We start from the raw sequence: 60,948 nt of genomic DNA, 5'->3' as shown, positions 1-60,948 counted from the left end.
CGGAGGATTCTGTGAGGCGGTGAGAGCCCGGCTCGTGCTGGTGACAGCGCTGTCACCCCAGGGTGACCCCCGGCAGAGAGGCAGGGGGAGCTCGGTGGGAGCTCGGTTCCCTTAGATACGGCTGGGACCCGCCGTGCCCCGCAGCCCGGCCCCCTCACACCGCGGCAGCGCCGGGTCCCGCTGCCCGGGGGGAGCCGCCGCGCTCGGATGCCCCGAGCGGGGTCAAACGTTCAGGCTCATTAACATGTCATTAACACATTCCTCCCGGTTACCGGGGAGGCGCTGCGGCCCGCGGGGGGTTCGGGGCGGGTGTCCCGGGGTGCCCCCCCGGTACCGGCCGCACGCGTGCCGGGGCGGGGCGCACGGGGGGCGGGGCCGCTACCGGGGAGGGGCGTGGCCGGCGCGCCAATGGCGGGGTCGCTCTCGGGCGTGACGTCAGCGGCGGCGGCGGCTGCACGTGGGCGCGGGGCGGGCGGGCGCAGAGCGGCGCAGAGCGGGCGGCGGGAGCGGCGGCGGCGGCGGAGCAGCTGCGCGGCGGAGGGGCCTGACCCGCGCCCGGTCCGCGCCCTGTCCCGCGGCCCCAGCGCCCCTCGCCACCGGCGCTCGGCCCGGCCCCACGCCCGGCTCACCCGCGCCGCGACAGCGGCTACAGCAAGAGGGAAGGAACCGCTCGCCGCGCAGCTGCCCCCTCCCCGCCGCCGCGGGCAGCCCCCACCGACCATGTCGCGGCCGCTCCCGCTGAACCCCCCGTTCCTGCCGCCCACCTACGGCGTGCTGAAGTCCCTGCTGGAAAACCCGCTCAAGCTGCCGCTCGCTCACGAAGACGGTGAGGCTTCCCTGGGACCCCTCGCAGTGCGCCCCGGTCCCGCTGTCACTCGGGGCCGCCCCACGGCTTTCCCTTTCTCCCGTCCCTCGGCGGCCCCCCCGCCCCGGGTGCTCCCCCGGCGATGGAGCCCCGGGACGCCTCGCTCGGGGCGCTCTGCGGGAGCGGCGGCCGCCCCGGCTCCATCTAACGGGACGCGCTCCGTGCTCCCATCGCCGGCCCCGGTGGATGGACGCCAAGGGCGCTCGGTGCCTCGGGGAAAGGGGGCCGGCATCCCTATCCCAGGCCCCACAACAAACCGCTCCCGGCCCCGCGTCCCCCGGTTCACCGGGAGAAAGTTGTGGTTTCCCCGGGAAGGGAGGCCGCTCGCGAATACCCGTACCGCGTATGGCGAGCGGATCGAGCGCGCACGAAAAGCAGAAACCCAGGGAAGGTCTCGCAGTTCTGCCTCCTCGTCTTTCCGAGTTCCACTGCCAAGCGACTCGCAGGATTTCACCGGGGCTGTTGTATGAGGTTAAAAATAAAATGCTGCGAAGGCTTGGTAGCTGACAGGAAGCTTTAGGAGTTCAGATCCTTGCAGATCTTGCAGAGAAATCAGGCGTTTCCCTTCCAAAACATGCATTGAAATCACTGGGGGCTGTAGAAATGAGGAAGCCTCAGTTAAGCTTTTTTTTTTTTTTACTTCTACCTTTGAATATTTTGTTGTGTCTTCTGCACATCAAAACTGTGTTCTGTCAGCCTTTGCCACTGCATGTTAGTAACATTTAGAAGTGCAGAATTTGAGGACTATTTTGCTTGTGCCAGGGCTAACAAGATTGGGATCTTAGTTTAGAAGAATCATAGGATCCCAGGGATTTCAGGCTAAGACTGTTCCTTTTCAACAGAATATATCAATAGCTTCCAGTTTGCTGGAATACTTAAATGTTCACTTTTAAGTCTGTTGAGTACTTTTTGATGCTAACATTCAAAGCTGTGCATGGAGTGGAACTGTTAACTAAAAACAAAGGGCAATTTCAAAAATGTGGTTGGTTCCCACAAAAGTGCTCAGTGACATGACCCCTCAATTCTCTTCCAAGCAGAGTGAGTCAAAGGAGTTACTTTTTGAAGAGAATATTCCTTTCTTACATCTGAGAGTAGAGTAGAAATAATGGAAGTAGTAGTAGTTCATGTTTTAATTACTGAACTCTTACATGTTTATGTGTTTTTGTTTAAGCATTCGGTAAAGAAAAAGACAAAGAGAAGAAGTTAGATGATGACAGCACTGGTACCACAGTCCCTCAGTCGGCTTTCTTGGGTCCAACATTATGGGACAAGACACTGCCATATGATGGAGACACTTTCCAGTTGGAATACATGGACCTGGAAGAATTCCTCTCAGAAAATGGCATTCCACCCAGCCCAAACCAGCACGAGCCTAGCCCACACCAGTCAGGTCTCCAGCAAGCTACCTCAGCATCACCTTCTGTCATGGACCTCAGCAGCAGGGCTTCTACTTCAGTCCACCCAGGCATGGTGTCGCAGAACTGCATGCAGAGCCCGGTCAGACCAGGTAAATCAGCCCTCAGAACTCCCCTGTGGAATCTGGCATGAACCCCTCCTCCCCACTGTAAATCACTGCTTCTCCCTGTGCAGCTGACAGGCAGCTTAGAGCCCAGAGGATTCCTGTCACTCACACCCCAGCAAATAAAAACAAGAGCTCCAGTTATCACTAAGCTGCTCCACCAGGATTTTTGTTTAAATTATTGAAGGAAAGCTCTGGGAATTCCATGGAAACTTGGCTATCTTAGTTGGTATTTTAGCTGTTAGCAAGTAAAAAGACCACAGACAGAATGGCATAGATGGCACAGTGTTAAAAGAGCAGGGAAAAGGACTGTGAAAGAGAATATTCCTTCAGCCAATATTTGATGTGAGACGCAGGAGTGGGCAGTTACTCTGGAGTTAAAGGTTAATGCTTCTTACGTGAAATTTTGGCCGTAATCTTACTCTCTACTGAGCAAAGTAAAATTTGCCACAGGAACTGAGTTTTGGAACAACATTATAATCTTGCTTAAATTGGCATAAACTGAGTGTAACTCTGACCTGAGTTCATAACTTGCATCTGTAGTCACCTTACGCTTAAGAAAACACCATGGAGTCCAAGGCCTGGTTGCAATGCACAATTCCAGCCTGTCTGATGTCAGTGGAAGTCTTTTATTATTTTATTAGCACTTGAGATCATCCCTTTAGAGACACCAGTTCGAATCCAGAGTAACTCCTCTGGCTTGACACCAGCATGGCTGAGATCATGGGCAGTGGAAGAGTGTCAACATTGAAGTTTGGGAAACATGGAGCTTTGCCTTTTTCCTTAAAAAAAAATACAGAGTGACTTATTTATTGTGCTCTTCTGCTCACATGAGGTGTGCTGGAGCAAAGTGTGCTCTTGGCAGCAGGAAACCACTCCTCTCCCTTCTGCTTGATCGTTTGCCATGCTCAGTGTGTGAAGTCATTGTCAGAATCATCTGATAAGGAGGCTAAATAAATAAATAGAGAGGCAAAAGTTGTGGAGCAGGATGAAATAGAAATGTCTTATAAGTCTGCAACATTCCTATCTTGTTAAAAAGAAAATATTCCCAAAAGCTCCCCAAACCTGTCAGCATACTCCTTGGCCCCCCCATCAGAACTGTGTGTTTAGTCATGGATTTCATTTACTTACTTTTACTTTGTGTGGATTTGACTTTGCTTTGTGTTTCAGTTTCAAGGCTTTTCATGGTTAACTAATAACTTATAAGGGTGTCCAAAGTTAAAATATATTTGGAGTAGGCAAGAGCAGAACATGAAACCCATTGCTTTTTCTGAGCCAGCTTTAAAAATAGTGCATATGTGCTACATCGTTTTTTGTCACTTGTGCACGCACAAAATTAAAAGCAGATAATCTGTCCCCATTCTCTCTGTTTTTCAGAGGAGCCTAGTAGTGAGCCAGGCTTTTAATGATCACCTGTCAGAATTTATTTGTAATCAGCTATCTGTGTGACTTTTCAACTCATTGATTTTTTTCAGTTTATCCTGAGCCCTTTGCAGCTTGGGATTACTAACTTATCTCACAGTGCACTTTTTTACTGTTGTAAAGGACATTATGTCTCTTGGGGTAGGATAAAACATCTAAATTTGCAGGTATTTTTCCCAACACCATCTTGCCTTAACAAGAATAGATATTTTCATTAAATGTTTTGGTGTTTTTTTTTTTTTTTTTTTAAGGGAGCTCATTTCAGTTCTTAAATAATATTTTCTTGTCCCCCATTGCAGATAGGAAGTGCGGCTTCATTAACTGAAGTCTGGTTTATCATCAGGTTGTTGAAATTTTTATGTGCTGTCATGTGAAAACCTTTCTTTGACAATCAGTACTGAAGAGAAGACCATCTCACAGTTTAGCATTCGAGCAAGTTTGAGAATATAAGAGCATAAATTTTTTTTTACAATTTAGTAAAAGTAAAAACATTTAAGAGTTATCATAAAAGGGCCAAGGCAAATGTGCTGCTTTGAAATAGGGAGGTAAATGTTCAAATCATTGTAATGGAGCCTGTTGCTTAATATATCTTAGAGCATTTAAAATAGATTTTTAGAATTTTCACATAAAGAAAGGTTTTTAGTTGGTGTGAGCTAGCATTCCAGTATAGTGTTGTGATTTGTGTTACGGTAATAAAGCAAAGAACAAGTCGTAGTATACTTCCAATATCAATAATATACTTCCAATTTCAATACAGATTAATTCCATGTGATCCTACTACCTCCAGGAAAAGTGACTGTTTTAGGTGATAGTAATTCTAGAATATTCAGTGGTGTGTTTTCTGAGTTCTGCCTTGCAGTGGGCGCCTGTTTGAGCGTGTGGGGCCAGAGGGAGGGTCCGGCCCTGTGCTGCTCCTGTCCCTCTGGGTTGGCACCGGGCTCACGTGCAGGTGGTGACAGCTGCCAGCCTGGCTGTGCCCTGCCGGGGGGGACATCCCTGGGGGGACACATCCCCCTGCACGTGGAGCCTCTGGGACTCAGGGGATGGTCCATGGGAGAGCAGCATGAGGAGATTTAATTGTGTGCGTGTGTTCCAGCACAAGCCTCATCTGTCTGTAGGAGTGAGTGGTGCTGCCCAAACGTGTTTTGTGCCGTGTCTGGAAGAGATCAGGAGATCTGCACTGGCATTCCCTGAGTGTCATCAGGCTCAGCAAAGCTCTGCTGACCCTGACTGTGGACGTGACGTTACCAAAATCCTCACGGATTTACTTTCTCCCTGCTAAAAAATGTAATGGCAACAAAAAGGATTCTGTATTTTCAGCTCAGATTGTCTGGTCGATGGAAAGATGTTTAGGCTCATCAGTTTATCATCTGCAAAGAACAGAGCCACCACCTACTTCCCATACATTTCTGCTCAGGGAATATAGTTACAGAAATTTCTGGCTTTGTTTTGATGAGGGACACAGGATAATGACTTGCAAGAGTGAAACCATGTATTTATCTTTCACAGTGCTGATTTTGTTAATAAAAAATAGTATTTTAATTTATTTTTAGCATTGCAGACCAACATTCATTGTCATGGGTAGATGCATTTAAAACTCCTGTTTTGTGTTGGTATTGGATGCTGGCAGGTTGGTTGAAATCTGTGGTCTCCTCAGAAAAAGGTTTTCAGATTTTTATGAAGCTTTCAGAGTAACCCATTACTGCAAACACACTTTTGTGGTTCTTCGTGTTGTACACCTTATGTAGTCTTGCAGTGGAACGTCAATCTCCATTTTTAAATGCAGAGTCCTTAAGGAAATTTGGAGTAATTTTTAGCTGTTTGTATGCAAAGGGAGGATGTATATTTTGCAAGTAACTAGTTGGTTGTTTTCACCTGGCTCTTTCCCCCGTGTAGCCCTGATGGAGCTGGTTTGGGCAGGTACTGTAAAGGGTTTGAAAGGTGTGAATTAGAGAAGCATCAGCTAGATCTGGCAGAGAATACTAACTAGAAGGTTTTTGGGATTTTGTGGTTTAGATCTGAATTTTCTGTTTGCCACCAAAAAGCCTTGGATGTGGGGCTGTGTCACAGTGATAACCAGGTGTTGTTTCTGCCTTGCTCCAAAGGAGAACAGGGCTGTTGGGGGCTCTGAGAGAGCTCCCTCTTTGTGTTCTCTGATGATGGTCTTCTGTCTGTGTTGCCTGCATGGCTGGGTGCCTTAGATTACTTGCCAAAGATTGTTTAATTAAAGAAAAAAAAACAAAACAAGCTTTGTAATCCACTGCAGAAATATACCTATGTGCAATATCTGCAAAAAAGTAAAATTAGGGGCACATTAACCAAAAAGCTGAGAATTGTTTCCATGTGAAGTGCACTTACACCTCCCACCCCCCCAAAGATTTTTATGAAGTGCTGTGGTGTATTTGCTCAGTCCAGATACTCTGTCTAGAGCACAGTATCCATTACCTCTGGCTTCTTGGGCAGGCACGGAGCTGCAGTGACTGACAGCAGGCACCGCTGGGTGGGTTTCAGTGCTTTTGGAGCTGGTGTTTGTGGTGGGCACCGCAGCCAGCTGGGTGGGTTTCAGTGCTTTTGGAGCTGATGTTTGTGCCGGGCACTGCACCCACCTGGGTGGGTTTCAGTGCTTTTGGAGCTGGTGTTTGTGCTGGGCACCGCAGCCAGCTGGGAGAGGCCGTTCTTGCTCCGTGCACTCACTGCAGGGCACCCCAAAGGGTGTGTGTGCAGCACTCCCTGGATTGCAGCCTTCCTTCCCCTGCCTTCCATAACGGGCTCTCCTCCTCCAGCACAGCTTGGCAGAGCCAAGGGCAGCATTCCCAGCTGCCAGCCTGTGCGTGGAATCCTCTCCTGAGCTTTAATCATTGTTTACAAGCCGTCCCCGCGCGTTGCAGGAACCCCTTCTCTCCTGAGGCCGAGGGCTCTCGGCGGGAACTTCCCGACCTTTGGCCTCCCACGTGAGGGTGGCACTGAGCAGCTCCAGCATGGCCGGGCTGGTACCGGAGCTGCGCTTCACATTGAGCCTCACGTGAGGCCGGGCTGCCTGCAGGACCATGTGCTCCAGGCACGTGTGCCTGCCCTGTGCCGCCCGGCTCAGCCCAGCCCAGCCCAGCCCAGCCCGGCTCCGCTGCTGCCGCCGCCGCGATGGGAGCGCTGCGCCGCCGCTCCGCTGCCGCGGCAGTGCGATCCGCGGGCAAACCTCGCTGAACTGCTCTCCGGATCAAAGGAGGATGCGAAATATATTCAGGCAAATATTAAAAATAGCCTGTCACATGATAACGGGGGGGGGAAAAAAGTGCTGAACGCACAGGCTTGTTAATGCTGGAAGCAAGAACACTGTGTCTCCTTCAAGAGAGCTAATTTTAATATTCGCAGTTAAATGTTGATTATTGGTTAAATAATTGCTTGACTGCGTGAAAGAACTTGAAGTTAGTTCGGAGTTCAAACAGTAAACAGCGTGAAATAATCTTGGGTGTACAGGGAGAGGTCCTTGTGCAAGGAAGGGCTATCCAGACTTGAGAAGAAAGCACAGGGAAGACCTAGGATTGGGGGTTTTTTTGCTCCTCTAAAGATATTTCAAGGATGTCTGGAGTGTCAGGCTTGTTACAATTAATTAGAAAAATACAATATATTTTTCAGAGCTTTGCTTCCCGTCTCAAAGTGCATTGCAGAGCGATTGGTTCTCAGTGCAGTGATCTGATTTTTTTAAGGAGCGAGTACACCCTGAAGTCTTTCATAAAACAATATATTATAGTCAGGAGAGAAGACCTCATCAGGAGACGTATACAAAGACACCACTATTGTCTGATTAGATGAAGCTACTAGGAAACACATTAAATTGTTCAAGCTCTACATATTTTTATGACAGCAAATTGGCAATTGTGGAAGCTGCAGTGGCCAGATTCTGCCAATTAATCTCAGCAATAAGTACTTTGCTCCTCATGTGGTCTCCCTGATTTCTCTGTTGCTCAGCAGGTAGGCAGCTTGTTGACTGCTCTCCGTCACCTCCCAGGTGGAGCAGCAAAATGTCACCATTCACTCTCTTGTCATTCATCTTTCTGGAATTTTTTTAAGGGGGGTAACAGCTCTCAGTGGCCAGTGGAATTTTCACAGGATGAAAGGACTTAGTCACCATCAGTGAAAAGGACTTTATGCATTATGAAATCATTTGGTTGCCTGGCAGTACACTATGGAGGTGTTTAGTATTTATATCATGCAAAACTTGAGCATCGGTTTCTTTTTTTTTCCCTTTTGTTTAGTCTTTCTTTCATAACAAATAAAATATATTTTCAATATTTTGTCTGAATTTCACAGAAGACTGGTGATCAAAAAAGAATATTTCAGCTAAGTTATTTTCAACAAAAACTGTGGGTTGATCTTAAGTAGATAATAAAAGCTCTGTAAAAAACCATTTACTTAAACCTCAAATCTATTCCACTTAATGGACTAAGTTATACATAATCACTTGGTATAGAAAATGAGTGTAAAATGCACAACTGTGTCAAAATGAATTTATGGCAAATGGGTTTTTGCAGCTTGTATAATTTTTTTTAAAAGCGAACAAATGGTGACAAAGAAGCTCTATGTTTATCACAAAGCTGAATTTGGTCCTGAGAGCTTGAGAGTTGCAGTATGGAGAGCTAACACAGGTGTGTAAGGCAGCATGTGTTGCAACATTTCTTTTCTTTTTTTTTTCTTTTATTCTGGTGCTCTTCATAGCACTTCAGCTTTGCATGACTGAGTTGCTATCCATCAAGTTTTAAACAAATGCAAAATACTGTTCAGCCTCTCACATTTCTAACACGCCTCAAGCTGTGGCACAGTTCTGTTTCCCTGTCCCATTCTCTCAACTAAGTTTTGGCAGGGCTAAATTTGGGCCAGATTTTTGTTGTGCACCCTCCAACACCATTGCTTAGCTCCTCTGGTGTGGCAAGCTCTTGCTTCAGGGTTCTCTGCTCAACATGGAGAGAAGCAGCTCTAGCTCTTCGTCCCACTGGCATTATTCTCTTGTTCATATTACTTGCAATTTAATGAAAACAGGCACTGAGCATCTTGGAGCTCTTTGTTTTGGTGTATGGCTGTTGTAGGAGGAAATAAAAAAATCAAATTGCATTAGGGTTCTAGAAAACTCAGCTCCTTGTTAACTGGAACACAAATGTAGATTGCTGCTCAAAACAGGAACCCACAGATGAGTTCATTAATATGTGTTTCCTACAAGCAAAAGCAACGGTGAACTGGTGCAATAACTCACCTGTAACCAATTGTTATCCTTAAATATGTAGTTATAAAGCAGAGAGGCAAAAATACAGAGTTTGGTGAAGATTTGTTGAAGATGGAGAAAGAATGGTTTAAAAAAAGCATTCTTTTCCAATTAGCCTTAGGGAGCTCAGCTTGCTGTAAATTCTTTGTTCTGGAACATGGCTATGGACAATAGGTCAAAGATTAAGTAATTTGTTACAGAACTGGTTGGTTCTCCTGAATTTAATAAACGAATGAACAGGGTTCTCTGTCCACAGCAAGATCAATTAATTTGTGTGGCAATGACTGGATCTTAAGTTCTATTTAAAGCACTTGCAAGGCCTTCCTGCTAACATAATGTCTATGTGACTACTGCTGCCTTTGAGGTGAGCTGGTCATGCAGCACTCATGGCACAGGTGAAAGCACTCCAACAGAAATTAAATGTGGAGAGGAAGTAAACTGTAAATTGCATGTGGAAAAAATGGAGGAACAGTAATGTGAAACTTCAAAACACACAGTACTGCAGAAATGTGTTTAATGGAGCAATCAATATTTTTAGGACAGCAAGCTTATTGAAATACCAGCACCAAACCTTCTTGTAGAAGACCAAGGCCGCAGAACGTAAAGCACAGGCTCAAGGCTTGCGCTGAAGCAAAAATGGCTTAAAACAATTCAGTCATTTTTACCAACTCGCCATTGCAGCTTTTGGAAATTTGTCTTATTCCACCAATAAATCTGTTTAAAAAAAACCAGCTGTGTTACTAAGTTATTAAGTAGGAACTGAGCACTGAAACCCAAATCCTCCTCCTCATCACAACAGAGAGGGTTAAACTGAATTTGAAGGGCCCTGCAGCAATCAGCCCTCAACTGCTGCCTCTCTTTGTGCTGCATAGTGGAAATCTGGATGTTGGTGACATCTGCAGTCCCTGCAGCTGTGGCCCTTGATTGGGGCACTGGCCCTTCTAGGCACGGAACTCCTGCAGCATTTGCTTGCTGTGAGAGATGAGCATTGGGATATTGTTTTGTTACCATTTTTCTATGAAAACAAACCAAACATGCCAGGCGCGTATGGCCTCTTGCCTGTTCCTGCTTGGTGGTTTTTGATTATATTGTCGGATTTTAACCAAATGTATTAAGAAAGTTGGGATTTTGAAGAAATGATTACAGTCCTAAAATTTCATGAAAATAAATGAGTGGATGTATGATGGCCATATAGGATGGGAATGTGTTGCTGAGCATGAAGAATAATGCAAATGTGCATTTTAAAGGTAAATAAGACCTTTAAAATGCCTGATCTGTGTGAAATGCTTTTAGAAAAGCTGACACCTTTTTAGACACCATGAAATGTCAATTCACTTCGAGAAAAGAATCTGCAAGAAACCAAATTTAATTGGTTTAGTGTGTGTTGGAGGGAGAGGAGTCAAACTTTTTCAGCTATTCTTCTTGGAACTCCTCAGCTTCTCAGGTTTTGTGATTAGGTGGGACTCTGGTGTTTCATTTATAAAGAGAGTTTAGAAAAGGAGCTGTCAGCTTTGTAAGCAAGATCTTGAAAGTTCTGATCCCATGCAATGGAATGGTCTTGATCCTCTCCAAAGCCAAGCACAGTTATTTTACTGAAAAAATGTCTCAGCTTTATGCATCCTTGCTGTATCCTTTCCCAGAGTCACCCCAGCTCTGCTGCCTCGTTTGAAACTCCCTTGCAGTGATCCAAGTTCAGATTTGATGTCTCTTATCACAATTATTGCAGTGTCACACGCGGGTGGGTGTCCGAGCGACCTTGTGCGCGCATCGCGCCGCTCGTCCCGCCCTGCACACCGAGCTGTGGCACAGGGAGCCGCCTCTGATCTGGGACATTTTCCACCCTGCCACCGGGGTCTGGGCTGCAGCGAGGCCAGGAGTCAGAGAGGAGCAGAGGAGAGTGAGAGTGGGCTAAAAATGTTGAGGGATCAAAGAGGAAAAGTAGGTCGTGGCAGGGTATGTGCGCTGGGAGGAGGGCTGGGGGAGCACAAGCGAGGAGGAAGATTTGTTTTGCTATTGGCTTTTCAAAGTTGTGCAATTTAAGAATTGGATTAACCTGATATGACTTTGTTTTTCTGCCACATTAGATATGTTGAGTTTCTTGGCATTGTGAATTGTACAGTACATTTTGTGCTGTAAAATATGGGTGTGTCAGGATAGAGCTGTAGTGACACAAGCTGCTCTCGGTGTAATGCAGCGCTGCTCGCTGGACTTCCCTGCTCTTTCTGCCCCAGTACATCCTTGGTAGGGCATTTACAAACCTGAGAGAACCTCTCTGTGTCCCTGCAATCTGTTTCCAGCACAGCATGAAGATATTTTAGTACCATTTCTGGTATGGTAGCATTTACCTGAGTTCTAAGAATCTGTTTGGTCTGGCTGTGGCATATGCAATATTAAATGTCTCTAAAAAAGAAAAACACTGTTTAAAAATACACTAAAGAGTTTCTTCCTGCTTCCTCAAGATTAAGTTGGAGAAAGTTTATTGGGAAAGGCTGCAAATTTTTTTGTCTGCCTCTGCCTTTTTTTTCGAAGAGTGAAAAAGCAGATACAGATCTGAAATAACTGCAGGTGCTGAGCTCACTGTTGTTTGAAGTATAGTACAGCAGCATATCAATGTCAAAGTAAAATTTTCACACTAGTATGTTTGCTCAATGGTTTTGTCTTTTTGTTTTTGTTTAATTTTTGGTGCTGCATTCATCCTGAGGTAATTTGATCTGGTGTGTCCTTTTTATACACTGGGCTTGCCCTGTGAGACAGCCCAATTCTCTCAGCTTAGTGCTGGGTGAGGGTGGAGTACTAAAAAAGGGTGGACAGAATCACAACCCTGTCCAACTGGGTGATCACTGCTCTGATTAATAAAGAATGTGAAGACTTTGGCAAGTGAAACTACACATACCTTGGGGCACTGTTGTTTAATTCCTGCTCTGGTTTTCCAGACTTTTCCAGGAACTTGAGGCACCCAAGCAGGTCAGTCATGAGGGACTGACCATAGCATGGCCTTTATGCCCTCTGTATCAAGAGCTGTACACTGAAAACTGAGGAGTTATATCTCAGCCCATGGTGAAGATTGATTCTCTTGGAAGAGAAGAGCATAAATAACAGATCAGGTTAATAAATCACATATCTAGATTGTGTCATGATCCTCAGCCATGTGTTGTTAATGTGTGTTACTCTGCTAACTCATAAAGGCAAAAAGCCACAGGGCTTGCTCACCAGGTGAAGGTGTTTCTGGAGTGATAGAACATTCTTTGAATTGTTTCTGAAGTGATAGAGCATTTTTTGACACCAATTGATTAAAAGGGAGCAGGAAGCTGACCTTGTGAGCACCTGCATCACTCAACTCTATACTTACATGAGAGAATTAGGGAAGAGTGCAGCATATTTAAAGTTAACCTGCATATCTGCCTTCTGAGGAGGTTAAACCACTAGCCTTCAGTAAGACATGTGGGACAGCTGTGGTTTGGGTATCTGCTTGAAACACCTTGCCTGTGGGTGCCTTGGCACTTAAAAAATCAGGGCACGGATTGTCCAGGCTGCAAGGCCTGATGTTGATCCATCCATAATCACGTGGCTGCTCACAGAAAGGCTGATTTTTCAGTTGGGCCGTGCTCATCACCAGGTTTAAGAAGCACTTTTCCAGAGTCTCTTATCTGCTCAATTTTCTCAGTGCGATACGGTTGATGTCATTGTTGAAAATTGTGGTAGTCTCTGTCTGGAAGCAGCTCTGGACACGTGAAAAGGAGTCATTAGGCAAGGAAAGAGCTGCAAGTGTAATTGTCAACTCGTGTGCATCTCTGATTTCAGCAGGTGCTGCACGTGTCTGGTTTATCAATTTATTTTTGTTAGAAAGTAAACAAATCTCACTTTTCTTACGTACTCTGGTGGCTGCTTCAGCCAAGTTGCTCTTATCTGCAGCAGGGATGTACTTCTGAGGTCTTGGATCTGGGGGCTTTTCTTTCTGCATCTACACGTAATCTGCTCTCAAGGATCACGTGCAGCTCTGACACTGGCCAGGGATGCTGTTTTTCTGTCCCTAACTCATTTATTTAAAAACATTATTATCACTAGTATCAAAATACAGTACCTGATCATGGGGGCAGCTGTTATCCTGTATGTTTTTCAGGTTGAATCCTTTGGCCAGTTTGTGTCTCACTTGATGGCTGTTTCTCTGTGTTCAGGAGTGGCTGATCAAGGGGTGTCTGCACAGTCTGAGCTCTGGGGGCTGTGCACCATCCATCCTGGACCACAGCCTGTCAGGCCTGGGCACCTCTGAGTCTCCTCAGTGTGAACTTCAGAGCCACCCAGCATTTTGCATTTTTGAAACACTGATGGGTAGCTCTCAATCCTGTCCCAACAATGAATTTTCAGTGCCTTTTCCAAACCGGGTTCTGTCATCCTTGCAGGAGCTGGTGGTGTGTAACTCCAGTGGAGATCCAGCTGAACTGGATGCTCAGCCCTGGGAGCCCAGTTAGCACCTCATTAAAATCCACCACTGGCAGCCCAAACCTTTAAGCAAACTCAAGTAATTTTTCCTGCTGCCCTTCAGTTTGCAGCCCGTGGCTGGTTGTTTTCCACTTTCTCACGTTTCCCCAAGCTGCTGGTGTGTACAGTCTGAAGATCACATTTAACCAACACAAGGAAATCAGCTTGGCCCGACGGGCTCCTCCATCACGTGGCTGCAAATGTGTTCACTCTGTTCTGCCAGATTATGGCTGGCTGAGCAAAATACAGTGAAGCTCTGGGCTGCTGGCCAAGCTTTTATTTCAGTTTGGAGCTTACAGCCACATATTTGCTCTTTGGCAGGACATCCACTGGGGTATATTTGGATAGTAATCTAGCATTGTTTTGCTGCTTTTTTCTTCTTTCTTTTCTTTTCTTTTTTTTTTTTAATGCACACAGATAGTATAATCCCAACACTTTGCCCAGTCTGTATGAGATTTGTCAGTATGCACTGTTATGTGTGTGCACTCAGAACTTGTAGCTGTGACCTTTGATAAATATAAGTCAAAGCAATTAACTTTCTTTTATTGAAAAATGCTGGATGTCCTACTCTTTTCCCCCTCTGTGCTGATAACAGAGCTGTGTTGTTACTCTTTCCAAGATCAAAAGCTTCACTAGGGTTTGATTGAAGTCCAATTATGGAAGGAAGTAACTGTGCTGGAGCCCTGAAAATAGCAGTAATTGTTAAAATAATAAAGTGTGTCCTTGTGTGTCTTTATAATATTTAAAACTTCTTTTGGGGTGGAAGGGGGTGGCTTTCCTCTAGCTTTAAAATGAAAATATTCACAAATGTCCTGGGAAAATAGGAGTGTGCTGTTAGAAGAATTCCTTTTCTCTGGATTTCTTCCTTCAGTTCTCCCCCCCAAGCTGCCTTCCTCAGAAGCTGTTTGCATGCAGCCTGACTCATGTAGGAAAATAAAGCTGGATTTGATTTTTAACTGTATGGGGAGCTTTGAGTTTGGTGGGGGGATAAAGGCTTTATGATGCAAGCTCCTTTATTTCTCTGTGAAACAAAAATGGGCTCTTCAAAATGCAGTGTGTTTTGGAAAGTTGGCTCTGGGTTTGAAACCCCAACATCTGCAAGGGCACCCTTGTATGAAAAGGCAGTACAAAAAGGCAAAATGCTTGGGGAAGGGGTAAAAACATGAGGGCAAGGGGCAGTGTTTGAGGGGCAGTTCCTGTCATCTTCCACAGGGACACCTCTCCTCCAGTGTTTGTGGAGGGCTTTGGTTGGTTTGGTTTAGATGGGTGGTATTGAGCCTTGAATTGTGGCTTTTGCTTGCTTTATCAAAAACTTTGAGCTGTGTCTGAACAGATCAACGCTGGCAAAGCTGAAATACTTTTCCCCAAATCTGTATGTTGTTGTTTAGAATATAAATGCATTTTTGCTTCCTCTTAGTCTCTTCTGCATCCTCAGAGGGGAGGGAACCTGGGAGAAAGCCAGTGGTGAGGCTCTCATCTGGATTCAGCTGGCAGAGCTTCAGCGAGGGAGAGCTTCGAGTCTTGATCTTAAAACCCAGCATGTCTAAATGCCTGTTTGCCAGTTGTAGTGTTGAGTTAATTGAAACTCTGATGTGAATAAATAGAAATGAAGATGATAATATGGACAGTGATTGCCACAGGGGCTGCTTTGGTGATTGTACAGCTGGGACTGGTTTGAAATTACAGCAAGATTTTGCCAAGGGTTTGGTTCTGTTTGTTTTTAGTTTTTTTAACTCATGTGCTTGCACACACATCTGATACAGGTAGAACAAGATAATCCTTATGTGAAAATCAATCCTTGCGTGCTTTTATTTCAGCCAGGTGGACTCAAAATCACTAAGTACTTAAATAAAATCTTTGCATCATAGATAAATGGTATCAAGGAATAAGCCCAGAGGATTGTACAGAGCAGGACTAGAATTTTCTTGGCCCCTTAAATTCTTAGGACAGAACCCGTTAATTCAATAATTTGAATTTTACTGCTCCACTCTCCACTGCAGTAAAAATTATTTAATCCCCTCTTTTTGCTTTTAAACTCATCTATTTATTCTGACTGTTAGACAGCTTGATGTATATAACATCTGTAAAATACTCTGCCTTTTCAGCTTTCTGCTCTTACTGGGTTTGGATGGATCTTTGGAATACAAACTGCTTCATTGCCTTCTGGAAATTTTTATTTATCAGAAGCCTTAGCAAGGGGTGCCCTGTTGGTGTTTATCCAGTTGGCAGCTTGAGCCCCTCTCAGAAGCAGCCCTGGCTGATCTGGAGGAGCTGCTGAAACTCATCAAGCAGGTTCCTGCTCACCAATTACCCAGTTAAGCAGAAAGAGGAAAGGTGTTTCTCTTGCTTGGGTTTTTCCTTCTTCACTGAGTTTAACCCGTTCTTCCCCAGGCCTGAGAGGTTGTGGGTGTGTAACGTGGCAGTAGCAGCAGGGAGAGCCCAGGGGAGAGGGGCAGAGGGGATCTCTTACACACTAAAAACACACCAGGATTGCATCCCTCAGCTGGGACAGACAGGCAGCTTCCAGCATAAATCTGCAGCATTCTGATTGTCAGCTGAGTCCTACCCAGCCAGCCTCAACCAGCGTTTTGTCCACATTTTAACATACTCTTAGGAAAATAAAAGAAATTCCCCTCTCCAACCAAACCCCTCCTTACTTCAAAGCCAGTAATGAATGTTACATTGCTGCCAGAGCAAATTTGTTGATTCCCAAACACTCCTACTGTGTCTTGGTTGGAAGGCTTAAATTGCTTGCATAATAAGTGCTAGGGATAATATAAAAAAGCTCTTTCTAGCAGAGTTCTGGTTTTCAGTGCATATTATAAGAATAAATAAATGCTCAGATGATAGCAGACAGCTGGGCTGTCCACATCTGACTGTCTTCTGCATTGATTTTTAAGACAGACCATGTGCATGGCTGCTTGCTGGCTATCAATACCAGATGTGTCTACTTGGAATTCAGAGGGATTGTCAAGTGACAGTGCAGTTGTGAAACAAATAATTTTGCTCTTGATTACTGAAAATAGTAAATGAGTGGCTAGGATAAAGTGAAGAGATATTCTCAATTCCAGTAGAGAACAAGAGGATGAAATGGCTTTCATGACTGCCATTAACAAACAGTGACTTGGTGAATATTTTTTGTTTTTTCCTTCCTACCTCCTGCCCAAGGAATTGGCTCCATGAGCAGCACAACCTCCGAGGACCCACGGTGTGTAAGGAGGCTCCTGCAGCCAGGGAGGGAAGAGCTGCTTTCATTGACATTGTTTTCACAAAGCTTGTTGGTAGCACTTGGGGGTGCCTTGCTGCCAAATTTGCTGGGAATTGGCCAACAATTTCCCAAGCTTTTGGGAGTGGGCTGGGCAGCAGGACTGCAGCAAACTCATTTCTCTGAAATCAGCTCAAGAACAGTTGTCAAGTACCAGGGGCACTGAAATGAAGTTTGCAAAGCAATTGAAGGAGCTGAAGGCTGTTAGATATCTTAATTCTGTACGTGGCCATTGACCAGGTGCACTAGATACAGTCCTTGCCCACAGGTAGGATCCACACTGGCAGATTTCTATCTGCCCAGGACCTGTCTGGAGCAATGAAGTGTAATTTGGTGACTGCACTGATTGTTTTGGAGGTGGCTGGAAATGCTCAGGAAGAAGCACATCTAAATACTCTTTAGCAAGAAGCACATCTAAATACTCCTTTGCAAGAAGCAGATCTAAATACTCCTTATCAAGAAGCACATCTAAATACTCCTTAGCAAGAAGCACATCTAAATACTCCTTAGCTTAGGCTGTGGCAGAGATTGATGTGGATGTCTGAGCTGTGCTGGCTGAGAGGTCTGTGAAATAACCTTTGACTACAGGTAGGGCTTTTCTTTTGTTTCCTGAGTAGCCCAAGGGTGTAACTGAATATTTACTACTATTCCACATTGCTTTTTGTATTTTTAAAAGGAAGATCTGTGACTGCACGCATTGGAATGCATGTTAATAACAAAAATGGAAAAGACCCTTTCCATAATCAGAATTTTATTGAATTTTGCTTGTGCATTGAACCTCAAAGACATTTTCCAGGCAGCAAAATGGAGGCCAAAGAGGTAGAGCCAAATTCTGGGGTTACTGAGCAAGGCAAAGCTGGGTGACCACCTCGTCCCAGCAGCTTGGACAAACCCTCTGGACCAGGTAAGGGTGGGTTGGGATTTCTGCTTCAGGAGGTGCCTTTCCAGGTCAAGCAGGTGAGGGCTGGGGTTGTGTTGTGGGTGGGCAGCAGCATCTGAGCTGGGTGTGAGTTCTGTGGAATGCAGATGCATAAATAGCCTGGGCATGAGGAAGCAAAATGTTTTCACCTGTGAATAGATGAGTTACTTCTGCTGAGGTGCACAGGAGCACGGGGTTAGCTTCTGTAGAGAGAACATTAAAGGTGGCATGAAACATCTTCGTTGTGAGACCTTATCTTAATTTATTTCTGAAAATCTGGAGCACCATAAATCTGCCAGGGCCATTTTCTTTATTCCTTATACATTTGTAAAAGGAGAACAAATAAAAATGTTCCATAACCTTTGCTACATTAAAAAAACCAAAAGAACCACATTTATATGACACAGCTCTATTTTGTATAATTTTTTCATATCCAGAATACAGAGGACTTTAGAATAGCTGAAGAAAAGCTGCATATCTGAGTTTAAGATAAAATAAGATGATCCTTGTGACAGAGAAAGCAGAAATGATGTGATATGACAGTTGCTGTAGCAACACCACCTACTTCATGAAAATCAGAGTTAACAGGAGTGTAAAAGGTAAAGCCCACATAATTTTCCAAGCCTATGAACTGCTGCTGCCCTCAGCCTGCAGTGCTTTCCAGCTGTCCAGTGCTTCTCCTTCCATGTGGACACAGAATAATCACCTTTTTCCACATGGCCAACTCCTGCAGACCCCATCCTGTGCTGGGCAGGGGCACACCATGGGAACTCTGCAGACGACCTGGAAATAGGGGGGAAAGACCATGAAGGATTTTGTCCTGTCCTGTTGTCCCCCCAAATCCTCCCAAAAGCCCCAGATCACAGAATGCTGTGAGGCCTGTGCTGTCTCTGCAGAGAATGGGACAGCCACCAGTATAAAAAGGAAGCCAAGCAGTCAATTTGCTTCTGTGCACCTCAGCTTGTAAAGCACTGCTGTGTTTAATGTGCACTGTTAAGTGTTTTAGACATAGAAAGTCTCAGGGATAAGGGCACTTCCCCCCTCCCAAATAAGCTTAAAATAGTGGTTCTCCATTCGTCTGTGTTTATAAAATGCTAACTCCCATGTTTAAATGGTCCTGTATGCAGAGAACTGATCAATGATTTGTCACTGCATGCTGGCCTTAAGGTTACATTAAAATATTTTTAATATATTGAAATTTTAAAAATATATTGACTTAACATATTAATGGGTTTTTTTTGTCATTAATTGGCAGTGGAGAGCTATGCTGTGTGTGATAGCAGGAGTAAAATCTGTATTACTTGTGGGTTGGGGGAAGAGTGTTTAGAAGAAAGGGCAATCTCATATGGATCCCTTTTGCTGACATGGCTCCTGAAGGCATCACAGTAAATGCGCTGCACAATAAATGAAGGGAGCTTTGATTTTTGTGTCTTGGGGCATTTTGATTTAAGTTTTGACATGGATCACAATCTTCATAGGTTCAGCATGCCTGTTGCATTGAGGACATGCATAGTGGTGTGTTCAGAGGCTTAGTTCAGGGCTGTGGGCGGTTTGCAGAGGAGGTCACAAGAAGGAATGTAAGTACCAGAATTCCAGGATTTCTTCAAGGGATATTCCATCACCAGCCTTTTTCACTGCCTCTGGGAAGGTTTTGGTGCATGTTGAGCTGACTGGTCCATGTCAGAGCTGTTATGAGGCACAGAAGTCTCTGCAGGCATTACTTTGGGATTGGAGGCTCCTCAGCAAAGCATTTCTTGCCATTTTCTGGTGCTCAGTGACTCCCTCACATTTAGAAGTGAATTTATCAGTGCCCGGTGTTCAGTGCTGTAATATCTTTTAATTAGGCCTGCTTTTTGAAGTTACCTGATTTTCCTGTGTCTGAAGTGCACCAAAACCTGTTTTATGCAGCTGCAGTAAAGTAGTTGCAGACACAGGGGTAGTGTCAATATTCAACAGCCTGTTTTCCTGGAATTTTCCCTCAGTGGCTTCTTGTTGCCTTCCTTCCTCTGCCCCCTTTTTCAGGCTACCCAGGCTGATGCATCTGTATGGTTTATAAATGGAGATAAATGCATCAATAGAGAAAAATCTACAACCGCACAGACATTATGTGTGCTCCTTGGCAATAAAGCTAGTATATAAAAGCAAGTTAGACCTCTGCAGTTATTGGGCTGTAACAACCCAAATATAATTTTTTGGGTTTTGCTGTTTGTTTGGAATTTTTTACTCCCAAAACATATTAGGGGATCCTAATTTAAGGCAGAGAGAAAATAAAATGTACTCAGCCTTCCTTAGATTATGGGAACAGTGTGTTCCCATTCTGGCAGCTCTAATCCTTAAAACGTGATTATTTTATACAAATCACCCTCAATAAATTGTCACATAAAAAGTATGCTTTGTTTTAGTGAAATGTAAAATGTAAAAAAAGTAAGAAGTGACTGCAACAGATAGTTCAGATTTGTGTGCACGGAGCAGATCAAAAGAGAAGAGGAGATTTTCAAGTTCTGTAACTCTGCCCAGTGACCTCTTTTCCTTCAGGGATGTATTCCAGTGCTGCTGATAGCATCTGTTGTCTGTCTCTCAGGCTCCCCATTAGCTGCTGATTGGGAGGCAGAGGAAATGTACCTGTTTCACGTGGCCTTTCCATGCCAGCTGAAATCTCCCTTGACTGTGTTTTGATAACACACCCAGGCAAGCAGGGCTTGGGTACCAGAACTGGGTAATAGATCCGTGAGTCATGGGTGGCATGTGCTGTCAGAGCTACAGGAGGGCTCTTTGCAAGACGTGTTTACTGAGAGCGTGCTGTCCTAGATAGACAAATAAACAGAACAAAGGGAGAGGGACTGACTTGGTCTGCAGCGTTGAAAAGCGCATTGGCAGAGGCACAGACACATCCTGGGGACAAGTGTTGTCTTTGTTTTGAGCAGAATTCCTCATGAGGGCACATTTGTGGATGGTGAGGGTCTCCCAGGGAACAAGGGGCAAGGCAAGAGCAAACAGCCTCAAGCTGCACCAGGGGAGGTTCTTGCTGGATTCCAGGAGAGTTTCTCCTTTGAGAGGGTGGTTTAGCATTGGAGGGGGCTGCCCAGGGAGGTTTGGAGTCCCAGGCCCTGGAGGGGTGTCCAGGGAAGGCCTGGATGTGGCACTCAGTGCTCTGCACTGCTGGCAAGGTGGGGATTGGGCACAGGTTTGACTCAATGATCTTGGAGATCTTTTCCAACCTCTGTGACTCTGTGCTATATGAGGCTGTTACCTAAACCAGGGTCTTTCTCTAAAACCTGCTGGTTTATTAAAGTTGGGTACATAATTGTCCAAGGAAAGGAAAATAGGTGGTTTTGTCTCCTTCAGGGGAGGTTGACAATTCTGATGCTTCTCTGGAATCTTCCCTTTAAGAAAAGAATTACTGTACTTCTTGAGGAATCTTGCTATATGTGAATTACCAGGTAACAAAAATATGCCAAAGGATGTCAAGAAGCTCCAAGATACCAGAGAACATAAGCATCTTGAACTGAGACATGCTTCTAAGCCCAGTGTAAATTAAAATTAAATACCAGTGTGAACGTTCTTCCCTGCAGCTCTTCTTCAGGCCCTGTCCCCACTGAATTCTGTCTTGGCTGATCTTTGTAAGGAAGGCTGCATCCTACAGAAAAATCAGAAAGGTATTTAGGAACACTGTGGATTTCATGCTTTCAAGATTTTATCAATTCATGATTTCAAGAATTTTAAAATCCCTGTTCGGTGTCTTGGGAGCAGAATCAAACCCTCTGTTCCTCCACGTAGCCATTCTGCGAGGGAATTGTTCAGAGCAGGAGCAGCTCCTGTCAGGCATCTTGCAGGGGTAGTTTGGAAAGGAATAAAAATTGGATTTCCTGGTTATTTTCAGAGATGAGGCCTCATTGAGCTCATAAGTGCTGCTGCCTTCACGCTGGCTAAATCCGAGGAGGCTTTCAGAGTTTGGGTCTTACAGAAGAGATGAGTCTGAACTCCAGGAGAAGTTAGTGGCTGATTTTACCTGCTGGTGCCTCCTATTTGTTTGTTTATTGTTTTGAAGGGCAGAACATTGCTGGGCCAGCAGGCAGAGTGTATTCCAGGCACTCCATGGTAAGCACAGGCTTGCCAGGGAGTCCCTGGAAGATCTGCAGGCTCACGGCTGAAGGCCACGTGTGCAGCCTTGGATAGCAGAGCCTGTCCCTTGGAAATGCAGGCTTTAATTACATTATATCCTCTTCTTCCCCCCCTTTTCCCATTTTGCCTGCAGCTCTCAGAGCAGCTCTGGGCTGAATCTGGGCCATTTCAGGAAGGAAGTGGTTGTCTGTAGGATCTTGGATCTTGACCTCATTTACTGCAGATGTGAGAGGATGCAGGGAACAGCAGGAGAAGAAGGGAAAATCTGGCAGGAACGACCAAAGTATTTTGTCTTTCCTTAAAGTTTCATCAGAATTATGAGCAATTAATTTGATTTTGTGAATGTGTCCCACCATGTGTTTGTTTCCCTTTCTGTGAGGAGCCCAGTGTGACACCTTGGGTGGCTCTCACCTGTGCCCCACAGCTGCAGAAGCCCGTGAGAGTCCTATTTGAAATGCAGCCAATGCCTACCAATTTTTGCTAACCTGAGAGAGTGATGATTTGATTTAAAATGTCTGTACTGCTTCATCTGCAAGGGTAAGTGTTGCCCCTTCTTTCATGGGAGTCTTGTGGGGAAGAAGCTGTTTCTGAAGCACACAGATGCAGCGGTTGTCAGTGCTGGAGGGAACTCCTGAAATTGTTTCTCTACAAGAGGTTGGAATAATTTATGGCACATGTTATATGGATTTATTTGGGTAAATCAAAGTGGGTGAAACAATTGTCTCCTTAAGGAGGAGAGAATCCAGGTGAAGGTAGTATGTGAAACTTGGAAGATTGTTGCAGCCATGACTGTACTTCTGACACAGCTCTTGCACTTAATTTTAAAAACAGATTGAAAAGACAACCTAGACTTTCTCATATCCCACTCTTACAACAGGCACATTGGAAATGAGTAGAAATGGATCTGACAGCACCCCACAGTGTCCTGCTGGTGGGACTGAGTAGAGGATGACAGCTGACCCTTGCTGTAAGGAGCTGAAGGAGGACAGGGAGGTTTGCCAGTGTTTTGTTTGTTGAAGAGAATCTGGCACTGAAGGGAATCTGGGGCTGTGTTTGTACCATCAGCACAGGCTCATCCTGCCCTGCTCCCTTCAACAGTGCTCTTCTAGTGAATGCATTCATCACAGCCTTTGCTGGAACAGCCTTCCCCTTCCAGGCTCTCTCCCTCTGATCTTCCAGTCTGCCATCCTCGCCTTACTCACCTCCTTACCCCCTTCTCAGCTTTGACTCCCAATCACTCAATGAAATCCTCCCCTTCTCCTCCAGCCTCAGCATGCCCGCAGCTGGAACACGTTGCCCAGAGAAGTGGTTGCATCACAGCTCTGGAGGTTTTTAAAAAACATGGAGATGTGGCACTGAAGTCATAGTTTCGTGGTGGAGTTGGCAGTGCTGGGTTTGTACTTGGACTCGATGATCTTGGAGGGCTTTTCCAATCTAAACTGTTGTGTGGTTCTCTGAAGTAACGCTGACCCAGGGGCTGCCTTCTCTTCCAGTGCACAGGCCACTAACACACTGCAGTGAGAAGTCTGCCAGAAATTTTTAACAGGTTCAAAACAAAGTATTTTTTGTGGAACCCCTTTCAGGAAACTGTAGAACCATTTTGGCAGAAGCAGTTGGCGCACAAGAAATCCAAACAGAATGGTTGAAATCTGGCAAAGGCTGAAGGAACCAAAGACAGCGTCCTCTAATGGGAAGTGTTAGACAGTCTTAATAAGACTCCCATTCCTGCCTGGAATAATGCTGTAGAGGCCTGGAGCAGGAGGCACACAATGCTGAGAAGGGAGATGGCAATTCTTTCATAATTATATGCACAAGGTTTGTAAACAATACTGATATCTTCAAAAAGTACACATTTTATAAACCCTTTTGTGTACCAGTCCTATATATAGTGTGTGTTAAAACCAGTGAATTATGTTGTGGTTGCTCTGGGTTGAGATCCTTCTTTCTGCAGGAAGTGTTTGCAGTCACCCCATGCTCAGCAGAATTGAGTTTGTGTAAGATAAGGAATAGGGGAATGTCCATGCCAGCTTGGAGCCCTGGTCAAAATACACAGATCTCCTGTTGCTTGGGAAGAAAATAAAGCTCCTATAATTGCTTGCATAAACACACCCAGAGGTGAAGTGTCTTCTTCACCCCAAGACAGAGAGTGGTTTGCTTTGTCCTTCCATTTGAGGGCAGGAGGATTCCAGAGTGTGGCTTTAGTCCTGTCCACCTAAATGGTTTGGTTTCTGGAAAACAACTACAATCCTAATAGCAGGGAAATTACATAGAATAAGATAGTATAGATAAAAGGTTGCTCGTAATATTGTAGGTGAGGAATGATTGCATGACATGGTGCTGCCCTTAGATAAATCCTGACCTCCAGAATGCCCCTTTTACTTTGCCTCCTGTGGGGATTTTTGCCTGTCTTGATCCCTGTGCTCTTGCTGTGGGTTACGCAGTGAGAAAACTTGAGGAGGCTGAAGGAGTTAATGCAGAGTTGGATGACAGATCAGTCCAGGACAGGCTGTGATTTGGAGTAAGGGAACTATCCCAAATAGCTGGCCAGCTGCCAAGGGGATAGATGGCTTGGAAAACATACAGGGAGGGCTCTGGAGTAGCTCTGGGTGAGGATTATCTGTCAGTTTAACCACTGTGCTGCAGAGCCTGACTGACACACACAAAGTGCCTTCCGTTTATATAAAGAAAAATGATTAGCAAACACATGTTTTATCTCTGGGCTGCTAATAAATTGAGTAGGAAACTCCTCTTTTATTTCCCTCCAATGTGTGTAAAAAATAGGGAAAAATATTTTGATTAGAACATTTTCCCTCCCTTTTCTTCCTCTTGGTGCTGTTCTCCAGCCAGCTGTTGAGCTGATGAGGAGTGTAGAAGGGCTGTGAGAAGGGAGATTTTCTGAAAATCAGACACATTTCTATGGGAGTTGAATGATTCAGAATTGTGCTCCACATAATTTACCAGGGATCTCTCGCAGTACGGATAAGAAGTCTGCCAGGCAGTAGTGCAGCTGAAGAGGTTATTTCCGTCCTCACTCTCCTGGGCACAGCTGGTAGGTGGGATGTTTCAAAAAGGGGAAATTAAGAGTCAGGATGTGGTGATTGAACTCCCTATGATACCAGATCAGCATTTGAGGTTTTGTAGGCATACAAAAATGCTGCTATACTTTTGAACGGGGAATTTTAATTATTGCAAGGAATTTAAAGCTTCTATTTTTTTTTTTACCAGCAGTCTGGTCACCTAGATGACACAAGGGAATGGCCTCAGTCCACTTCACTCTGAAAAAGGAATCACACTGAAAATATTGCCATTACATTGGACTTCTCACTGGCAGTCTCTGCTGGGAGGAGGAGGACGACGACTGAAAGGATTAGAAGAGCAAACTTTCTTTCAAGTCCCTTTTTATGGAAAATTTTCCACTATGCTAATATCTGCCAGAGAAACACCAAAAGCGTTAGCAAGGGCAAGATGTTAGGGCAGCAGAATTGCTGGGGTTGTCAAAACCTGCTGGTCCCTTTGCCAGGAGACACCTGGAGCTGTGTCTGTCCTGGCATACTCCTCCTTGCTTGAGTGGAGTTCTGTAAGTGGGAAAGGCTCCAGACAAAAGGCCAGTGTTGACACAGTTGTGGTCTCTCCAGGCCATGGTTGAGACACATCACTAGGGTGGTATGAGGGGAAGTTTCCATTAACAATTGTTCCCGGCTCGCTTCCACCACCACCACCACCGTGGAGCTCTGCAGCTGGATTTCCAAAAGAGCTTAATGCTCAAGAGTTCTCATTTCAGCAACTTAAATAGAGGGGCTAAGTTCTTTCCAAAACACTTGGCAGTCATCATCCCCCATTGAGAACAAAGCTTAAGCACATTAAACAGTCCAGCCACTTCACTGTTGTGAAAATTTGGCCGCTGTTTTTGAGCACAGAGTGTTTAAATAATGCAGAGCCTGGCAGAGGCATCTGGCTCCCATGCTGGGCACTGAGGGGCCTTACCTTGCAGAGTGGGTTTCCTCCTTGGCCGATTCCTTGTGCATCCGAGCCTCCGAGCAGCCCTTTTGTGGCTGTTGTGACAGCTGGGAAACTTGCTGATGCAAGGATTAGTCGGCTGCTGGGCACATGACATTCAGATTGCTGTGCTTATTTGACCTACCTCTGATTGCGAGGAATTCAGCGCATAAAAATAACACCCCGAACGAATTTGGCAGGAGGATGCAGAGCGAAAGTGCCGAGCACAGGCGGGGAGAGGAGCCCGGGGAGCGATGTGAGGCGAGGCCGCGCTCTGCGCTCCCGCAGCGACAGCGGAGCCAGGGCCAGCGCAGCCCACGCTGTCCCCTTGGGTTGTGACAAGTTCCAGCACCGCAGAGATGTCATGGCCCCTGGCCAGCAAACTAACGAAGACAGGTTCCTGGCTTGCACTGTTGGTGAAACTTGATAGAATAAATAAAAAGGTCCCGGGTGCCAGGAGTTGCCCAACGTAAAATGCTGGACAAAGCGTTTCTGGTTTTTCTGCCTGGGGCTTGAGGTACCCTTGTTAAGTCTGTTCTTGACAGACTTGCTAATCATTTGCAGGAGCGTGACAGAACAGAGACTGGCAGAGGTGTGTGTGCCATGTGGGTGTAGGAGATCTCACAGGGCAGCACTCTTGGGGCTCCTCATGACGGTGGTCAGACACATGGTTTGTTCAGGCTTTGGTGAACAGCGTTCCCTTTGAACGAGCCTCTCACTGGCACTGGAACATCTTGTGTTCGCTGAAGGGCCAGGTCTGTAGTTGTGAGAGCTTCCTAAAGCAGGGCAGAGGAAATGTGTGCGTGGAGGGAGCAAGGCAGGACCTTGCCTGCCGTGTCCTCTCCCGGACCGCTGTGGAGGTGCATCGCTCTTTGTTTTGCTCTTGTGTTGCCAAGATGCAATGCCTCGATTTCCCATGTCTAAAAGGAGCATTTTTGCCCTGTTTTTAGGGTGATACTGTAAAATTTCTTGCAGCCAGTGTCAACAGAGCTCATGTAATTGTGTAATATGGCACCTTATGGATAAATGATAATATGCAAACTGATCCTGTATATCAAGAACTTCAGCAATATTTAAATACATGGGACAACTAGAAAGCTGGGCCAGATTTCACAATCCATTTTACTTTTAGAAACACCCTGCAGGCTCACCAGAAATACTATAAAAGTACTCAGAGCTCGTGTTTTGCTTCATTTTTATCAGTATTACAGAAAGTGCACATTTGTAGATGCATCCATCTATGTATTTGTCTGCAGTAAGGAATACCTGGCTGCTGCAGAGCAGCAAATTTTCCTGTGTTTCGTCCTTGAAAGGAGCCTGTGGCAGCCCATCCATCCATCAGCGATGGATCGGCCCCACGGCCGGGTGCGCGTCCCTTGAGGGGAGGTGACACCGGCGGGGAGGTGACACCGGGCGCGGGGAGGATCAAAGTTATCAAAATACAGATAGGGAGAGGAGAGGGAGCGCGAGGAAAGGATGCTGCTGCTCGCACGGTGCCGCTGCGTTCCGTCTGTGCTAACGGGGTGACTGCTGGAAACGCCGCGTTCCTGGCCCCGAGAGCGGGCAGCAGCCCTGGCACCGCCGCTTCCCGGCTGTGCTAACGGGGTGACACCTGGAAACGGCACGTTCCTAGCCCAGAGAGCGGCCCTGGCACCCCGGTTCCCGGCTGTTCTAACGGGGTGACACCTGGAAACGCCGCGTTCCTAGCCCAGGGAGCGGGGAGCAGCCCTGGCACTGCCGGTTCCCGGCTGCATTAACAGGGTGATAGCTGGAAACAGCACGTTCCTAGCCTCGGGAGCAGCCCTGGCACCCCGGTTCCCGGCTGTTCTAACAGGGTGACACCTGGAAACACCACGTTCCTAGCCCAGAGAGCAGCCCTGGCACCCTGGTTCCCGGCTGTTCTAACGGGGTAACACCTGGAAACGGCACGTTCCTAGCCCAGAGAGCGGTCCTGGCACCCCGGTTCCCGGCTGCATTAACGGGGTGACACCTGGAAACGACACGTTCCTGGCCCCGGGAGCAGCCCTGGCACCCCGGTTCCCGGCTGCATTAACGGGGCACAGCGCAGCGCCGTTCCCCGCACCGCGTCCCAGCCCAGCCGCTCCGCAGCGGCACCGTGCGAGCAGCAGCATCCTTTCCTCGCGCTCCCTCTCCTCTCCCTATCTGTATTTTGATAACTTTGATCCTCCTTTTCTCCTCTCCCCGGCCCTCACCAGCCTTTCCTGGAAGCTGATTTTATCAACTCTAAAATAGGAGTTCCAAAAGCTCTCCCTTAGCAAGCCCTGCGCAGTGCAATTCCCCCGGTGCGTTTTCCGTGCAGTTCCCATATTATTAAAATAAAAACTGCATTGTTAATGCTGGCCTTGGAATTAGAAATGACATGTAATGTTTACTGTTTTACACCCTAAATATTGCAGACATGGGCACAAGTAAGGAAACATTACACGGCCACAGGATGTTTTTGTAGTTATCATGAAAGCCGTCATACTGCTAAAGTCAAAGTGAATTAGCAAATAGCCAAAATGATAAAAGAATATCTGCTTCAATCAGAAGGCCTCCCTCTGAAGTCTGTGAGGCTTCTACTTCTGAGGCATGTGAAAACTTCTGAAAATTCTGCCCCCGGGGATAGTCCATGTTTAGGCAGCTGACTTCAGGATCCTATTTTTGGAGCCTTTGGTTGAGATTTTAAATTGGATTTTTAGTGGGAATGGTGCCCAAATTGGTGCTGTAGGATCTTGAAGTCTTTATCTAAAATCAAAAAGAGAAAAATGGGAGGTATATCACTCATTTTCTGGGGATATGCTCCTTTGTATTAGATTTTATATACCATAAAAGAGAAATGCAACATCGATAAGTGTCTTTTTAATTTTTGCAGAGCATCTTTAAGGGATCATTGTAGCCTTCCATATCACTGGTTTCCTTCACTGTCTTTTAGAATATCCCTGGTAGGATTTAATAAAGTATAAATAGCTGTCTCCTTGGAGTGCTTCAGCACAGCTAAAAGTACATTTTTATAAGATCCTATTCGTGGCATGTACAGTACATTGTTTGATTGTAAAATAAACATACCCTCAGAGATATAACTGTGAGGGGTTACAGCGTGCTGATAGATCTGAACTAAATGACAGTATTTCTGATCTGTTCCTGAGGATGGGATCCTAATGAAGTGGTTCAGGTTGGAGCAATATATCTTCTGCCTGGAGTCCAGTGCAGCTCAGTGTTGGATTCAGTGGTGTTACGTTGGAATCCAAGATTAGCAACCAGAGTTAGGAACAGATTCTGAAAATAAAGGCCATGAGCACGTCTGGCTCAGAATATGCACCTTGCAGAGTGGACAACCTAATATTCAGTAAGCATAGATACCAAATCTGAAGGGAAAGCTGGAAGAATTACTGCTTGTAAAATACGTAAAGATCTTCTAAAAACCTTAGCTACAATTAACGTATTTTCCTAACCCAGCTGTATTTGTCCTGTATTTCTGCAGGTCAGATCTTGCCAGCAAACCGGAACACACCGAGCCCCATTGATCCTGAGACTATCCAAGTTCCTGTGGGCTACGAGCCTGACCCTGCAGATCTTGCTCTGTCCAGCATTCCTGGCCAGGAGATGTTCGATCCTCGCAAGCGCAAGTTCTCCGAGGAGGAGCTGAAACCCCAGCCCATGATTAAGAAAGCTCGCAAAGTCTTCATCCCAGATGACCTGAAGGTAATTTGGAGCTGGTGACGAGGTGATTCCTGCAGGGTCTCTGACATTGCTCACTGAGGTACAGATTTGGAGCATGAATCTGTTTTGTCATGTAAGGTAGATCTTTCCATGTAAATCTGACTTTGCTGTAGAATAAAAGTGTTCAGGGTTCTGGATGAGACTGAAGGGAGGATGTCCCTTATTAGTTATGCAACAGTTGAAATTCATGAGCTCAGTATTCATTTCCTTTGTATGCCAGAAACTTCCTGCTTGACCTTGGACAAGCTTGCTTTGTCCCATATTTCCCACTTATGAAACAGCCTGATCGTGTTTCCTTTTTCTTCATCCTGTCTCTATTCATATTTCCTTTTTCTTCATCTTCTGTCTATTCAGCACAGGCTGTGAATCCTTCAAGGAGAATGGAGGACCCTGATGACATACTGAAGTATATTGTGTCTTATTGGGAAGTTTCTGTAGTTCTGTGCTTAATAATGAATGAGAGCACTATAGTAAAAGCTATTTCACTAATATATATTCACTAATCCAGGTGAAAGAATCTAGACAAGTGGTAGGAAAACAGAAGAAAACAGAATTTTTCTGCTGAGAGGTGTGTTTTAATACAATATGTAAAATACAACATGACATCAATATTTTAGAAGAGTCTGTGCCACTCACTGCTTCTGAGATGTGAAGAGCAAAGTGCATGAAGATAGCAAGAAAATTAATCAACTGATCCAGGTTATCAAACACTCTGAATATTATTTGCAAAGTTGTTTTCTTGTATGTGCTTTCCAAGAGGATCTCTTATATCAGAGGCAGTCAGGGCAGAATTTCATTCTGCTGTTGCTACTGCCCCCAAGAGACACAGCCTGGGAGCCTGTTGGAGTCAGTGGGAATCCCTGGCTGCATGTGCAGGGAGCCTGGGATGCCATGTGTTTGCACCAGATTGATAGCATTAGGGAAAGAAGCTATTTTTATCCCTAAGCATGCTGTGGTGCGAGTTAAAAGCACAGAAATCACAATTGCAGTCGTGTTCAGGTTGCTGTCACTCAGCTTTCCTTTGCAAAGCTTTGCCTGCACCTTGTTGCTTACCTGGGCAAGTTCTGCTGCCTGTGATGCCCTGTTGGGGTGCAGTGCCCAAGGGAGAGGTATTTGCTGCAGGAATGGCTGGAGTTTCTCCCTTTGTCACGTCTCCCAGGTGCCCTTTTTCATCAAAGCAAGCTTTTGGCAAGCTGTTGGCCAGAGGTGGAGCCCAGCAGTGCAGCACAGGAGGGAAGCAGGAGCTCAGGGTCTCTCATTCCCTCAGGATCATCCCATCACTTGTCCTTGACTCGTTTCAGAGTGCTTGACCCAAGTGCTGCTCCTGCCCTGGCATGTGGAGCCTCTGGGTTTTGGGGGAGGGTAAGCAGATTAGAGCAGTCAATCGTCTCTGGGCTGCATGTGATTTGGAAATGCCAGCCTTACCTCTTTCAGGCCTGGATTAAGGGATTTGCCATAGCAATTTGTTAAAATAAAGAGGGATGAAGCCTAGGTGGCACACTAATAAATTGCTTAAAGCTGATTTTTATGGAGTGAATTGAGATGGGAAATTATGAACAAGATTTGGGTCACAGCTTTTTGCTCCATGCTTGTTTTTTCGGAGGATTTTACTGGGGCACATCTACGTACAGGTGAAGAGCCATTTAGAGATAATGCTGGCTCCAGATCAGCATTCCTGCACTCTGTGTTGAGCCAAACTGATAGAAAGCAGTTCAAGAGCCCTCCTGGCAGCAGTTGTTTTGCTCCTGCTGTGCCTTGTGCAGCAGCAGAAGCTGCAGAGCAGCAGGATTGGGCTGGCCACAAGGACCCAGGAGTGGTGGATGTTTGCTCAGTGCAGAGAGGAGCAACTGGGTCTCCTGCCCTGTGCTGGTCCTTGGGAGCTGCACGGGGAAATGGAAGCATGTTAGGATGGAGAAAGAGGGAGTTTGAACTCTGTGACTTGGCCAGGCAGAGTTTGAGAGTTGAGTGCTGCATCAGTCATACTCTGCAGGGGACAGAATTTCACTTTTCGCAACGGATTCTACCTGCATTTCTATTTCCTGAGTTGTTCCAAAGTTCTAGAACATAATTCAGTTATGAAGCAATGTGAAAACTGCCATTTTGCTGAAGGCCACTTCATTGGAAGAGTGGAAAAATGAGGTGAAATTCAGTCCTTACTTCAAGTCTTTGATACACCAATGCGGTAAGGTGATCTGGAGGCAAGTCTTCAGGGATAACACTTTGGGAATGTGTTAGCTTATGAAACCTCACGGAGTAGTGGACCTATTTCTGTTCAATGTTTATTTTTCCACAGCCAAAGCCTATTGCACTAATCTCTGTGGTTGGTCCCAGAGCAGCCATGATCACTGTGCCAAGGAATCTTCTTGTGGTGACAGTGGTGCAGACAGGAACATTTTGGGGCTCTGTAGAGTGCTTTGAACATTAAAAAAGAGCAGAACAGTGTATGAAATGGGTGATAGCAACACAGAGAGTGGACCAGGTGTTGGCTGGCAGCGCTGAGCAGGGCCAGAGGTAACTCAGTGCTGCTGCAGCCGCTGTTCAGGGTGAGTCACGGCACACGGAGGTGGATGTGCTAACTGGGTCAGCCTAGATGGGAGATGGATTGTACCTCCGGAACATTGCTTCACTTTTCCTGGGAGGAATTCCCTGTCAGGAGGATGAGGGGGTTAGTGTAAACATTTTGACAGAGACATGTGAGGGCACCTGCGCTGCCAGGGCGGATTGTGCCACACCAAGCTGCAACTCCGGCCCCGCCGTGCCCCGGGTGACGCCGCGGCCTGCGCGGGCCGGAGCGGCTCCCGGTGGGCAGCTCTGCCTCTAGCCAAGTGTAACACCTTTGTTTGCCTCTCTGTGTGTCTCACGAGCAGGATGACAAATACTGGGCCCGGCGCAGAAAGAACAACATGGCAGCGAAGCGCTCGCGGGACGCGCGGCGGCTGAAGGAGAACCAGATCGCCATCCGCGCCTCCTTCCTGGAGAAGGAGAACTCGGCCCTGCGCCAGGAGGTGGCCGACCTGCGGAAAGAGCTGGGCAAGTGCAAGAACGTCCTGGCCAAGTACGAAGCTCGGCACGGCCCCCTGTAAATCCCAGCTGGGGGAGGTGGGGTGTTTTGGGTTTTTTTTTTCTTTTTTCTTTTCTTTTTTTCTTTTTTTTTTTTCTTTGTTGCGGGTTGGCATTTGACTAGATGGACAATGTGTTTCCTGTTTGATAGCACCGCACCCAAACCAACCTTTCTGTCTTCAGCACTTTACCAGAAGCAGAAACAAAACTGACTTAACGTTGGTTTTTTTGTTGTTGTTTTTTTTTTTTTTTCTTTTTGTTTGCGTGTACGTGTCCCTGCGTGTGTGTGTGTGCACACGTGTGTGCCCAGGTCTGTGTCTGTGGGTGTGCATGTGCGTGGCTGTGCGTGTGCGTGCGCATCTCAGCACTTCCCATTTTTATCAGCCCTCTTCAAAGGGTGCCACATTTTTACCTGGACTGTTGAGAACCGCCATAGTAAGCTTTTTATTATATATATATATATAATTTTTTTTTTTTTTTTTTTTCCTTCAGTGCTGCTTCAGAGTAGGGGTTTTATGTTCTCGTAATCAGTTCCATCCTCCTGATTTACTTGGAAAGATCCCGACATAAATTACAAAAAAAAAAAAGAAAAAAAAAAAAAGAAAAAAGAAAAAAAAGGTAGATCTCAGTTTTTTTCGAGAGTAACAAGCTATCGTTTTAAGTCTGTCTAATCAGAAAAGTTAACATGCTAATAAAGTGCACAAATAATAATTTAGTACTACACTGCAGAACTATTAATTTATAGATCGCTTTCGTTGTATTTTTAAGTTTTGGTAATAATTGTCTTCAGATTTAAAAAGTGCTGTTAGCCTGAGTTTAGCTATACTCATGATAGATCCCATAATGGCTTCTCTGTAGCTACTAAGGTTCCTTTTCTCTCCACGGACCCCAGGTAGGTAGGTAGGAGTTGTTGGTAGAGCGCAGAGCGTGTTCCTTGCACTGCCTGTACCTGAAGCAATAATCCTGCGTGCATGCTGCCCGGATGTTCCCCGTGGACGTGGGGTGGTTCCCTACCCAACAGCAGCCTCCATGTCTTTAACAAGGAGTTCCAAAAAGTCCCAGACACGTTCCCATGGGCTGGGACACATTCCCATGCGATGCTGGCTGTGTCCCTGCCGTGGGGCAGCGCGTGTGTGAGGAGCAGGATCGTTGGTTGAAAATGAGAACAAAATTCAATAGCGTCAAATCAGATCTGATGTTGGAATCAGAGGGGCTTTTCTGTTTTCAGTTAGTTACTCCATTTTGTGATTAAAAGGTGAATAAATACCTAAATTCAGTTGTTTTTTTCCCACGTTTTGTAATATATTTTCTGTGGATTATATCTTGCTGTTTAAAAAAAAAAAATCACTTTTATTCAGTTAGAAGAAGTCACTGGTTTGCAAAGCCCATTTTTTCTTAGTGATTGTTGTTTTGAGTGTGACATGAACTGATGGTTCTGAACTTCATTGTTTAAACTGCTTTTGAACATGTATGTTCTAATATAAAGTGGACTTCTGAAAAATGAATGTAAGAGACACTGGTGTATTTCAGAGGGGGATGGTGTTGTCATATACTGTGGTTAATCCGATCAATCTAAGTGTTTACTCTAGACCAAAAGGATAGATATTATAAAATGTATAAAGTTTATACAGAATAATTATAGTATGTTCGTTTTGTACAGTATTTTTCAAGTACAAATACTGACAATGTATTTTGAAAGACATATATATAGCAAAAAGAAAAAGCTATTCCATGTTTAAAATATATAGCAAAGATATATATTCTCCATTATTGTATAGAAAGGAAATGCTTAGGGGTTTGTTGGTTGTCGTTTTCTTCTTTTTTTTTTTAAATCCATAATTTTAAGCCTGGCACACTGGCATGTTCTGTGCTTTAAATTAAATTTTTATGGAAGTAATATGGCTTTCCAGGATTTTCCATATTACTGAAAAAGAGAGACTTTTTTTATTTTTCATCAGAAACACATAAAGAAACTGTTAAACAGGGACAAAGCACAACATGGATTTTAGTCAACTATTGATTGGACATTACAACATTTTGTAACGGCAGAAAAATAATACATAACACAAAACCACTCATCGTGATTTCCAATCTGCTGCTGCTGCTAGAATCTGTTTCCAGCTGAATTTTTTTGTTACAAACAGCTGAGATCCTGTACACAGCTCTGTGTACTGCACACAGTTAGTAACGTGAGGAAAATACGGTGCTACGTCTTGCTCTCAGTTTTCCAAGCGTTCTGACTTTATTTTCAAATAAAAACGTTGTTCATTCCATTAAATCATTATTCATGCTTCAGGAGATGGCTGCAGAGAACTCAGCATTTTGGTCAGCATTAAAGCACCCTTGCATGGATGGCATTTCTCCAGTATTTTTCCACAAACATACCTGGCTTGTCGGTGTCCTGTAAGGTGCAGTGCTTGCCCGTTTGTGCAGCAGATGGAGTTTCCACGTGCTGCAGAAGGTCTGAAAGGCAGTGAGTTATCCCCTGAAGGTTGGCAGGAGGCCCTGCAGGGTCAGGAGGGTCTGGCACAGGTGGGGTCTCTGCTGCAGCCCCTTGGGAGTGCCCCTGGTGTTCCCTCTGGAAAGGGAAGGTGGGCACACCTTCAGCAGCAGCACAGCAAACTGCAGCAGGCTCCAGCCACCCCCACAAAGGGGAATTTTGCCCCAAGAGCAGGGTGAGGTCACTGGTGCCACTGCCAGGGCGGGTTGTGACCACACAATTTTGTGTAACGTGCAAAAGGCAGCTTGGGAAAGGAAAAAGAGAATTCTTTTGTTTCTTAGGGCAGGGAAGGGGTGGGAAGCGGTTGAAGGGTGGATATCAGGTTTATTGAGGCAGGGCCACGGAGGAGCACAAGGTTCTGGCTCTGCCTTGCCCAGCAGTCCCAGAGCCACTTTGGTGCCTCCTCATTGTCCCATCCCAGCCCTGGGAGTGTCACGGCTGCCACAGCCTCTCCTCTGGGATGGGGAGAGAGGAGCCCGTGGCGCTCGGGCTCGTCCCATTTCCCGTGGGACTGGGGCACTCTGGCTGCTCTGAAAAGCTCACCTGGGGGAAAAAAAAAAAAAAAAAAAAAAAAAAGGCAGAATGTGTGGGCTTAAAATTTGGAAAATCCCCAAGTTCACTATCCAGGTTGTCTCCCTGAAAAAAACAATGAAAATAAATAAATGGAAGTTCAGCTCATTTTTTCAGTTCCCGAGGACGGCTCAGCTGGGCTCATCACACCTCTGATGGCTTCGTTGCTCATGAAGGAGCTTTTAGGTATAAGAAATTGTAATTTTATAAAAATAGAGATATATATATTTGCAGAATAATTAATAGCTTATCTAAATGATTCACTGACCTCTATTACACTATAAGCATTGGTAAAATGCTTGTCTTCTCTTTCATTTTTTGCTGAACCTTAGAAGTGGATTTTTTCTTTTTACAAAAGAATGCCCTCTAGAAATCAGTGGGACTGGAGATGGATTTGTGCATCCGAGCACCTTGGGGCTCTCTGTGGAAAGCCCGTGGCACAGGAGGGGGGGTGAAGTCACTAAACCAAGCACCATGGAAATAATTTCTGACTTGAATCCACAAAAGCAAGAAATTCAGAGTGCAGGGGAGGAGCCGGAGCAAGCACCAGGGATGGGATCAGTTCAGACCCCTCTCATTTGAATATCTTGCCTCTGTGGGTTTGTAATACCCCCAATTATTGCTTTAAAATTATTTTTGCAGGTAATTTTACAATAGAGATGTGCAGTTTATTTTTATTTTGTTGACTTTTTTATGTGAAGAAAAGAAAATTATATTAAAACTTATATGTGATCAACCATCGTATTTCTGGCAACACCACAAGACAGAATTAAATACAAGTTTAACAAATAGATCAAATTATCTGTATGACAAGAAATGGTTTGCATCCTGTATGCTGTTCAGCCCAAATCTTTTTTTTTTTGTCTGTTATTCTTAATGTTTAATAAACTTTTAAATTTTTCTTCTCTCAGCTGTGTGCTTGTTTTGGTGTATCAGGGCTTGTGGGAGGGAATTTTATCTCCCCCATCCTCTGGTCTGTCCCACCAGGGGATGGATCCCAGCTGCCACCAGGGTTGGGTATAACCACAGCAAATGTGCATTTACAGGAGATTAAATAATTCAAATTATACCATAATTAGTACTGTTTACTATTTTAACAAACATATTTTATATTTATATATAAAAGTAATAAAGTGGTACAGTGGAAGCACCATTTCCATATATACATTATACACTTTATATATTATGAGATGTGATCATGTTTTAATTCACTGTAAATTCATACAGTAAATTCATAAAAATGCTGCATATCAAGGAGAACTTTTTATTGTAGCATGCAACATAACCTATTAATTTTACTCTCCATTATAGGTAATATTTTATATGGACCACATGACGTACAACAGGCTTTTAGATATCTAGTTTATATAAAGATACAGCCTGAGAGAGAAAAACTATAATTCAGGACTAACGCTTCCTGTATACAGGTTATTAAACATGTGTGCATATGTATCTGTATATTTATAGCAGGGTATAGAGCATGTTATATAGACACACCTAACTATAAAAGTCTGCATTTTAAATACACAGTACCTATTGTGCACAAAATGTATGTTTTAATAATACACTGACTCAGTCTCCCCTCTGTGTGCATGCTTTCATTAGTTTTAAATATATAGCTGTAATATAAATTAATATATTTTAATACACACATTAAAGATATGTGTGTGTCTCTAAATTTATAAATATATAAATTAAAATTTCATTTTTGTATGCCATGTTTACAATAATTGCTTTTAGCTTCCTACTTTCATACACCTTTGTAAATATATCAATAGCTTCATTAATACAAAAGTTTTTAATGAGACAGAGATTGTATTTGATCCAATAGCCACACACATACGTGCACCTGCACAAGCACATTCATCTCTGTGCATCCATAGAGTATGCACTGGCTAATTATACTTTCATAGAGAACATTTAACATCACTTACTTTATTAATAAACCTTTGTAACTTTTGAAAAAATACATATTTATTGTTATAAAGGATGGTTTTGCCATGTATGTATGTTATGCACAAACTGTAATTGCTACAATACACAAACTCAGCGTGAGCACACACACCCTTGTAGCTCTTCCTCTCTATGTTTTATATATTTACAAGTTTAATAACTGTATCTCATTTAGTCTACCACAATTTACTACTTGAATAAAACTTTTTAATACACGCAAAAAATATTTTATTGTTAGGTCTGAATTATGCATAAGAGATGTCCTAATATATGTACACACTCAGCAGTGTGCCCATGTAGCTCTGGGTGTCTGTAAACTGTGTGTATGTGTATATATATATAGAGTTTATATACATAAAAATATATAGATCTATATGTATATATACACTCAACATATATATATGTAAATATATATATGTAGTATGTCCATATACTGTCGTATACACTGATATAACCTCTGTTATATTTTCATACAGCATACTTAGCAGAATTTAATAATCTAGGTTAATAGTTTTATATATATATAGATCTATATATATATACACTCTACATATATATGTGTAAATATATATATGCAGTGTGTCCATATACTGTTGTATACACTGATATAAACTGTTATATTTTCATACAGCATACTTGGCAGAATTTAATAATCTAGGTTAATATTTTTTATATTTCAAATTGTGTATTTTATTACTGTAAAAGTCTGGTTTTACTGCACATTCTATATTATGCACACACACATATATATACACACATGTGTGCACTCCCCTTCCTCTCAGAATTTCTGTCTAGTCAGAAATTTAATTTTTATTTCCACATAGCATATGGAAAAGAATCAACAAGGTTTCTGATATTTTTGCAAGAAGATTCATCTAAAAATTGTCATCATTAACAGGTAAAGATCTGAGTATAAATATTGAGTATATGTTATGCACAAAGATGTGTTTTAATAATCCAGAAACGCTTCCTGTGGCTTCAGTGTACACACACGTGTCTCTGTCACTGAGGTTTCCATGTACACACTCAGCACAGGTTTAAACAAAAGGGATTTATTTTCACCCAGAGACACGTGTATAAAACGATGTGATTTAAAGGTTAAAATTCATATTTTCATATTGTTTTAAAGGCTAGATTTACATTTTTGATTTTTTTTCAAAAATATATAAAGTAGATTTTATTATGATGAAGATTAATAAATATTATATGGGACATGGCATGTGGTTCTTCTAATACACACACTCACCCTGTCTAGGTGTTTGTGCACATTTATCTTTACATGCACACAACTAGAGACATTTAATAATTATATTTCACACTGCCAACTCAACAGCATTTTCTTCATTAATATGGATTTAGAGCTTTTTGCATCCACATTTTATTGCTACAAAGATTATATTTGCCATATATGTTATTTCTTATGTACAAAATATAGTTGTTTTAATGCAGAAACACACAAGGCCTACTTGACTGCCTGTGTGTGCTTTTAGTAGCCTTATTATAATTATATTTTTATATAACATATGGAACAGATGATACATAAAACATGTTTTTTGGAGATGTTTTATTTCTTATTTACTTTATATGACCGGATTTTCACATATTATGAGGTATTTATTAGTACACGTTTACATATTCAGAGAAAATTTAAGAGGTCTTATTAATGCAGCATAGTTAGTAGCATAAATATACTTTAATATGTAAATATTTAACATAAACCATCTCCTCTCCACCCCAAGCCCAGGAGGCACATCCCAAACACATCTTTATGAGGAGCCAAGGGTTTATTTGGAGTAGTTTTGCAGAGTTTTTGCCACTTTGGGGTCCTAGTGCTTTTGTTTCAACCCACCTGCTTTGACTTCAGGGTAAATTTGGCGGATTTAACATTTCGGGGGTCATGCATGGATTTATTATCCAGAACGGATAACTATCCAAGAAAATCCATTATTAAAAAAAAAAAACAAAACAAACAAACAAAAAAAAACCCCAAAAACCAAATAAACAAAAAACCCCCACAAAAACAGAAAACCAAAAAATGGGGAAAGTCCTGAGGTGTTCCCTTGGCCGGGCACAGCCCCAGCCTTAGGGCTGGCTTTGCTGTTCCTTTTTAACTCCTTTTACCCCCGTCCCAATTTTCATGGAACCTGTGAGAACTTCAGAATCTTCGAGATGCTTTAAATCCTCTATCACCCTTGCCCAGCTGCTTAAAAGAAATTAATCCAGAGCCTAATAAAGACACAGCCATACCCACGGCAAGTCTGGATGGCAAAAAACGAATCCTTGATATTGCATTTAAGAGGAATAAATAGGATTTGTCACTGTGACTGTGACCGGTGCGTTTCCGCGGCGTATTGGGATTTTTTAAAATATGTAATCGCTCCTAAATGCAAATGTGGGAAATGGCAGAGATCCATGTGGGACGCTGAGAGCCCCTCCGAGCCAACAGCAGAGGTCACACGAGAGCCGTGAGCGGCTCCGAGCGCTGCGATTGCTCCAAAGCAGCTCCAGCCTTGCCTCTGGAGCATCCCCGCATCCTCCCGCGGGTGCTCCTGACCCTCCACCCGCGGGGCGGCCGCCGCAGGTGGGACCCGGGGAGATCTGAGCCCCGGTGGGACACACACGGTGTCAGTGACACACAGTGCCCGTGTCTCACAGTGTCACACAGTGCCCGTGTCACACACGGTGTCAGTGACACACAGTGCCCGTGTCTCACAGTGTCAGTGTCACACAGTGTCACACAGTGCCCGTGTCACGCAGTGTCAGTGTCACACAGTGCCAGTGTCACACACAGTGCCCGTGTCTCACAGTGTCACACAGTGCCAGTGTCACACAGTGCCAGTGTCACACACAGTGTCAGTGACACACAGTGCCCGTGTCACACAGTGTCACACAGTGTCCATGTCACACAGTGTCGGTGACACACAGTGTCCATGTCACACAGTGCCAGTGTCACACAGTGTCAGTGTCACACAGTGTCCGTGTCACACAGTGTCAGTGACACACACAGTGTTGGTGTCACACAGTGTCAGTGTCACACACTGTGTCAGTGTCACACAGTGTCACACAGTGCCAGTGTCACACAGTGCCAGTGTCACACACAGTGCCAGTGTCACACACTGTGTCAGTGTCACACAGTGCCCGTGTCACCTCAGCAGTGCCACTGCTCTGCCCGAGCCCCTGTCGGACACCGGGGCAAGACTGAAGGGACTGAGTTTGTTCAAGTCCGGGGCAGAAGGAAGCAGGGAAGTGAGTCTGCAGCTACAGAAAACCTGCCTGAAGGGCTCTTCTCTGAGCTGCTGCACACAGGACAAGGAGTAACAAGCTTAAGGTACAGCAAAGAAAACAGTGCTTGGGCAGCCAGAAAAAACCCAAAAATCAAAAGGGCAGCAGGTGAAACATTGAAATAAACTGCCTGGGAGGATTGTGAAATCCCCATTATTAGAGGCTTTTTAGAACAAGCCTGTCAGGACTGACAGGCAGACTCCATCCTGCCTGCAGGCAGAGGAGGGGCTAAAAATGTCTCACAGTCCCTTCAATCTTTATTTTCAGTGTTTGAGCAGAAGGCAGATTAAGCTGCTCAGCACCACCATCAGCTTCAAGACAAAAGCCGTTTCCATTCAAACAAATTCATCTATTAAGACACATATTAAAAAAAAATTAATATTCCCCTCCTGGACCAATCCTGAGCATCCCATGTTCATGGGTTTTGATTAGAGAAGACAGCTGAGTTCCCACAGCAACAACGTTCAATCCTCCAGCATTTAAGATGCTACAAAATCCTTGCTGGTTGAATCCAGCAGTGCCACAGGTTCCCCATGTTCAGTGGGTGTTGTGGGTTGGGTTTCAGTGTTTCAACATCCAGAATAACTACTGCTCTCCATCCAAACATCCTGTGGGCTGCTCTGAATGTCCTGCTGGCTGTGTCACAGCAGCCACATGCCACACCTGGTCACACCTCTGGGCCACCCACCAGACAGTGAGGAGGTGCCTGCAGCAGCTAAAGCCACTCATTCAGTCAGTCTCTACCAACAGCTTTGCACCTCTGAAAATTTAAGGGAGATTTGCAGAGGCACCTAGAGGATTTGGGCACTCAAATCCATGCCAGCAGGGCTGGGGCTGCTGAGCAGCAGAGACAGCTGAACAGATCCCTCTGAGAGCACATGGGCTTCATTAAGCCAGCGATGTGACTTATGTTATGAACCCGGCCTCTCTGCCAGCCTTTTGCAACAGGATTTTGGTTCCCCAGCTTATCCTCAGGAGCCAGCACCCTGCTTCTGCAAGGGAAACAAGCACTGCCACCCTTCCTGCATGGCACAGACAGCAGGAGGATGCCTGGGCTGGAAACAGCCCAGTGACAGACACCCAGCTCAGAACCAAAACACCACCCAAAGAGGAATCTGAAAGCTTTTACCAAGAGAGCCCTGCTCTCCCTGGGACTTTGACCTGTGAGTGGAACTCTGTGTGTCCAGCTCTGTGCTGAATTGGGTGTTTAGCCCCAGGACCACCCCACTGCTGCTTGTGCCACTTGGGCAGTGCTGGCAATGCCAAGGTAAAGGCATCCCAACACTTCCAAGAGCCAGGATAAGCTGGGGAACCAAAATCCTGTTGCAAAAGGCTGGCAGAGAGGCCGGTTTCATAACGTAAGTCACATCATTGGCTAATGAAGCTCATGTGCTCTCAGAGGGATCTGTTCTGCTGAGAAATCTCAGGTGTCTCATGTCCACTCCCTTCCCTCTGAGAGTGGCTGGTGAATTTATTCAGACAAATGATGACTGAAACACCCCCAAGCAGCAGGATGGAGGAGCACAGTGGTCAATGGCAAGGCTGAGAAAGGGAAGGCAGAGAGCACCCACACCCTGGAGGCAGCTCTGCTGTGCCATCCTGATCACTCTTTTGTCAACTATTTTTAGCTTTAACCTTATGGCACCTATTGATGGGTGAAAGCAATCAGCAGCACGGCCCAACATCCTGTGCTCTTTAAAAATAGCAAAGCATGGAGAAAAGATTTAGTCAAGCACATGATGTGACCATGACAGCCTTGGCCTTCAGGGACATCTTGTGGCTGAACACACCAGACCCAAGTAAAGAATTGTGTAGAGGTTCTGAGCAGGAAGGGCATTTGAGCAAGGAAAAAAAGCTATGAAAAATTGTAATATCTTCTCTTTAACTTGCTCATTCCAGCCCCAAGAATGTGCATTTTATAGAATATCCTGAGTTGGAAGGGACCCACAAGGGCACTCAAGCCTCCTTGGAAAGGACTTCCTCACCCAGAACTGGGAGATTCTTATCATAATCACAAATAATTCAGAGCAATGTGGAGCAGACAGGATTGGAACAGGAGCCCACCTACCTTTAGATCTCTTTTTGTTAACAGGAAGAAAAATTAATATTGTCTTTGGGCATTCCTCACTGTTTATTTTAAACCAATACAATTCAAACAACCACTCTAATGTAAATACTTAAAGGTAGCCCTTCATTTAGTAGAATTATTTTTTGATGCAGAGGATATTGTGTTATAAAAACAGGATCTAAGAATATATGCAATATTCAAAGTACCTGCTGCATCTCAGACATTTTCTGGAAAGGTCCATCTGAAATGTTTGCTATCTCTGCTTTATTTAAATTCAGCCTACTTGTTGCACTTCTAAAACCTAGAGGCATGGAAAATACAGAAGCAAGTGCTTTTGAAAACATTTGCCTTGGGAAGACAAAGAAATCCCATCTCTGTACTGCAGCATGCATTACTGGAAAAAGCACTATCCTTACTCCTGAGAGGAATCAGCCTCGAGAGCTCCAATTAGATGGAGGGAAAAAAGAAAAGACTAATTGATATGCTTGCTTTCCAGACAGAAACACATTTTTAGTTCAGCTTGTCTGTATTTTATGCAATGATACTCCTCCAGGGATAAGAGCAAAATTATGTATTTCAATGTTCTAAGCTGAAAAAAAATCCCAATATATTCTTATATCCCAGAACAGCAAAAGGGAAAAGCAAGTTCCAACTATTTACCAAAATTTCGACAGAAATACATCTTTTCCATAGTAAAAATTGGGTATTTTGGATTACAGTCTTACTGTTTTTAAAGCATTGGCTGAGCAGACATGAGGGTCCTAAGGTTCAACTCAGGATCACTTTTGTCAGGAGTGGCCACAGTGTCAGTCTGTGACTGCCCTGCCCAAATGATGGAGAGGGAAAACAACAACCACCAAGAAAACAACAGTTTCCAAATTGCACCAAATGTTTATTGTTAGTCTAGTACATTCAATATCATATTGACTAGAATACAGTAATTCAAAATATTTTTGGCGAATTGAAACTTTTTAAAAACCATTTCAAACACTCCAAAAAGCAAATGCCATGAAAAATTAACTTAAAATTAAAACAAACATATTCAAGCAATAGTTTAACTTTCGACTACAGAAAACCTTTACATGTATTTTAGTGGTTTTAGCAGTACTGCATTTCAACAAAATATATGGACTCACAAAAAGTGGAAAATATTAAAATAGACACAATGTTAAAAAACTGAGGCATCCAGATCTGCAAGACTGTTGTGGTAGAATCACCTGCCCAGCTGCTCCCTTTGCTCTCTTTTGGGGCAGTTTGAGTTTGCTGTGGTGCTGCCACTTCTCTGATCACCTGCTACCACCACAGAGCAATTCTTCAATGTCTTGAATTTAAAGTTTGTCCCTCTGGTAAATTCCCTATACAAATGTAAATATTGTAAAACTTGTGGCCCTCTGGCAAATCTGAGTGAAACAGGACCTTTGAAACATCCCTATTGTTTGCAGACAGGCAATATCCAGAACAAAATCTGAAAAAGGCAACACATTTTGGTTTTGTTTTTAAATACTGACATGTAAAACTGACTAAATTAGAAAAAGGATAAAGTCAATCTTAATATAAGACATTCATTACATAGTGGGACGGGATACAATTATTGGACAAACAGGATCACAACGACTCCTCTACACTGGTCATCTGAGCACGCCCTACAACCATGCCTTGCTACCACAGCTGGATTTCCTGGACAGACAGACAGTGACAAAGACCAGCCAGGCTCTGTGTGAAGCCCCAGATGACAAGTGACACTTACCACATCCTCCAGGCTGTGCCTGTGACGGACCCTGAGCTCCAGGTGCTCAGCAATGCTCTGCCTGCTGCTCCCACCTGGGTTTCCCAGCACAACCACCCCACCAAACCCGGTGGGCCCAGGCAGTTTGAGCCCCTTTGGAAACCCAGGTCCCAGTGCCACGAGTGTGTGTGTGTGTGTGTGTGTACAGGGGCTGGGGAAATGAGGGGCCCTGGCCTGCATGGGGGATATTCCACACAGCCCCCACCCTGGGCAGCACGGGCACAGCTGGGAACTTGGAGGAGAAAATCACCTCAGCTCTTCGTCACAAATAAAGCCAGCTTAAGGTCTGGTTCAGTGGTATTGTAAATGAGCAGAATGCTGCCATGTTAGAAGTCAGCAGAATCGCATTTAGGTTTTAGTTTGTAAAAGTGGTTATTACAATTACAGCTGCAACACAAACTTCAGAAGAGGTACAATGTTTGCTCCTCAGAACAGGGTGTGGAATGTAACCATTTCTTGCAAGAGTTTGCAACATGAATAACTGCATAGATGACAGTTGTGTGTCTTCAGTTCAATAAATGTACTTTTAAAGTTTACAAAAAACACAGAAAAGTTTCTATAAAAGTCACATTATACCAAGATAATGGGTGGTAAAAGTAGATTAGTTGTCTCTGATTCATGTTTAAGAAATGACTCGTGGAAAGGTGATAGAAACCAATTTCATGTCAAGAGCATTACATTTTCACTATTGCACTGACTTCACCATTAGAATCACTAATTTAGAAAAATTCACGTAGTTAAAAACTGTAAAATTAAACTAGCATACAAAATTTGTTTGTAAACATCAGGTAGCCAGTTCTGCTAACGTGGAATGGACTCTTGGTTACTGCAGTACAGTATCTTGGTTATTTACAGCACTTGCCATGTGATGGGAAATGGCAGGACACAAACATCAGTTCACAGTAATTGTGTTCACAGAACTACCAAAGTCAGTGCAGTTTTGCTGTGCAATTTTTCCAATTCCCCCCAATTCTTTAAGTCAAATAATACTGCTACAGAGGCCAAGTGCAGATTAATCTTTTTTTTTTTTTTTTTTTTTAAGATCTCACAAGTGACGGATGATGTCTGCAGGACTTCTGTAAAGGTACTTCCAAATGGCATAGTAATGGACAGCAGCTGCTGTGGCCACGAAGAGGTGCCAGATGGCGTGGGCAAAGGGGATCACTCCATCACTCTTGAAGAACACCACGCCCAGGCAATAGATCAAACCTCCCCAGGCCACCTCCTGCAGCCCCTCCGTGTTGCTCTGCCAGGGAACAAGCACAGGTCAGGGTGTAAAGGGAGCAAAGAGCATTTATGGACAGAATGCACAGTGCTTTTCTCCCCCAGGCAAAGGGAGCTGGCTGTGACAACTCTGAAAATGTTGGGTGGGACAGATGGACAAGTGAGAAATGCATGTATTTATATTACACTGTGTGAAATGCACAATAATGTGCTTATATACCATGTCCCCATAGCACTAGAGAACTTATACTGGGACAACTCAAGAAGTAAAACAAGATTGATGGTTTGCTTCATCAGCAGAGCAGACAATCATGGAGACAAAGAAAACCACATTACTCTGTGAAATGTGAGTTTAATGCAGCTCCTCCCAGCAAGACTTTGATACAGCCAGTTAAGGCATTAACCTGAAAATGTGTTACATTTATATTAGCAGCAGAGATGGTTAATCAACATTATTTAAAATGTGTAACTATAAAACAGTTTGGAGTAGGATGCTTTTCAAATGCACCAAGAAACCCAGGCTCTCTTTATCTACCCAGTGCAGCCCAGATTGAACAAAACAAGGCAGCATTTCACTGAAATGTGAACTATAAATCCAAACTATGACAGGCTGTATTGGGTTGCTCTGCCAAGAGCATTTACAAGTATAGTGTACTAAAATGAACATCTCTGCAGAGGAAAGAGCAGCACTGGAATTTAAGCTGGTTATAAAAGGCAAGTTTTGTTTGTCTGCACTGTTAATAGTCACATTCCTTACCATGGATGTCACTACCAGAGCAGGAGAAAATCCCATCGCTAAATAGAAAAAGAGTTCAACGATCTTATACCTAAAAAGGAATGATTTGAGCAATTTAAGGTGGTGAACATTTCCTTCAACAGCAAAAATGAGTATTTTAAATAATGTGTTGGTATTGGATCATTATACAAAAAGCTTTCATGCAGATAGATAGGTGATAGTGTTTTATGACAAAATTAAAACTAGCCTTTATCTCTGCACTGTAGAGTTGCAGGCAATACCTTCCCTAAATACTGCCCAGACACTTTCACTTGCAGTAAATACCAGTGAGAATAAAACACTGAGGCAACTTAAATTTTCTTGTTTGATGAGAACCTTGGTAGCTCATCTCCAAAAAAAAAATAGTTTGGTCTTGTTCTCTGATGATAATTTTCAGTTTAAAGTTAAATACAAAGAATAATTCTTACTTTTCATGGTAGAGAAATACATAAAGGGTTCCTCCAGCAGCCATCAGCCAGATAAACCATCTCATGTGAGATGCCAGAGGTCCCAGCTCACGGAGATTTAACCTGGAGGCATAAAGGTTCCAAGAGACAAAAGTGGTGAGTAAACTAGCACAATAGCAGTGGGGGTTAATAAAAACAAATAAATACTCAGAGCTTTAACTACAGAATGATGGGGGAACAAACAAGGGAGGCAGAAGGTGCTTGCATTGATGGGTGGAAAGCATGAACTGAGGTATGAGGAGTATAAATAAACTACTTTCTGATGTTTTCTAGCATCACTTTCTGCTCAGCAAGGCCCAGGAGATGACATTGCAATGTCTGTCACAACACATAATGTGGTCAGTTGCATCCAAGAAGGCATCTATAGATTTTGGAAAGCTGCAATGATGAACTCCTTACTTTGGAAAAGCTTTGATTCTGCAGCTCTGGTCCCCATTTCTTACCATGGTGCGTAGGATGCTGCAATGAAGACATAGATCATCATTCTGTCACACATGTGAAAGCAATGCTCCATTGTCCTAGGGACAGAGAGACAGAACAGGTCACCATGACACATTTTGGGAAGATTTTTGCATCACCTCACTTTCCTGACATGCTTTGGAATTACTCTGGAGAAAATACCATCACCTCCATCCCTCTTACAACCATGTGGAGGAACTGAGACACATAAGAGCTGGGCACTTCTCCAGTCCTCTCCCCTTCTCCACCCCCACCTTGCACCCCTGTCACATCAACTCTGCCTAATCCAGACACTGTTACTATTTAGTGATTACTGCCTATATCCAATTTATGGCCCAGAATTATTTAGGGAGTCTTAGAAGGGATGGATAAATAAAATAAAATTAAAAGAATAAATCCCATGTCAGTTCTGCTATTGCTGCCTTGGTCCCAAGGAGGTTTCCTGCTGGTTAGCTGGGCATTGGCAAAAGCTGTGCTCCTCAAACCACTTGAGCATGCCACACTCCCAGACAGTGTCTTCACATCTGCAATCAGATATTATCCATCAACCACCTACATTATGTTTTTCTCATTCTGCTTCTGGATTAAGAGCCACTAGGGCTACCAAAACACATTTTCTTTGTGACAAGGCAGCAGACATTCAAGTTCACTGGTGCATGAGCTTGGCTCACTATTCCTTCCAAAAAAAATCAAGGATGTTTATAGGAACCAAGGCAACCCCTGTGGCAGGGAGAAATGGTGCATCTGACCCCACTGATATCAGAAGGTTAATTAATTACTTTATTATACTATATTATTCTATATTCTATTGCATTGTATTAAACTGAATCTGCACAAGCACCCAGAATCTCGTGGCTGTCGGCTGACAGTCCTGACACACACACACACACCTGGCCCTGATGGGCCAAGGAAACAAAACACCATCACTTTGTGTGATAGAATGCAATATGGAGATTGTTTACCCAAAGTGATGGGTAAACAAACAACCTCCATATTGCATTCTACTTTGGCACAACACAGTGATAAGATTTGTTTTGATCATTCTTTTCTCTGCTTCTCTCAGGTCCAGAGAATGTGAATCCCACAGGTGTTTTTATCACGGTTCAGTAGGAAGTACCACTCCAACCTCCTGTAAAATCGGTTTGACTGAGAAGCACAAAGGGCAAACATGCCAAGGAGGTGCAGCACTCTCTCCTGCTACCTCAGGTGACTCTTCTTCCAGGAGACGATGTGGAAGACGGTGGAGACGATGAAGAGGGCGCAGAGCCCCACGCCGTACATCCATGCCGTGATCTTCTCCCAGCGGTCGTCCGAGAGCCGGTGCAGGAGGGCGCTGCCCACGATGGCAGGGACAATCAGGAGCTGCCACAACAAAAGCACATTGTCAGCTTTGTGCTGTGGTGCCACTCACAGAGCAGCACCAGCAGGCAGAGAGCCCAGCCACAGAGTTCTGTCATTTAGTTTTAAGTTGACACATCGGCACCAGAAATTCATCGAGGTCTCAGGCATGATCTGGTTTTGCTAAATTTCTCCCCCCATGGTTACCAGGGAAGGTTACCAACTCCTCTAGCCATGACAGCAAATTCTTTTGTCTAATTTTCTAAATATTAGCAGGTTTTATTTTCACATTCAGCTTCATGTTTTAAAACCAAATTGATCTTACTCTAGGCTTCAATTTAAGCCACATCTTGTGCATAGACACAGAGCACAAGACAGACCAAAATAAACTCCAATCCCAAATGAAAAAACAAAGCATTTAGGAAAGTGCAGTTGCAAGAATTAAGCAATAGTTTTGCAGAACTTGGGTTTAAGCTACCATAAATAAATTAGCTGCAAACTTCTCTCATTAATAGATTTTTAATGCACAAAGATGTTCTTCTAGTGCAGCATATCCAACTCTGTTTTCCTTCCCACCTCCCTCTCAAAGCACTTCTAATTCACTTCCTCCAAAACAGGCCCTGTTCAAACATCATTATAAAATTATGCTTGCATGAAGCATCCAAGAAGTGATGCAGGCTTTAAATGCATACATTTAAAACCAAACTCCCTTCCAGAATAAAATACCTGATGTACCTCTATCTCCTTCAGGAAAAGGCAAAAAGAAGAGAGAGAGAAGGAGAAAAAAAACCCAAAAACCCTAAAAAACACCCTAAATCCAACAAGTATTTGAAGAAAAGAGCTCACTGACTCAGCTATTTCTACCCATCTCCATCCACTATCAAGTCAGCCTTCTAAGTTACAAACACTGCACAAATTCTCTTCCAGGCCCTACAGCATGTCTAATATGCTAATTTGTTCCCTTGAATTGCAAATAAGCTCCTTAGGGTTAAACTCTTGGTAATTTAACCCAAGTCTCATATGTTAAACAATAAAGCCAGGAACAAGCAATGTTTAAACAAATCTGGCCACTTTGCATTAGAGTTCTGATAGCTCAGACTGCAGAGTTCTAGTCTAGCCTGACCTATCTGTCCTTTATCTAATTACAGACCAGAGGAAATCGAGGTTCTGCTCAGTGCAGAGGATGCAGAGCAAACTGAATGGATGTGAGAACAACAATAACATGAATGGATCTGAGAATAACAATTTCCTTCTGACTTTGAAGTATATCAGCTGCAGCTTCATTACTATTCAATTTCCTTATGTTTTGCAAAATTCAGTGTATTTGTGCCAAAAGCTGTAGAGCCATGGAAATTAAAAGCATGGCATTGATACACTGACAGCATTGGGACTGGAGGTGAAAACACTTCCTGAGCTTTGTAATGGAGCTATGGAAGTTGACTTGGTGCACTTTAAGGCCAGCAATAGTCTGCCAGCCTGGCTTCCCATTTGTCATCAACCCTAAATTTCCTGCACACATCCTGGATAGCCCCCAAATTCAGGGAAGGTTGAAATGTGCCACTCCTCAGGAGATCAGCCACTCCTGCTCTCCACACGAGAGACACAGTGTGAATGAAGTGTGGCTGGAGCCCCTGGCACAGCCAGGAACTGATGAGATGTGACAATTGTTTCATTTAGGTTTTGCAGGGGACAGGAGGACACACAGCCCCAGAAATGGAGGTGTAGCCATGGCCCTAAGCTGTACAGTCCCACTGCACACTCAGATTCCTTCCCAATTTTTGGTGCAAATTCCAGTTTTGACTATGCTTGACAGAGAACTGAAAGGTTTCAGAGATTAAATACCTATAAATACCAGGTAAAACAGCAAATTCCTACTAATTCCCTGTAACAGCCTAGGCATGAGCTGCTCAGGGACTCTGACAGAGAACACAGAAAGAGAGCCCTCTTTGGGCTTTAGATTTAGATATTACACAGAATAACCCACCTTTCTTACAGAGACCCCAGCTTTTCATTAATCTCCTCAAATAAATATTTCACAAGCTAAGCTGTGACATGGGATGCTCAAATGGGCCAAAACAAAGTTCAGAGTCAATCACTCTTTCCAGTAATTATTGTGTATAAAGTGATAGAGTTAAAACAAAGAAGCAATTCTATTATCACCTCTTTATTTGCACCTTCAGAATCAAGAGTACAGCACATGAATGAAGACTTTAATCCCTTTTTTGCCTTGTCCTGCTTTAAAGAACAATTCTACCTGTCACAGGGAAGAGCACTGTATTCCATGAAAAGGACTTATTGTTTTTTCTAAGTGTTCTTTTTGGAACCATTTTCCTCTCCGTGCTTGGTAGGCACCATGGGAACAGCCAGACAAAACAAGAGATGTTTTATTACTTTTTTTTTTTCTTGGCCATAAATAGCTAGATTAAATACAAATTCCAGAAATGATGCCCTGCTGCTCCAGCCAACTCAATTAAAGTTCTTCAGATGGCAATGTCATAACAGGTAACATGTGGTACAATGGACTTTATCCATCTTACAAAAGAAATATGAAACTTCAGCTCACAAAAAAAGGCAAATTTTCCCACGTTCATTTGAAAAAAAATCACAACCACACGAACTGCATTTTAATCTCCAGTTTTCAGAATGGAAAAGCCATTAATGAGTCCTTTAAAAGAAGGGGAGTTCACCAAAAAAGCAGTCAGAGAATCAGAACTAACAGAATGAGTGGGATTGTGCTGTGTCATTTTACAGCATGACAAAGCATTTCTTAGTTGCCAATATTCCTTGAAAAAAACTCCAGCTACAAGTCACAAAATCTTTGCTTATTTCATCATGGAGTGCAAGTCTTCCAAGTGACTATCATCAAACCCAGTAACTTAATGTACTGTGAGCAAACCCAGAGCTGTGATGTGCAAATTTACTAGTTTTAGCACAGTGATTAATCCTGGCTGCATCAGAAGTGGGGCTGGAAGGAAGATCTGCAGAACAGGAGAGAAGGCAACAGTTTCCTAAGCTTTCTAGAGAAATGTCAGAACAAAATAAGAGAATGATGTTAAAAGCTCTTCGCAATAAGGAGGAAGATAAAGGATTAAAATATGTTCATTTACATCTACAGGTGGCAATCTGTCAGAATAGTCTTCAGCACAACCTTTGTGTGGTGCATTTTGGGAAACCAACTACCACAAACCCTGCTGTCACAGCAAGTAAAAACCCTTAAGGCACAAGGGAAGAGGCTGAGACAATAAGCTGTGAACCTGATCAGGGTCACTTGAGTGAAATGACACTCTCTGGTTACCAACTTACAGCAAAATACCCAGTACCTTCCACCTGTCTGGGGCTGCTTAGGATGCTGCTCCACTGGTCAGCATTTCACCTGCATTCTTTCCATATTTCTCCAGACAATCTCTGTCACAGACAGCTTTAAAAACCTGTTGGAAGTTTTGCTTTTGTATCTAACATCCCTGGAAAATGAAGTTATTCTCCTTGCACATCGTGCAGGCAGCAGCACTGCCCTCTGATGCACGAGCCACTGCAGCAGTGTTGGTGTCACTGCTGCAATCTCACGAGCCTCTCACTGGGAGGGAAACATTGAGGGCACAAAAATGGTCCATGCACTTCCTTTTTTTTTGGAAAGGAAGGCAGCAGAAACAGCAATAAAGCTGCCAGCCCTGTCCCCCAAAAATGTGACACTTAGAGGGACCCATGGAGGGCTGTGCCCATCCCCAGCTGCCTGCTCCCTGAGCACACTCCTGTTACCATCTCTCCCAACTTTTCAATTTTCCCCTAGTTTTAGGGGACCAGTAAGACAGAGTGAGAGGCCCACGAGCAGCTTGGGTTGTGCAACACACAGAGAGCAGAGAAACTGCTTATACCAGTCAGAGGGAATGGAGACATTTTCATCAGAAGACTCCTTCTGAAATTTTGATCACCCCTTCTTCCCTGCCCAAATGGCTGCCTAAATGCTCCAAGTCTCACTTTTTAAATATTTATACTACTTCTGTTCTTCCATGCACTTCACTAACCCAACCTGGAATACAGATTATAACTAATTTTAAGAATAGTTACTCCTTTTAAGGCAGTTAGAAGAAACATTTAAAGTAGTATAAAGCAAGGCATGTCTAAATCCTGAGGTTTTAACACAGCAAGGTCTGATAAACCTTACATACACCAGAAAGCTTTGTTATGAAAGTCATCTCTCCCCCTCCAATTCTCACAACCCCTGCTTTTCTCATGCACTGTTTCCTTCCTGTTCCTTTGAACACAGAGAACAGCTTTTTCTGTTTTCAACTACTTTGCTGCCATTCCTCTCCCAGTGTCTGAAGGCAAGTCAATGCTTCATTTAAAGCTAAAAAAAAAAGAGCAAGACATTTAAAATAGCCTTACAAGTAAGAAATGTGAAGATACCTTACTACCTTTTAAGTATTGTACCAAAAGGTTGTACCTGGGATTCCAGACCCTCCTTTATCCTTATTTTTTTGTTGCTTGTTTTTTATTAAGCAGCTGCCATAAACTGATTCCTGTGTATTTTTAAGTTCAAAACCAGATGGGGTACCTATTGAGAAGTACAGCCACATTCATAAAGTAGAAGTTGACTGCTTCCTGAATTATGAATAAAAGTTTGGAATAAAAATATATTGGAGAACCATTGTTGAATTCTGTTCTATAGAATTATCAATGTCTAATTGAAAGCTTGCATTGTAATCTAGCAGCAAAGACACAGCCAATTGACCATCTAACACTTAGTAAGTCTGCAACACAAAGGAGATGAAAACATCCCCTCTAGCTTTTCTGTGCTACCTCAGCTTAGACTCCCATTTCAAGACTTTAAATGCTGATGAAAAAATATGGCATATTTATTTTAACAGTTTATTGTAAGTTTTAGCAGATAGTTTGCTCAGAAAGTAATCAGAGAGCTCCACCACAAACTGCAGCCCACCAGAAAACACTGATCCACCTTGGCTGTCACGTCCTGCTAACAGGCAGGAGTAAAACATGCCTGTTTTTCAACTAGGTGAAAGCTGGAATTGCTTAGGAGCACAGCAACATCTGCCAGATATTTTGAAACCTAACTTTTTGGCCTGAGCAAACAAGATTTGCACAAGGATTATGAGATAAACTACGTATTTGTGTTAACTAACAGAATGTTGCTTCATTCCCTAGGCAAATAAGCATATATTTACATAATGCTGTACATGAGACCTTTGGCTTAAGAACACAGAAGCTTCAGTCAACTTTTTGTCTACATGCAAAACCAAGGTGATTCTGTTTTTTCCAGCACCACGGAACTGTATGTTGGTTATTTATGAAATACACACAAGGGATCCTTAAAACCAGAGCTCCTTAAGAACTGAAGAGTTCTGGGCACTACTTTGAGCTTTCCTATCTGCAGCTCACTCAGACACACTGAAGATAAGAGACTGAGGACAAAGTCAAACATACTTCAGATGTTTGGAGTTGAGGGGTTGAGGAGACGCACAAGCTGCTTTTGTAAAAGGGCAAATGCTATCTTAAAAAGCAAACAAACACATTTTTAAGTCCTTTTCAAAGTGCCAGACAGCAAATTAAACTTCCTAATTACTAAAAGAAAAAAAAAAAATCAAAGGGGACTGCTTTTGTTCTTCTTTATGCGAATACCACATACTCAAATCTACAATAAGTCCTTACATTGCAAAAATAAGGAAAGCTTGAAATTTCAGCAGGGCAGTCAGCATTATCAGGGCCTCTTGCAAAACAGCAGATTTCTTGAAGAGTCAGTAGGTATCAGGATTAAAACATTCCAGCTCTTGTTGCTCATATCCACAGACAGTCTGATGAGGCCTTCCCATTTCTCACATGGATAAATCTTTCTTTTACTTCCAGTTTACAATTTGCACAGTATTATGTCAGGGCAGACCCGGGAAATCCACCTTGCAGGCTAACTAGTAGTGGCCTATACCCCCTTTACTGCAGGCATCCTTTGACTGGAACACAGGGAAAATATCAAGTTAAAGACCTGTAACATTGGTGAAAATGAATCTTGTGAAGTGTCTGGAGCTCTAAGAGATTCAGAATATTACCAAACATCTAATTTTCTGTACTGTTACACTTAATGCTCATATGCACAAAACCAGAGAGAGGCTGTAGATATGAACACAGCAAGGCAAAGGTAAGCATTTAGCAATCCAAACAGACAAAAATTTATTGAAACATCTGGTTAAAGAAGGCAGAAATGTACTTACTGCATGTGTGTAACAGTTAGCAGCATGTTCATAGCAAGTGGGTTTGTAGCGGCTGTTGGCTGGGGCTGGGTGGTTCATGAACCTGTGGAATAATGAAGAATACTTTCAGGAAAGTTGCTAAAACATCTCTCTGAGTGTCATGAAGGAAATGAAGGAATACTTCCGACTTGGTAGTGTTAAAAATTGTAAGTACAGACGTGTTCAAAGTAACTGTGATTTGAATTGCAAGTTCTCCCAAGTAAAGTCTCTTACCAGACAGACATGTTAAATAAATTCCTGTGACTGCCTGATGCAGGATGATGAACTCTTTAATCAGGAGTTCACATAAAGCAGAGTCCCTCTTTTCTGACAGTTTGGTCAGAGGAAGAATGAAACATTTCCTATTTAAATTACATGGCAAGAACTCAAATTATTCTTAAAATATGGAGTTCATCATAGCTGTCATCACAGCTTCTTCTTTAAAGAAGTTCTTGAAACTGCAGCAATATTCCATTTTGGAGCACTTGAACACTGATTTTTGACTCCTATAAGAAGCAGTATTTGCATCTCTGGAGTATGAGGTGGCTCATTTTTTTAATCCTATGTCTGTAACTGAGATCCAAATATCTCCTACATGGGCATGATGAAAGGAGACTCTAATGGTCAATTCTGAAGAGGAAATATTTCAAGAGGTTTGCCATAGACATTCCATCTTTTTATCCAAGAATTTTGAAACATTCTAACAAACAAACAAGCACATCAAATGCAGTCCATGCAAGCTGAACAGAATATGATGAAACCCTAGAAAGTTTTGGAAGAATTTGCCAATGCAAACGTTTCATTTACATGTACTAAAAAACCCAAACACTTGAGCTGTTTCCTGTGAAACTCAACAATTTAAATCTCTGCAGGAACACCTGTAAAAGACAGCACACACCTATATGCAACAGTCAAATGAAAGCTGTGAATTTCTCCAGCTCCAGTCTGTTATCCCAGCACTGCTGAGTGTCCTGCAAAAGTGATTATCTCTCACCAATAATTCCAGTTTACTCCAGATTTTTCTAAAACTATGCACTGACAATCAGTCAGGTATCCAAGCAGTCAGGAACAGCTTCACAAGAAATACAGAACATGTTTGTATACTCAGAACCAAGAGCAGCTTTGTTACCTAGATTTATACAAAAAGCTTGTTAGACAAACTTTGGTCCTTCCCCATGTCCCCCTGGTTTAAATCAAAATGAGTCCTATTTTTATGACATCTATAAAATACTGCCCAACCTCAAAACAGGGGAAAACAAACAACTAAAAAAAAATCCAACCCAAATCTTACAGTTGGCATAAGCAGTTCCAGATTTCTGGAATATTTCACTTGGTTTTCTTGACTGATTTATTAAGTGACTTGTGAACCATTTTTTCTAAACTGGTAGATGAAAATGTAGCAGCATTGGGAAAATAACAGTGTCATGATCCCTCACTAAACCATGGCAATTTCAAGAAACAGTTCCATTGGTACTAATACAAAGGCTAAGAAAAATGTGGATTTAATTCACAGACACAGAACATAAATGGTTGTTAGCACATTAATAACCCTGCAGGAGTTAATGTATGGTTAAAAATGGCAATTCTTTTGTCAGTGAGAAATGGCACCTTGTTCTCCTCTCCAAGAAGACAATGACACTGTCATCACAAAGGCTTGCAGAATATTTGGAAAATTACTTTATTCCCAGCACTTGTATGTCTTCAACAGCTGCTGAACACCATCTCTGCATCCTCTAAAGATGGAACATTCAGTTTGCTCAGTTCTGCTTCCAAGTCAGGAAAATGTTTAAAAATAAAAGCATCTGTTGGCTCAGTGAGTGGCCAGGCTTGGACTGCCCTTGTCCAACTCCATAAATTCAAAGTCATGGGAAACTTTTCACTTATCACATCTAGAATATTATTGCTTTTCTCTGTGGTGGTACCTTGGAAGTCTCACAAGAAGTAAAAAAATTTTTAATAAGTCAAACTCAAACCTGAAGAACCAAAAGGAATAATTTTATACTCTGCAGTAGCTTTATAATTTCTGGTGTTCCAAATTTCTATGTTAGATACTATTATCATATACAAATCTATAAATAATTGATGCCTCCTAATGGGATCTTCTATTATCCAACATTAGCCTACTTTTAATTTTTCCCCCTTTTTTTTTCAGTAGGAAATACACTGCATCTTTCTAAAGCAATCATATTGGATCTAGGGGTAATGTTAGATTTTAGAATTATGCACTAACACTTTAGAAACGAGGACCTCTTACTGTCACTAATTTAAAGACATTTATTAGCTGTAGAACAGAACACAAAGACAGCAACAAACCTATCCTTGCTCTGTTACCTACACACAGAGCTGGGTTTTTTCCCTGTTTTGTTTGTGGCAGCACAGGAATGATGCAAATATTCTGTGCCAGAGCTCCAGCATTAGCAACACCTCACCCATCCCCTTCACCTCCGTGTTTACACCAATAACACAACACCTCCAGTGTGTTTTGGCAGGAGGGGAAGTGCTCAGTTTTACCTCTCCCCCACAGAAATGGGTCTCACAATGCCCAAGCACCAACTCTGCCGCACATCTGACAGACCTGCACCTCTCCCTTCCGAGAGGGATTGCCTCCATCCAGCAGGCTGCAGACCCTGGAAACATCTGCTCAGGTCACTGCTCACAGGCAGCAGTCTTAGTAAAGCAAACTTTGAGTTATTCCTCTTTGCCTTTTGATCATTAACTATTTATAAACGTTATCAGGAACGGCTTCAGAGGAAGGATCATTAACGAGGTGGCTGGAAGGGCAAAAATGCCAGCCAGAGCTTCTCATGAGTTCCTTTCACTTCCAGTTTGACAGTTTAGGCTTAATGTCTTAAGAAACAGACATGGATTTTGAAAAGAGCTGCTCTGTGATATTACTGATGTGCTCCTCAAACCCAGGAAAATTATTCTGACACACACAGTTAAAGCCAGTCATATACTCCTGCAGTTATAGACACATATGATATTGCAACACAAAGGCAGAAGAATGTGGTTGTTTATTCACATTCTACAGGCAAAACAGCTCTGCTCTTTCTTAAAGATAAATAAATAAGCAAACAAACCCCATGCCACCACCAACAATGGATGCTTGTTTCCTGCCTTGTGAATACAGCAGCACAGGGACATTGTTCCTCCTCCTATCTACAGGTCACATTTGCCTCTTCTGCAAAAGATAATTGTGGGAATTATAATCTCACCTTCCTAAAAGTGGAAGCTCAGTAAAGAGCATTCAGATGCTGTTCACTCCTATACAAAGGCTCTCTGTAACACAGCCATTAAGGTTATTATCAAATGCAGGACAGACTGACAATGCCCCACTGAACTGGGCTACAGTTTACAGGAAATGTCTTTAATTGAAGCCTTTTTGATTCTCTAGCAAATCTCTAATGTATTTTTTACTAGCAGATCTAGTGAAACCAGAATCATTTAATAAGAAGATATGCAGCACTTCTCACAAGGATGCACAAATACTTGTCCATTTAAGGTATTGACAATCCAAGATATCCAAGATAAAATATTAATGCCTTCAATATCAGAATAAGAAATTTGTGAAATTAAGAGACTGAGAACGGCTTGTAGCCAGCCAGGAGAGAATGCTTTCACACTGAATTGAGCTGTGAGTTCCTTTTCACAATTTAAATTCTCAATGCTCAGAACCTGCTCAAGGCCAAGGAAGTTCAAGACTCAGAATTTCATACCAAACAAACAACTTTTGATGGACATACTCCCAATATAAGCAGACAAAAAGTACTGAGAGAGAGATACAGCAATTTAAAACAAGAGGGAAGAAACTCATACCCCTCCCTTCACGCTACTTGATCTTCGATCTTGAAATACTTTAAATATTTTAAATTCTAAACATACAGACTGATCCATCCTGTGTGACAGACCCTAATCTCAAGCCCCTATTCATTTCCAAGGAACAGATGCTGTATGTTTCCCAGAGATTCCAAAATTAAGAGAAGATAGTATCTCAGAGACAAAGCAGAAGGAAAGTCCGAGGGCTCTTAATGCTTTGTCTTTGCATGCAAAGCCAGCTTAGAAAAATAAATTACAAAACCCCAAATCCATTGCACATATCTCTATGACATTTGTCTGGCATTACAACAAGCTTAGACCTCAGACTGCAGAAGGGTAAATAAAATCTTGCCCTATTGATGATTCCCATCTGCTGAATGAATTATTGTTTTAAGCATAAAGCAAATGGTCATTAAAAACAGCAAGCACTGATAATGGCCTCAAATATCTGGATTTTTTAGTCTTTTCAGGAAGTATTTTTCCTTTATTCAGCTCAAAAGACCTCATACTTCCTTTCACCAGCTTAAAAGCACATTCCCTCTTTTTGTGCCTTTCTTTCTTTGTGCTTTCCAGCAGCAAGAGAAGCCATTTAGACCTAATAAACCACAAATAACAGCATATGAGAAACTGCAACAACGTGGGCGTAACTCCACAAAACCGGCAGTAGCATAAATCAAATGGGGTTAAAAATTGCTTCATTATCTAACTATATGCTTCAGTACCTAGGATGTTTCCTAAGCTCTTTGTTTTCAAGAGGAAAACAAAAAAAAAAAAATACAAGCAGGTCAGAACAGATCTGATGACCATTCAGATCAGATTTTTGAAGAGAAACAAAAGGATTTATTAAAAGCTTGCTTGGACCAAATTTGGCTTTGACCAAATTCATTCAGTTAAAAGTAGACTCATCTTCCTCCACAGTAGGCATGTTCCTTCCTGGATTTGACAGCATCTAGCTGTGGTTTGTAACTGCTCACATAATCTTTACTATCTCTCAACATCTGAGGCACAGAAATAATTCAGATCAGTGCAGAAGCAGTTCCCTTATTTGGAAATATCAGTGAAATCCCACGCTGTGTGAAGGTTCATGTACTTACAGCACGATACTAAAGATAAAAGGAGACCTGCAATACTCTGAGAACCCACAAACAACTCTGCTATCATACATAGACTGTGTCATGGAAAAAAGTGTCTGTGCATCCCACTGACCTCCCCAAAGCCTCCCCAGCCTTCTGGCAAGTATGAAAGGCAGCAATTCAAGCAAAGAGTGGGCAGCACTCACAAGTCACCCCAGGTGCTGCAGCACATATGAGCTCAGGGGCAAAGGACCAGCCAGCCAAGGTGTGGGCCAGCACAGAAACAGCGTCCGACCGCATTAATATTTTTCTCTTTCAGTTTTATTTCCCTTTTAATACTTAGGTCTCAGTTTTTTGAGCAAGTTGGTGAAAGGAGAGCACGGCAGGCCTATGGCAGGAACCCGGTGAGGTAAGCCCTGTGCAACCGGCCTCACCCAGGAGATGGGCTGTCCATCAACAGTTACTGGCCTGGCATGTGCACAATGGAGAACCAAAGCCCACAGATGCTTATCCAAGAACCACGATTGCAGTTACCCGAGCAGCATCTTAAAGCTGAATGAAGGCTGATTTTTAAGCTAAAAAAGCATTGATTTAGATTGGATACTAGGAAGTAATTCTTCCCTGTGAGGGTGCTGAGGCCCGGTCACAGAGAAGCTGCGGCCGTCCCGTCCCTGGAAGCACAAAAGCCCAAGTTGGACAGGGCTTGGAGGAACCTGATCTAGTGTAAGGTATCCCTGCCCATGGCAGAGGGCTGGAACGAGATGAGCTTTAAGGCGT

At 43.5% G+C, this 60,948-nt stretch overlaps 2 protein-coding genes across 2 annotated transcripts in view; one reads left to right on the top strand and one right to left on the bottom strand.

Moving 5' to 3' along the window:
- The first annotated feature begins 585 nt into the window (after positions 1–585).
- On the top strand, positions 586–36,604 carry HLF (HLF transcription factor, PAR bZIP family member). The gene is made up of 4 exons (XM_059485580.1): positions 586–826; positions 2,037–2,372; positions 29,326–29,546; positions 32,432–36,604. The coding sequence occupies exons 1-4, from the start codon at positions 721–723 to the stop codon at positions 32,645–32,647; spliced, it is 879 nt and encodes a 292-aa protein (XP_059341563.1). The 5' UTR covers positions 586–720; the 3' UTR covers positions 32,648–36,604.
- A 7,264-nt stretch (positions 36,605–43,868) lies between these two features.
- MMD (monocyte to macrophage differentiation associated) overlaps positions 43,869–60,948 on the bottom strand; it is a 17,646-nt gene continuing 566 nt past the window's right edge. The window contains exons 2-7 of the mRNA XM_059485565.1: positions 55,265–55,346; positions 48,910–49,070; positions 47,693–47,767; positions 47,211–47,312; positions 46,765–46,834; positions 43,869–46,029 (exon numbers count right to left, since the gene is read on the bottom strand). Of these exons, the coding sequence (XP_059341548.1) occupies positions 45,829–46,029; positions 46,765–46,834; positions 47,211–47,312; positions 47,693–47,767; positions 48,910–49,070; positions 55,265–55,346 (691 nt within the window). The 3' untranslated portion in view covers positions 43,869–45,828. The remainder of the gene's footprint in view (positions 46,030–46,764; positions 46,835–47,210; positions 47,313–47,692; positions 47,768–48,909; positions 49,071–55,264; positions 55,347–60,948) is intronic.

Source organism: Ammospiza nelsoni, chromosome 19 (assembly GCF_027579445.1).
Source record: "Ammospiza nelsoni isolate bAmmNel1 chromosome 19, bAmmNel1.pri, whole genome shotgun sequence".
NCBI classification, from domain to species: domain Eukaryota; kingdom Metazoa; phylum Chordata; class Aves; order Passeriformes; family Passerellidae; genus Ammospiza; species Ammospiza nelsoni.
Note: the sequence above shows the minus strand (reverse complement) of the source record. Positions and strands in the feature narration are given on the sequence as shown.

Excerpts from the sequence above, each read along its gene's own strand:
- HLF (XM_059485580.1), top strand. The coding sequence starts at position 721 with ATGTCGCGGCCGCTCCCGCTGAACCCCCCGTTCCTGCCGCCCACCTAC. Across the intron at positions 827-2,036 it reads GCCGCTCGCTCACGAAGACG|CATTCGGTAAAGAAAAAGAC; the intron begins GTGAGGCTTCCC and ends TTTTTGTTTAAG. Across the intron at positions 29,547-32,431 it reads TCATCCCAGATGACCTGAAG|GATGACAAATACTGGGCCCG; the intron begins GTAATTTGGAGC and ends TCTCACGAGCAG.